Below are 72,089 nucleotides of genomic sequence, written 5' to 3'. Positions count from 1 at the left end.
ACAAGTGATAGTAGGGTTTAACTTATATAAACATATTTCAACCAATATTGAAAACAATACATATGAAAAGCTATTGGTTTTCTGTAGCCAGGCTTTTGGGTGACCTAACACGTGGTCGACGTCCTGGGTTGAATCGTAAGTTGTTTAAAGACAATTAATAAGGACTAACAAGAGATGGAAGGGAAGCTGGTCCTTGGACGTTTCGGCTGATAGCCTTCATCTTGGGCCGGATATAGGTAAAAAATCCAGGGGACTCTATTAGTGCTTAGAATAAACTTAATGAGAAATTTACATAACATGACTTTTAAAAACAGCCTTAATTGTAGGGCATCATAGGCTAAATTAGCCAACACACACACATGGGCAAGGCATAGTACTGACCTTAGGGGTCTGGGTCTTAGGTGGGGCCTGGACGTATAAATGCGCAAATGGTATGGAGTCCAGGACACAGGGGAGCCTTGATGTAGCTCGTATCTGTCCAAGGTTAAAAAGCAGAGAAAGAACGGAAAAGAAAGAGAGAGAGGAAATCTGGTTGCTAAGTGCTCCTTAGTCTTAGTGAAAGACATAATTATGTGCTTAGCAGAAAAATAGGCACATGCTTGGGAGAGTACAGGAGCTCACCTAAACTTTGTAGGATCTTGTGACGTTCCCCAGGTGAGGTATGTAGAGTGCAGAACTGCAGGTGCAGTATCCGGGTCTTGCGGGCTGTATGCAGATGGTATTTCTGCAGTGGCATAAAAAAGTTGGCAAGAATGCCTGGTCAGTGATGCAAAAGACGCGGGCTGACTCGCTGTGTGTAGGAGAGGGAGCTGCATTACCTGGATAAGATTCAGTGTTGCAGCGTAGAGGCTGTCATGCGCTGGGCTCCTCTCATCTAGTCAAAAAATAGTCTTTAGTACAGCTCCTATCCCAGTGTCAGAGGCATCCGTCTGCACGATAAAAGGTCTTTGATAATCAGGGGCCCTGAGCACAGGGGCCTGGCACAAGGAGTCTTTCAAGCCATTGAAGGCCTTCTCACACTCGTCGGTCCAAGTTACCTTCTTGGGTTTCTTCGGAGTTGTGAGGGCAGTCAGAGGAGCAGCTATGGTGCCATAGTCTGCCACAAAATTGCGATAATACCCCGTGAGTCCTAAGAAGGCTCTCACTTGGGTTTGCGTAGTGGGGGTAGGCCAGTCTTGTACTGCTTGTACTTTACTGGGTAGAGGCTGTATCCTCCCTCCACCTACTTCATGTCCAAGGTAAACCACTGAGCCTTGTCCAATCTGGCATTTACTAGCCTTTATGGTCAAGTGGGCTTTCTGAAGAGAATGGAGCACAATCCTGAGGTGTTTCACATGGTCTTCCCAGGTGGCACTGAAAACTGCTATATCGTCTAGATATGCAAGACAGAATTCGTCCAACCCATTCAACACATGATTCACAAGCCTCTGGAAAGTGGCAGGTGCATTCTTCAACCCGAACGGCATTACCCGGAATTGGTAAAGGCCGTCTGGAGTAGAAAATGCTGTCTTCTCCTTAGCATGTTCTGCTAAAGCTATTTGCCAATAGCCAGCAGTGAGGTCAAACGTGCTGAGGTACTTGGAGGCACCCAAAGTATCCACCAGCTCATCTGTTCGAGGCAAGGGGTGTGCATCTGTCTTGGTGACAGCATTCAGAGCCCTGTAATCCACGCAGAACCTCAATTCAGAAGTGCCTGCTTTTGGAACCAAAACCACAGGACTGGACCAAGGACTACTAGAGGGTTCAATCACCCCAAGGTCTAACATCTTGTTGACCTCGGTCTTAATATAAGACCGTACTTTATCTGACATCCTGTATCCCCTACTTTTGGTAGGTACACTGTCTCCTGTGTCAATGTTATGTTTGCACCAAGGTGTCAAACCAGGGGACTGTGAAAACAGGGGGGAAAACTGCCTAAGCAAACTTTTCACCTCAGCCTGCTGATCAGAAGTCAGGTGAGGGGCCACTCGGACACCCTCAACGGAGCTATCTGAAGGACCGCTCTGGAACAGGTCGGGGAGAGGTTCAGACTCCTCTTCCTCAACGTCTGACGCCAGTGGCAGTGCTGCGATTTCGACTCTTGGGACGAAAGCCTTCAGCCTATTCACGTGAAACACTTTTGGAGCCTGTCCAGGCCTTCCAAGGTCCACTAAATAGTTCACCTCACCCAGGGGCTCCACCACTGTGTAAGGGCCTGACCATTTGTCCTGTAAAGCGCGAGGCCTTATTGGATTCATGATCAGGACTTGCTGACCAGGTGTAAAGTTGATGAGGGAAGCTTTCTGGTCGTACCAATGTTTCACCAGCGCTTGCCCTGCCTTCAATTTATCACTAGCCAAGCCCATCAGAAGTACCATCCGTTTTCTGAGCCCTAGCACATAATCAACTACATTGGTAGTAACAGGGGGAGTGGGCATCTCCCATCCCTCTTTGACGATGGCTAAGGGTCCCCGTACGGGATGACCGAACAGAAGTTCGAAGGGGCTGAAGCCAACACCCTCCTGTGGTACCTCTCGGTAGGCAAACAGCAAGCATGGTAAAAGAAGATCCCATTTTCTTCTCTGAGGCTCCTCCAGAGCCCCAATCATGCTCTTTAACGTTCTGTTGAAACGTTCCACCAGACCATTGGTCTGGGGGTGGTATGCAGAAGAGAACTTGTAGGTGACCCCACATTCTTTCCACATAGCCTGCATATACTTCGACATAAAGTTGCTGCCACGATCTGACACAACTTCTTTAGGGAAGCCAACCCTAGTAAATATGCCGAGTAAAGCTTTTGCAACTGACTTGGCAGTTACAGTCTTCAATGGGATGGCCTAAGGATACCTGGTTGCATGGTCGACCAGCACCAGGATAAACCTATTGCCCGAGGATGTTTGCGGGTCAAGGGGACCAACGATGTCGATCCCTACCCTTTCAAATGGTACCCCCACAACTGGGAGCGGTACCAACGGAGCTTGGATTGTCGCGCCAACCTTACCAGACAACTGGCAGGAGGCACAACTCCTGCAGTGACTTTCTACTTGCACCCCCATCTTGGGCCAGTAGAAGTGCATGGATAACCTTTGCTTGGTCCTCTTCATACCAAGGTGACCAGCAAGGGGAACTTCATGCGCCAACTGCAGGAGGAAGGGTCTAACAGCAAGGGGAACCACCAACCTCCTATGGTCTCCTTCTGTAGACTCTGTGGGCTCACTATACAGGAGTCCACCTTCCCAATAAATCCTATGCTTCCCAGGAGGTTCACCCTCAAGCTGGGAGCAGGCCTGTCTCCTTAGGCCTTCCAGAGATGGGCACTCACGTTGGCCTTTACTGAATTCGTCCCTATCAGGACCTCCTTCAACTAACAAGTCTTTTAGTTCAGGATGATCGTTGGGGTCGAATACTTCAGGCATCGCCACCTCCTCGTCAGGCCCGGGCGATTGACCAACTTCCTCCACCGCAGTGGTAGGCGAGCTCGGGGGAATATTCTCTTTCCCCCGTCTTGACTTGTAGACTCCTTTCGCCTTGGGTTGCCCCTTCGGCTGGGGCGGCGTATTGGACTTGGCCAATGCTGCCCGTGCTTGAGACCGTGTGTAGGGTCGTTCGGCAGTGTCTCCTACGAGCCCTAAAGCTCTGAGATCATTACCTAATAAGACCTTTCCCGGGACGTTTCTCTGAATGCTCACTGGAATCCTGACTGCTGTACCATTTAAAGTTAGATTAACAGGGATCACGGGAAACATACGGAGGGGGCCGTCAGCCAACTTAGTGGGCATCAGAGTAGCTCTGGCAACTTCCTCTGAGTCTACCAAGGTAGAATCCACTACAGTTCGACTGCACCCACTATCCCTAAGAGCTGGAGTATCCACTCCATTGATCAGCACACTGTCTTTAAAGTAGTGCTTGGTATTATCCGGAATCCTAGCATACGCCTCTGCGACTTTAGGCTCCCAGGAACCCAGGGACACTAAAACTACCTCGGCCTCTATTCCGCTGGGAAATGAGTCCGAGGAGAAGGATGCTCCTGTAATCTCTTCTTCCTCGTAGGAGGAGAAGGCCAGATTAGCGGAGTGGACCCCCAAAGGTCTAACCTTACAACGGGGATCCCCCTTCACATGGTCAGTTGCTCCACAAGAAAAACAAGCCCCAGTGGGTCTGTTTACGTAGGGAGGCTTATTGTAACCAGAGTTCTGTTTCGGAGGCGCACCTCCACTACCCTGTGAGTTCTCTTGTGTCTTACCCTTGTTTTTCTTTTTGTGGCCCTTTTGGGAAGAAGATTTAGCAGATTCCCCACCCTCCATATCTTTGGACTTTTTCCCCTCCTCCTGCTTACCAGGATGAGTTTTGTCCTTATGGGACACTCGATGTGACACCCATAAGTCTGCTGCAATGGCCAGCTTCTTAGGATCTATCTCCTTCGAATCGGCCAAATGCTGCTTAAGCTCCGGGGAAGAAGAAGCAAAAATGTGTTCCAGCATGACAAGATTTATCATGCCGTCGAAGGTAGAAACCTTATAGCCTTCGACCCAGCCAGTTAAGTTTTTCAAGGATTCAGCGACATAAGATACCCAAGTACCACCTTCCTTTTTCTTATACTCTCGAAAACGCTTTAAATATTGGGCCGGAGTCTTCCCAAACTTTAAAATGAGAGTCTGCTTTAACATTGCGAAATCAGCCCGCTCAGCCTTCGACATTTCCATAATGGCACTACAGCCAGAATGGGGCAGTCTACTGAGCAACCACTCAATCTTATCAGCATTGTCAACTTCCTGGACCTCGCATGCATACTCAAACGCATTCAGCCAGTCCATAATGTCATTCCTCTCTTCATACACACTGAGCAGATCTTTTGGAAACCGTGGATGAGAGGAGGCCCCAGACCCATGTCCAGGACCCTTGGATCCATTTGCAACCTGAAGCTTGGCCAGTTCCAACTGGTGATCCCTGTCTTTTTGTTTTTCTGCCTGTTCGATTTTTAGTTTGGCTATGCTGAATTCAAGCTCCTGCTGCCTAAACCGCAGCTCTTGCTTCTTGAATTCAAGCATAGCCTCCCCATCAGCACTGGCAGAGGAAACATTAGACATTACATCCTCCCTGTCCTCGTGGTCGCGATGGATCAGTGCAGCGGCAGAACCGTCGGTTCTGCCAGTGAGAGCAGCCCCACCACCTTCTGCACTGTCCTCGGAAGTTATAGCGTCAAGCTGCGCTTCCTGCCACGCCACGATTCTCTGGATCATTTCCAATTTAGTGCCTTGGGAGGAAACACCTCTCTCCGCACACATCTTTTTCAGCGTTTCTGATTTGGAAGCATTTAAAGTTAACAACGTATTTGTTTCCATACTGTTTGATAGGACTATGGCCCTTTTAAAGTTATATTACAACAATTCACTACGTGCACTGTTTGGAATAACCTGAAATGCCTTAGTTCGAGCGCAACACTGGATACCTTCAGTCGTATCCCACCGCTGTACACCAATTTGTTAAGACGGATTTCCGAACTCTGTCCTGGTGGCGCAGAAGTTCAGAAGGCCAACCTAATTACTTGGAACAGGGTAACCTCTGGACAAGCCAGACCAATCAAGGTAGCGATCGCGGCGGTCAAGACTAGGTCTCAAGAGGGGTGAGGGTGACTGAAGGCCCGCAATGAGCACACAAAGCAAGAGCGCTAACAAACTACTCCAAACAGTTGTTATATCAAAAATAGATACACATTTATTTTAAGGCCTTTAAAATAATGACCGTAGCGAGAAAATCACAATATCACAATATTAAACCAACACATACCATGTCAACACAATATATATACAAATACACAGTCGCAAGCGTTTAAAGCACGAAATATGTAGTCCACCTGCCAGGGAAGGAAAACAGGCAGTGCGATAATGCTTTCGACTCAGTTCGCCTTCATAGGCACCTAACTAGATGGAAGTCCGAGCCCTGCGAAGAGTGGAGCCTTGTGCTCAAAGTACCTGCCACGCCGGTGCCGACGGGCACAAGGGGAAGCTCTTTGGAGGAAGTCAGGCGGTTCACGTTAGTGGACAGCAGAAGAAGAACAGGTTCCGCAACTCAAGCGCAGCCTCCACAGCAGGCAGGAGCAGAGCGCGAGCGCGGCAAAAGGGTGCTGTTTTTACACAGCAGGGAAAAGCAATGGGATACTGCAGGAGGGCGACCAGATCCTAGATATACTACTCACCGGTCCCCGAAGCAAGCAGACCCAGGCTTCTCCACGATAGTTTCAGCAGCTGGCAGGTTCAGAAGAGCAGGGAACGCTTTGTAGACGTGTAGAGCAAAAAGACGTCCCAATCGACGAAACCGGCACAGTTTTGTTGCCGCACAGGACAACGGAGCGGCCGTGTGTATTCGAGCCAAATGAACCCTCCTCCCTTCAGACCTGGGGACGCCAAGCGTACGAAGCGTGGGAGAGGGACAAGGACTCGCAATACAACACAACCTGGCGGCGGTTGCAGAGCCAAACTCCTTTGTAAGCTGGTCAGTCAACTGGATGGCCCAGAGACGCTTCCGAAGGCTTACTTGGCAGGAGATGGTTGAAGATGCCGGGAATAGCTGTTCCTGCTATTCCAAAGGTCGAAGCACCAGTACAGGCCTTCTGGTTCGATCAAAGGAGGACAGGGGCTCTCCGGACGACAGCAGTGCAAAGGAGGATTCCTTCAGCGGGTCACCAGCGATTCCTCGGTCCAGCCTCGTAGTTGCAGGATACTTGGCTCCTGTATTCCTTCGTTCGGGAGAACTCAGGAGATCGACATGGTAGTGGTGTTTCCAGCCCCCTCTTATCCACGGTTCCCTTCGCGCCAAAACGGAGGGGAGCCAATGGGAGATCCGCTCATCAAAACACATACCATACGTGGACCAATCACGGACCACGGTGGTCCCAGGCATTCACACCACCCTAGACTCTCTGGCACCCAGGATGTGTATTGGGACCAGACATCCCAGCCCACACCCTGGAGGCACACAAACGACATGTAGAAGCCCGCGAAAGCAACTGCGTTTCGCGGGAAAGTACATGCCCAAATAAGGAAGGCCCCGGGTCGCCGGACCTGGGGAAGGTGAAGGGAGCAAGACGGACAGTGGACAGGACAAAGGAGCCTCGCGGCCTGGCCATTTTGGGAGCCAGGCCACCATTTTGGGTTCAGTGCAAAAACGTGCTCAGAACGCCAAAAGGAGCTCAAAATAAACAAAACGATCGCTGCCACCATTCCAGTCCCTGAATGACTTGCACCGATCAAATACCATCCTAAAAGAGTATCTAGGGCCTGTAGAAGGCTAGAGACCCAAGAGAGCTGTAACTTAGCTTACAGTGCCCTCTTGTGTCGTGTTGCACTAAAGCTGCGACACGATAAAAGAAACTACGGGAAACCACGTTCCCCGGTACTGACTGTCTTAAGGGCATGTCAGTTTCCCCGTAAGAAAGGAGCGAAAGCCCAGAGAAGTGCGGCAGAAGGCTGTACTTCTCTGGCAAAGTCAAGAACAAGGTTAAAAACAATAGCAAAAAGTTTAGGGGTTGCCACATGGAAGGAAAATTCCCTACAATTACGAAATCTTTCCTAACACTCGCCCCTCCCAGACTATGGATAGGGGGAACTAATCCACCCCTGGATGAGTCTCTTGTTCAGGTCGGTTAAACATTCTGGACAACCCATCAGCATTGCTATGTTGGACACCTGTCAAAATACACAAGTGGGTTCGCTCTGACAACTAAATTTAGAAGGGGTACTCTTTTTTTATATAGTACACATTAAATTATTTAGTCATGTCACACATATTCAATCATGTGTAATAGAGGTGAAATCTAAACACAAATAGACTTAAAGATTCACATATTCACATATGGTAAAGTAGCATTTATTAATTATGCATTTCAACATAGAAGGATTAGTATCCAAAAGTATTTAGTTTTTTATCTTTGCATTTAAATTTGTAAATTCAAAGGAATTTTTAAAAACAAATATAGTTCCATATTGGTGCTTTGAAATTAAATAGTGACCACCACCTATAAGTGACAAGTGATAGTAGGGTTTAACTTATATAAACATATTTCAACCAATATTGAAAACAATACATATGAAAAGCTATTGGTTTTCTGTAGCCAGGCTTTTGGGTGACCTAACACGTGGTCGACGTCCTGGGTTGAATCGTAAGTTGTTTAAAGACAATTAATAAGGACTAACAAGAGATGGAAGGGAAGCTGGTCCTTGGACGTTTCGGCTGATAGCCTTCATCTTGGGCCGGATATAGGTAAAAAATCCAGGGGACTCTATTAGTGCTTAGAATAAACTTAATGAGAAATTTACATAACATGACATTTAAAAACAGCCTTAATTGTAGGGCATCATAGGCTAAATTAGCCAACACACACACATGGGCAAGGCATAGTACTGACCTTAGGGGTCTGGGTCTTAGGTGGGGCCTGGACGTATAAATGCGCAAATGGTATGGAGTCCAGGACACAGGGGAGCCTTGATGTAGCTCGTATCTGTCCAAGGTTAAAAAGCAGAGAAAGAACGGAAAAGAAAGAGAGAGAGGAAATCTGGTTGCTAAGTGCTCCTTAGTCTTAGTGAAAGACATAATTATGTGCTAAGCAGAAAAATAGGCACATGCTTGGGAGAGTACAGGAGCTCACCTAAACTTTGAAGGATCTTGTGACGTTCCCCAGGTGAGGTATGTAGAGTGCAGAACTGCAGGTGCAGTATCCGGGTCTTGCGGGCTGTATGCAGATGGTATTTCTGCAGTGGCATAAAAAAGTTGGCAAGAATGCCTGGTCAGTGATGCAAAAGACGCGGGCTGACTCGCTGTGTGTAGGAGAGGGAGCTGCATTACCTGGATAAGATTCAGTGTTGCAGCGTAGAGGCTGTCATGCGCTGGGCTCCTCTCATCTAGTCAAAAAATAGTCTTTAGTACAGCTCCTATCCCAGTGTCAGAGGCATCCGTCTGCACGATAAAAGGTCTTTGATAATCAGGGGCCCTGAGCACAGGGGCCTGGCACAAGGAGTCTTTCAAGCCATTGAAGGCCTTCTCACACTCGTCGGTCCAAGTTACCTTCTTGGGTTTCTTCGGAGTTGTGAGGGCAGTCAGAGGAGCAGCTATGGTGCCATAGTCTGCCACAAAATTGCGATAATACCCCGTGAGTCCTAAGAAGGCTCTCACTTGGGTTTGCGTAGTGGGGGTAGGCCAGTCTTGTACTGCTTGTACTTTACTGGGTAGAGGCTGTATCCTCCCTCCACCTACTTCATGTCCAAGGTAAACCACTGAGCCTTGTCCAATCTGGCATTTACTAGCCTTTATGGTCAAGTGGGCTTTCTGAAGAGAATGGAGCACAATCCTGAGGTGTTTCACATGGTCTTCCCAGGTGGCACTGAAAACTGCTATATCGTCTAGATATGCAAGACAGAATTCGTCCAACCCATTCAACACATGATTCACAAGCCTCTGGAAAGTGGCAGGTGCATTCTTCAACCCGAACGGCATTACCCGGAATTGGTAAAGGCCGTCTGGAGTAGAAAATGCTGTCTTCTCCTTAGCATGTTCTGCTAAAGCTATTTGCCAATAGCCAGCAGTGAGGTCAAACGTGCTGAGGTACTTGGAGGCACCCAAAGTATCCACCAGCTCATCTGTTCGAGGCAAGGGGTGTGCATCTGTCTTGGTGACAGCATTCAGAGCCCTGTAATCCACGCAGAACCTCAATTCAGAAGTGCCTGCTTTTGGAACCAAAACCACAGGACTGGACCAAGGACTACTAGAGGGTTCAATCACCCCAAGGTCTAACATCTTGTTGACCTCGGTCTTAATATAAGACCGTACTTTATCTGACATCCTGTATCCCCTACTTTTGGTAGGTACACTGTCTCCTGTGTCAATGTTATGTTTGCACCAAGGTGTCAAACCAGGGGACTGTGAAAACAGGGGGGAAAACTGCCTAAGCAAACTTTTCACCTCAGCCTGCTGATCAGAAGTCAGGTGAGGGGCCACTCGGACACCCTCAACGGAGCTATCTGAAGGACCGCTCTGGAACAGGTCGGGGAGAGGTTCAGACTCCTCTTCCTCAACGTCTGACGCCAGTGGCAGTGCTGCGATTTCGACTCTTGGGACGAAAGCCTTCAGCCTATTCACGTGAAACACTTTTGGAGCCTGTCCAGGCCTTCCAAGGTCCACTAAATAGTTCACCTCACCCAGGGGCTCCACCACTGTGTAAGGGCCTGACCATTTGTCCTGTAAAGCGCGAGGCCTTATTGGATTCATGATCAGGACTTGCTGACCAGGTGTAAAGTTGATGAGGGAAGCTTTCTGGTCGTACCAATGTTTCACCAGCGCTTGCCCTGCCTTCAATTTATCACTAGCCAAGCCCATCAGAAGTACCATCCGTTTTCTGAGCCCTAGCACATAATCAACTACATTGGTAGTAACAGGGGGAGTGGGCATCTCCCATCCCTCTTTGACGATGGCTAAGGGTCCCCGTACGGGATGACCGAACAGAAGTTCGAAGGGGCTGAAGCCAACACCCTCCTGTGGTACCTCTCGGTAGGCAAACAGCAAGCATGGTAAAAGAAGATCCCATTTTCTTCTCTGAGGCTCCTCCAGAGCCCCAATCATGCTCTTTAACGTTCTGTTGAAACGTTCCACCAGACCATTGGTCTGGGGGTGGTATGCAGAAGAGAACTTGTAGGTGACCCCACATTCTTTCCACATAGCCTGCATATACTTCGACATAAAGTTGCTGCCACGATCTGACACAACTTCTTTAGGGAAGCCAACCCTAGTAAATATGCCGAGTAAAGCTTTTGCAACTGACTTGGCAGTTACAGTCTTCAATGGGATGGCCTCAGGATACCTGGTTGCATGGTCGACCAGCACCAGGATAAACCTATTGCCCGAGGATGTTTGCGGGTCAAGGGGACCAACGATGTCGATCCCTACCCTTTCAAATGGTACCCCCACAACTGGGAGCGGTACCAACGGAGCTTGGATTGTCGCGCCAACCTTACCAGACAACTGGCAGGAGGCACAACTCCTGCAGTGACTTTCTACTTGCACCCCCATCTTGGGCCAGTAGAAGTGCATGGATAACCTTTGCTTGGTCCTCTTCATACCAAGGTGACCAGCAAGGGGAACTTCATGCGCCAACTGCAGGAGGAAGGGTCTAACAGCAAGGGGAACCACCAACCTCCTATGGTCTCCTTCTGTAGACTCTGTGGGCTCACTATACAGGAGTCCACCTTCCCAATAAATCCTATGCTTCCCAGGAGGTTCACCCTCAAGCTGGGAGCAGGCCTGTCTCCTTAGGCCTTCCAGAGATGGGCACTCACGTTGGCCTTTACTGAATTCGTCCCTATCAGGACCTCCTTCAACTAACAAGTCTTTTAGTTCAGGATGATCGTTGGGGTCGAATACTTTAGGCATCGCCACCTCCTCGTCAGGCCCGGGCGATTGACCAACTTCCTCCACCGCAGTGGTAGGCGAGCTCGGGGGAATATTCTCTTTCCCCCGTCTTGACTTGTAGACTCCTTTCACCTTGGGTTGCCCCTTCGGCTGGGGCGGCGTATTGGACTTGGCCAATGCTGCCCGTGCTTGAGACCGTGTGTAGGGTCGTTCGGCAGTGTCTCCTACGAGCCCTAAAGCTCTGAGATCATTACCTAATAAGACCTTTCCCGGGACGTTTCTCTGAATGCTCACTGGAATCCTGACTGCTGTACCATTTAAAGTTAGATTAACAGGGATCACGGGAAACATACGGAGGGGGCCGTCAGCCAACTTAGTGGGCATCAGAGTAGCTCTGGCAACTTCCTCTGAGTCTACCAAGGTAGAATCCACTACAGTTCGACTGCACCCACTATCCCTAAGAGCTGGAGTATCCACTCCATTGATCAGCACACTGTCTTTAAAGTAGTGCTTGGTATTATCCGGAATCCTAGCATACGCCTCTGCGACTTTAGGCTCCCAGGAACCCAGGGACACTAAAACTACCTCGGCCTCTATTCCGCTGGGAAATGAGTCCGAGGAGAAGGATGCTCCTGTAATCTCTTCTTCCTCGTAGGAGGAGAAGGCCAGATTAGCGGAGTGGACCCCCAAAGGTCTAACCTTACAACGGGGATCCCCCTTCACATGGTCAGTTGCTCCACAAGAAAAACAAGCCCCAGTGGGTCTGTTTACGTAGGGAGGCTTATTGTAACCAGAGTTCTGTTTCGGAGGCGCACCTCCACTACCCTGTGAGTTCTCTTGTGTCTTACCCTTGTTTTTCTTTTTGTGGCCCTTTTGGGAAGAAGATTTAGCAGATTCCCCACCCTCCATATCTTTGGACTTTTTCCCCTCCTCCTGCTTACCAGGATGAGTTTTGTCCTTATGGGACACTCGATGTGACACCCATAAGTCTGCTGCAATGGCCAGCTTCTTAGGATCTATCTCCTTCGAATCGGCCAAATGCTGCTTAAGCTCCGGGGAAGAAGAAGCAAAAATGTGTTCCAGCATGACAAGATTTATCATGCCGTCGAAGGTAGAAACCTTATAGCCTTCGACCCAGCCAGTTAAGTTTTTCAAGGATTCAGCGACATAAGATACCCAAGTACCACCTTCCTTTTTCTTATACTCTCGAAAACGCTTTAAATATTGGGCCGGAGTCTTCCCAAACTTTAAAATGAGAGTCTGCTTTAACATTGCGAAATCAGCCCGCTCAGCCTTCGACATTTCCATAATGGCACTACAGCCAGAATGGGGCAGTCTACTGAGCAACCACTCAATCTTATCAGCATTGTCAACTTCCTGGACCTCGCATGCATACTCAAACGCATTCAGCCAGTCCATAATGTCATTCCTCTCTTCATACACACTGAGCAGATCTTTTGGAAACCGTGGATGAGAGGAGGCCCCAGACCCATGTCCAGGACCCTTGGATCCATTTGCAACCTGAAGCTTGGCCAGTTCCAACTGGTGATCCCTGTCTTTTTGTTTTTCTGCCTGTTCGATTTTTAGTTTGGCTATGCTGAATTCAAGCTCCTGCTGCCTAAACCGCAGCTCTTGCTTCTTGAATTCAAGCATAGCCTCCCCATCAGCACTGGCAGAGGAAACATTAGACATTACATCCTCCCTGTCCTCGTGGTCGCGATGGATCAGTGCAGCGGCAGAACCGTCGGTTCTGCCAGTGAGAGCAGCCCCACCACCTTCTGCACTGTCCTCGGAAGTTATAGCGTCAAGCTGCGCTTCCTGCCACGCCACGATTCTCTGGATCATTTCCAATTTAGTGCCTTGGGAGGAAACACCTCTCTCCGCACACATCTTTTTCAGCGTTTCTGATTTGGAAGCATTTAAAGTTAACAACGTATTTGTTTCCATACTGTTTGATAGGACTATGGCCCTTTTAAAGTTATATTACAACAATTCACTATGTGCACTGTTTGGAATAACCTGAAATGCCTTAGTTCGAGCGCAACACTGGATACCTTCAGTCGTATCCCACCGCTGTACACCAATTTGTTAAGACGGATTTCCGAACTCTGTCCTGGTGGCGCAGAAGTTCAGAAGGCCAACCTAATTACTTGGAACAGGGTAACCTCTGGACAAGCCAGACCAATCAAGGTAGCAATCGCGGCGGTCAAGACTAGGTCTCAAGAGGGGTGAGGGTGACTGAAGGCCCGCAATGAGCACACAAAGCAAGAGCGCTAACAAACTACTCCAAACAGTTGTTATATCAAAAATAGATACACATTTATTTTAAGGCCTTTAAAATAATGACCGTAGCGAGAAAATCACAATATCACAATATTAAACCAACACATACCATATCAACACAATATATATACAAATACACAGTCGCAAGCGTTTAAAGCACGAAATATGTAGTCCACCTGCCAGGGAAGGAAAACAGGCAGTGCGATAATGCTTTCGACTCAGTTCGCCTTCATAGGCACCTAACTAGATGGAAGTCCGAGCCCTGCGAAGAGTGGAGCCTTGTGCTCAAAGTACCTGCCACGCCGGTGCCGACGGGCACAAGGGGAAGCTCTTTGGAGGAAGTCAGGCGGTTCACGTTAGTGCACAGCAGAAGAAGAACAGGTTCCGCAACTCAAGCGCAGCCTCCACAGCAGGCAGGAGCAGAGCGCGAGCGCGGCAAAAGGGTGCTGTTTTTACACAGCAGGGAAAAGCAATGGGATACTGCAGGAGGGCGACCAGATCCTAGATATACTACTCACCGGTCCCCGAAGCAAGCAGACCCAGGCTTCTCCACGATAGTTTCAGCAGCTGGCAGGTTCAGAAGAGCAGGGAACGCTTTGTAGACGTGTAGAGCAAAAAGACGTCCCAATCGACGAAACCGGCACAGTTTTGTTGCCGCACAGGACAACGGAGCGGCCGTGTGTATTCGAGCCAAATGAACCCTCCTCCCTTCAGACCTGGGGACGGCAAGCGTACGAAGCGTGGGAGAGGGACAAGGACTCGCAATACAACACAACCTGGCGGCGGTTGCAGAGCCAAACTCCTTTGTAAGCTGGTCAGTCAACTGGATGGCCCAGAGACGCTTCCGAAGGCTTACTTGGCAAGAGATGGTTGAAGATGCCGGGAATAGCTGTTCCTGCTATTCCAAAGGTCGAAGCACCAGTACAGGCCTTCTGGTTCGATCAAAGGAGGACAGGGGCTCTCCGGACGACAGCAGTGCAAAGGAGGATTCCTTCAGCGGGTCACCAGCGATTCCTCGGTCCAGCCTCGTAGTTGCAGGATACTTGGCTCCTGTATTCCTTCGTTCGGGAGAACTCAGGAGATCGACATGGTAGTGGTGTTTCCAGCCCCCTCTTATCCACGGTTCCCTTCGCGCCAAAACGGAGGGGAGCCAATGGGAGATCCGCTCATCAAAACACATACCATACGTGGACCAATCACGGACCACGGTGGTCCCAGGCATTCACACCACCCTAGACTCTCTGGCACCCAGGATGTGTATTGGGACCAGACATCCCAGCCCACACCCTGGAGGCACACAAACGACATGTAGAAGCCCGCGAAAGCAACTGCGTTTCGCGGGAAAGTACATGCCCAAATAAGGAAGGCCCCGGGTCGCCGGACCTGGGGAAGGTGAAGGGAGCAAGACGGACAGTGGACAGGACAAAGGAGCCTCGCGGCCTGGCCATTTTGGGAGCCAGGCCACCATTTTGGGTTCAGTGCAAAAACGTGCTCAGAACGCCAAAAGGAGCTCAAAATAAACAAAACGATCGCTGCCACCATTCCAGTCCCTGAATGACTTGCACCGATCAAATACCATCCTAAAAGAGTATCTGGGGCCTGTAGAAGGCTAGAGACCCAAGAGAGCTGTAACTTAGCTTACAGTGCCCTCTTGTGTCGTGTTGCACTAAAGCTGCGACACGATAAAAGAAACTACGGGAAACCACGTTCCCCGGTACTGACTGTCTTAAGGGCATGTCAGGTTCCCCGTAAGAAAGGAGCGAAAGCCCAGAGAAGTGCGGCAGAAGGCTGTACTTCTCTGGCAAAGTCAAGAACAAGGTTAAAAACAATAGCAAAAAGTTTAGGGGTTGCCACATGGAAGGAAAATTCCCTACAATTACGAAATCTTTCCTAACAGATGTCATATGCAACTCCTTCCCATTCCAATCCTGAGACCCTTCCTATAGCATTAGATGTGATATCTCAATGCTTATACCAAATCTGAGACCCTTCCTATAGCATGAGATGTGATATCCAACTTCTTCCCATTCCAATCCCGAGACCCTTCCTATAGCATGAGATGTGATGTCTCAATTCTTCTAATACCAAACCTGAGATCCTTCCTATAACATGAGATGTGATATCCAACTCCTTCCCATTCAAATCCTGAAACCCTTATGATAGCATGAGATGTGATATCTCAATGCCTCTAATACCAAACCTGAGATACTTCTGATAGCATGAGATGTGATATCTCAATGCTTCTAATACCAAACCTGAGATCCTTCCTATAACATAAGATGTGATTTCCAAATCCTTCCACTTCCAAACCTGAGACCCTACCTTTAGCATGAGATGTGATATCCAACTCCTTCCCATTCCAATCCTGAGACCCTTCTGATAGCATGAGATGTGATATTTCAATGCCTCTAATACCAAACCTGAGATCCTACCTCTAACATGAAATGTGATATCCATCTCCTTCCCTTTCCAAACCTGAGACCCTGCCTATAGCATGAGATGTGATATCCAAGTCCTTCCCATTCCAATCCTGAGACCCTTCCTATAGCATGTGATGTGATATCTCAATGCTTAGTCCAAACCTGAGACCCTTCCTATGGCATGAGATGTCATATACAACTCCTTCCCATTCCAATCCTGAGACCCTTCCTATAGCATGAGATGTGATATCTCAATGCTTATACCAAACCTGAGACCCTTCCTATAGCATGAGATGTGATATCCAACTTCTTCCCATTCCAATCCTGAGACCCTTCCTATAACATGAGATGTGATGTCTCAATGCTTCTAATACCAAACCTGAGACCCTTCCTATAACATGAGATGGGATATCCAACTCCTTCCCATTCCAATCCTGAGACCCTTCCGATAGCAGAGATGTGATATCTCAATGCTTTTACCAAACCTGAGACCCTTCCTATGGCCTGAGATGTCATATACAACTCCTTCCCATTCCAATCCTGAGACCCTTCCTATAGCATGAGATGTGATATCTCAATGCTTATACCAAATCTGAGACCCTTCCTATAGCATGAGATGTGATATCCAACTCCTTCCCATTCCAATCCTGAGACCCTTCCTATAGCATGAGATGTGATGTCTCAATGCTTCTAATACCAAACCTGAGATCCTTCCTATAACATGAGATGTGATATCCAACTCCTTCCCATTCCAATCCTGAGACCCTTATGATAGCATGAGATGTGATATCTCAATGCTTCTAATACCAAACCTGAGATCCTTCCTATAACATGAGATGTGATTTCCAAATCCTTCCCCTTCCAAACCTGAGACCCTCCCTTTAGCATGAGATGTGATATCCAACTCCTTCCCATTCCAATCCTGAGACCCATCTGATAGCATGAGATGTGATATTTCAATGCCTCTAATACCAAACCTGAGATCCTACCTCTAACATGAAATGTGATATCCATCTCCTTCCCTTTCCAAACCTGGGACCCTGCCTATAGCATGAGATTTGATATCCAAGTCCTTTCCATTCCAATCCTGAGACCCTTCCTATAGCATGTGATGTGATATCTCAATGCTTATACCAAACCTGAGACCCTTCCTATGGCATGAGATGTCATATACAACTCCTTCCCATTCCAATCCTGAGACCCTTCCTATAGCATGAGATGTGATATCTCAATGCTTATACCAAACCTGAGACCCTTCCTATAGCATGAGATGTGATATCCAACTTCTTCCCATTCCAATCCTGAGACCCTTCCTATAACATGAGATGTGATGTCGCAATGCTTCTAATACCAAACCTGAGATCTTTCCTATAACATGAGATGTGATATCCAACTCCTTCCCATTCCAATCCTGAGACCCTTCCTATAGCATGAGATGTGATATCACAATGCTTATACCAAACCTGAGACCGTTCCTATAGCTTGAGATGTGATATCCAACTCCTTCCCATTCCAATCCTGAGACCCTTCCTATAGCATGAGATGTGATATCTCAAGGCCTCTAATACCAAACCTGAGATCGTTCCTCTAACATGAAATGTGATATCCAACTCCTTCCCCTTGCAAACCAGAGAGCCTTCCTATAACATGAGATGTGATATCCAACTCCTTCCCATTCCAATCCTGAGACCCTTATGATAGCATGAGATGTGATATCTCAATACCTCTAATACCAAACCTGAGATACTTACGATAGCATGAGATGTGATATCTCAATGCTTCTAATACCAAACCTGAGATCCTTCCTATAACATGAGATGTGATTTCCAAATCCTTCCCCTTCCAAACCTGAGACCCTCCCTTTAGCATGAGATGTGATATCCAACTCCTTCCCATTCCAATCCTGAGACCCTTCTGATAGCATGAGATGTGATATTTCAATGCCTCTAATACCAAACCTGAGATCCTACCTCGAACATGAAATGTGATATCCATCTCCTTCCCTTTCCAAACCTGAGACCCTGCCTATAGCATGAGATGTGATATCCAAGTCCTTTCCATTCCAATCCTGAGACCCTTCCTATAGCATGTGATGTGATATCTCAATGCTTATACCAAACCTGAGACCCTTCCTATGGCATGAGATGTCATATACAACTCCTTCCCATTCCAAACCTGAGACCCTTCCTATAGCATGAGATGTGATATCTCAATGCTTATACCAAACCTGAGACCCTTCTTATAGCATGAGATGTGATATCCAACTTCTTCCCATTCCAATCCTGAGACCCTTCCTATAACATGAGATGTGATGTCGCAATGCTTCTAATACCAAACCTGAGATCTTTCCTATAACATGAGATGTGATATCCAACTCCTTCCCATTCCAATCCTGAGACCCTTCCTATAGCATGAGATGTGATATCACAATGCTTATACCAAACCTGAGACCGTCCCTTTAGCTTGAGATGTGATATCCAACTCCTTCCCATTCCAATCCTGAGACCCTTCCTATAGCATGAGATGTGATATCTCAAGGCCTCTAATACCAAACCTGAGATCGTTCCTCTAACATGAAATGTGATATCCAACTCCTTCCCCTTCCAAACCTGAGAGCCTTCCTATAGCATGAGATATGATAGCCAAGTCCTTCCAATTCCAATCCTGAGACCCTTCCTATAACATGAAATGTGATATCCAACTCCTTCCCATTCCAACCTGAGACCCTTCCTATAGCATGAGATGGGATATCTCAATGCTTCTAATACCAAACCTGAGACTCTTCCTATAACATGAGATGGGATATCCAACTCATTCCCATTCCAATCCTGAGACCCTTCCGATAGCAGAGATGTGATATCTCAATGCTTATACCAAACCTGAGACCCTTCCTATGGCCTGAGATGTCATATATGATATGGTATTTGTAACGCGCCTATACACAAGTGTTTCAAGGCGCGACGAGGCAGGGAGGGAGGGAAACAAGGGGAAGACAGACAAACGATCCTACTAGGCCAGGTGTCATTCAGATCGCGAAAGTGCAGAGGTAAGGGGAAAAGGAGAAAGTGCAAGGAGAGGAGGTGGGGGGGAAGTGCAGTACAAGGTAAGTAGCGTAATAAAATAACAAATAATAAATAATAAATAATAAATAAAAAGGGCCCGCTGGTGGCAAGTGCGAGGTAAGTGCAGAGCAAGTGCTGGGAAGGGGGGCTGTAGGGATACAGTGACAGTCCCACAGTGCAGGGGGAGCCAGGGAGGCAGTGCAAGTGGAGAGTGGCTGGGCCCTGGACCGAGGTCGCTGAGAGTGGCCCAGATGCAGGTTTAGTGCAGAATTCAGTGGGGAGATAAGCAGGTTTAGCAGGGGAGAGGGAGAGAGAAGGCAGAAGCGAAGAGGAAGGTTTTGAGGTACTTCCGGAACCGGAGATGGTTTTCCTCAAGTTTCAGGGAGGCAGGAAGGCTGTTCCAGAGGGAGGCCCCTGCTGCGGAGAGAGATCTACCCCCAGCTCGTTGCTTCGAGAAGCGGCTGACCATGAGGGAGTTGGAGACGGATGAGCGAAGGGCTCGTGAAGGAAGATATTTAGGAAGAGAGAGTTGAAGGTATTTAGGCCCCAGGCCCCAGAAGGCCTTGTGAACAATGCAGAGGGTTTTGAACTTAATCCTCGCAGCCACTGGGAGCCAGTGAAGAGATTTCAGTCCTGGAGAGATACGGTCCCTGGGCTTGAGGCCAAGGACAAGTCTCGCAGTTCTGTTCTGGATAAGTTGCAGAGGGCGGAGAGTGGAGGCAGGCAGATTAAGATAGAGGCTGTTACAGTAGTCCAGCCTAGAGAGAACCAGGGCTCGGGAGACAGTGAGCTTCTGGGGGAAGGAGAGGAAGGGAAGAATACCTCTGAGGAGGTGCAGCTGGTAGTGTGACTTCTTAGAGACGTCAGATATATGAGGAGAGAAGGAGAGTGTGGAGTCGAAGATGACCCCGAGGTTTTTAGCCTTGCAGGTAGGGGCGGGAAGGGGGCCAAGGGAGGCCGGCCAGAGAGCTGCAGGGAAGGAGGGAGTGGGTGTGCCGATGAGTAGAATCTCAGTCTTACTGGCGTTAAGACAGAGGTCATTGGCGGCACACCATTCCTGGATAGCAGACAGACAGTCGGAGATGAGGGAAGGAGAGGAGGAGGCCGAGGGTAGCCTGAAAATGAGCTGGGTATCGTCCGCATAGCACTGGAAGTGGGGGCAGAGAGCGGCGATGCGGTGGGCAAGGAGTGCCAGATATTGGTTGAAAAGCCAGGGAGAGAGGATGGATCCCTGGGGCACACCACAGGTGGAGAAAAAGATGTCAGAGAGGAAGGAGCCCATTTGGACCTGGGAGGGTCGACCGGAAAGGAAAGAGGTCAGCCATGCCAGAGCCTGACCAGTGATACCCAGGTTATCACGGAGACGGTTGAGCAGGATGGCATGGTTGACAGTGTCAAAGGCAGAGGAGAGATCGAGCAGAATGAGAACGCAGGGAGTGTTGGAATCGAGGTTCAGGAGCAGGTCCTCACAGATGTTCAGGAGAGCAGTTTACGTGCTTCTGGCCGCTCTGAAGCCGGATTGATGGTCATGAAGATTACCAACAGATTCAGCATGGAGGTTAAGCTGGGAGATGGCCAGTTTCTCCAGGAGTTTGCCCAGGAAGGGAGTAATGGAGATTGGGCGATAGTTGGCCGGGCAGGAGGGGTCGGAAGAGGGTTTCTTGAGGAGGGGGTGCACAAGGGAGTGCTTGAGGGGGGATGGGAAGACTCCAGAGGCGAATGAGTGGTTGCAAAAGTCAGCCAGGGCAGGAGCCAGGGAGTCGATGTGGTCCTTGATGGTTTTGGAGGAACAGGGGTGAACCTGTTTAGACGAGGCTTTCATAGATCGGACTTGTCTGGAAACCTCATCAGCAGAAAAAGGTGGAAAAGCAGAGAAGGAGGGCGGAGGGGCGGCTGCAAGAGAGCAAGAGGAAGAGCCGGGAAGAGAGGGAGGGAGGAGAGCGGAGGAGAGCGAGGACAGGATGTCCTGAGTTTTTGAGATGAAGTGCGAGGTCAGTGCAGTGCAGAGGGCCTGGGAGGGGACAGGAGAGGTAGAGACTGCAGCAGGGTTGGCCAGCTCCTTGCAGATTTTAAAGAGTTCGGCCGAGTTGTTAGATGCCTCAGAGATGCCGGCTTGGATAAGGGCTCTCTTCTTGGTGAGAACGGAGAGCCGGTATTGCCTTTGGAGCAGGCGGCAGGCCAGTTTGTCAGAGGATGAACATGAAGCACGCCATTTCCTTTCTGCCACCCTGCACTTGCGTTTTAGGGTGACGAGATCCGAGTCATACCAGGAGTTACATTTGGCTTTGGGCTTCAGGCGGATTCTCATGACGGGGGCAAGGATATCGAGAGTATCAGATATAGAGGAATAGAGCATGGAGAGGGCTGTGTCAGGGTGGGAGTCAGCCGGGGGGGAGGAGGGGGCGAGAAGGTAGCAGCGAAGGCCTCAACTGACACGCGCTTCATGGGCCGGATGACCGAGAAGGTGGGTGGCAGTGAAGAGGGTGGCTTTGCCTGTGGGGTAGGGAGGGAGAGGTGGGAGGATAGGAGAAAGTGATCGCTCCAGGAGAGAGGAGTGGAGAGAGGGAGGGAGAGGGGAAGGTCAGAAGAGATCAGAGCATCAAGAGTGTGCCCTGCAGAGTGAGTAGGCCCAGACGGGAGAATAGAGAGTGAGAGAGAGTTGCAGAGTTCACGAAAGAGACCAGTGAGGGGACAGGAGGCATCGAGGTGGATGTTGAAGTCACCGAGAAAGAGGAGTTGGGTGGTTGAGGACAGGAGTGAGGAGGAGAGGTCAGCCCACTCAGAGAGGAAGGAGGAAATTTGACCAGGTGGCCGATAGATAGTAGCCACGGTAAGGGAATGGCTAGGAGAGAGAGAGAGTCGGCAGACAAGATATTCAAAAGAGGAGTAGGTCTGCGTAGGAGTGACAGTGGCAGGAATCCACTCAGGGAAGATAAGGGCAACACCACCCCCTGAGCGGTTGGGCCGGGGCACGGAGAGGATCTTGTAGCCGTCAGGTAGGAGTGTGTCGAAGCTGGTGGCAGAGCTGGCAGTGAACCAAGTCTCAGTGAGACCGAGGACGTCGAGGTCCAGTTCCTCAAGAAGGCGACAGATATCAGAGGAGTGCTTGATGGCAGAGCGAGAATTTAGAGTGGCAATGTGGAGAAGGTTGCCACCCTTGAAAAACTTCCGGGGAGGGGTACAGATCAGAGGTACGCCCTGCGGAGGTGTTAGAGAAGGAGTTGAAAAGGGAGCAAGAGAAGGGGCAGGGAGGGAGGGGAGAGGCAAGGTAGCCGAGGACAGAGGAGGGGGGACAGCGGGAGCGGAGAGGAAGTTGATGAGGCATGGGAAGCGTCTATCAAAGAGGTGAAGGTTGGCCTGAGGGCCTTGGACCAAGACGGTCCCGTTAGCATAGACATTAATGATGGCTTTAGAGGAGTGGAAAGGGGCCAAGAGGACATCCCAACGGGTGCCACCATTAATGGGAGAGGTGGAGAAAGGAGAGAGCACAGCGACCATGTGAGGGGTCCATAGGTCAGGTGAAGGCACGAAAAAGAGAATGTCAGTGAGAGTTTCCTTGGAGCAGGCGCTCGTGTAGGTGTCAGCGATAGGGAGGCCTGGGTTGGAGACCAGGATGTCCTTTTTAAACTTTTTCCTACCGGATTTAATGAGGAGTGCAGGATAGTCAATGGAGAAGCAGTTAGAGTAGATAGGCGAGATAGAGAGCACCATGGAGTAGGAGGGGAGGCGGACGCCACGAGTATGCAGACAGGAAGTGAGTGGAGGGCACTAGTTTACCACAATGCAGAGCAAACAGTAATGTGTAGTAGGTCAGGGCCACCTAAGTTTGAGAATCCTGCGAGGGGAGAAAAACACCCTAGTTTAACACAATGCAGAGCAAACAGTAATGCGTAGTAGGTCAGGGCCACCTAAGTTTGAGAATCCTGCGAGGGGATAAAAACACCCTAGTTTAACACAATGCAGAGCAAACAGTAATGCGTAGTAGGTCAGGGCCACCTAAGTTTGAGAATCCTGCGGGGGGAGAAAAACACCCTAGTTTAACACAATGCAGAGCAAACAGTAATGCGTAGTAGGTCAGGGCCACCTAAGTTTGAGAATCCTGCGGGGGGAGAAAAGCACCCTAGTTTAAAACAATGCAGAGCAAACAGTAATGCGTAGTAGGTCAGGGCCACCTAAGTTTGAGAATCCTGCGGGGGGAGAAAAGCACCCTAGTTTACCAAAGAATTGGAATAGGGGGGCGAGGCATCATGCGGATGAGGTGAGCAAGGTGAGGAGGGGTGGGCCGGAAAGCGGAGGAGCTGGCGCCTGGCGTCCCCTGCGGACACCTGCAGACACACAGGGAGCCGCACTGAAGGAGTCGCCCTTGGCCTGGGGCCCTTAGCCGCGGGGGCTGCCGGGCAGAGGGCTGCCCAGGAGGGGGGAGGTTATAGGCAGAGGGAGAGGAAGGGGGGGGTGTGGGCGGGCAGGGAGGCGGGGAGGGAGGGGAAGACCAGGAAGTGGGAGGGGGGAGCAGGAGCAGGCCAAACACCGCGCTGGGAGCGCGTGAAAACAATTCACTTTCCTTTCCCTTTCAAAGCACAAAGAAAACAAAAACTCACGGAGGCCCAGGCAGGGCTTTCCAGGCCTGCTGATCCCCTCAGGCCACCGGCGACCGCTCTCCACGCTCAGCTGGAGAAAAGAAGCGAGCGTGGGGAACGGCCGTCGAGTAGGCCAGAGGGGAGGCAGGCACACAGCCAATCAGAGGGGGGGGTGGGCGGGCAGGGAGGCGGGGAGGGAGGGGAAGGCCAGGAAGTGGGAGGGGGGAGCAGGAGCAGGCCAAACACCGCGCTGGGAGCGCGTGAAAACAATTCACTTTCCTTTCCCTTTCAAAGCACAAAGAAAACAAAAACTCACGGAGGCCCAGGCAGGGCTTTCCAGGCCTGCTGATCCCCTCAGGCCACCGGCGACCGCTCTCCACGCTCAGCTGGAGAAAAGAAGCGAGCGTGGGGAACGGCCGTCGAGTAGGCCAGAGGGGAGGCAGGCACACAGCCAATCAGAGGGGGGGGTGGGCGGGCAGGGAGGCGGGGAGGGAGGGGAAGACCAGGAAGTGGGAGGGGGGAGCAGGAGCAGGCCAAACACTGCGCTGGGAGCGCGTGAAAACAATTCACTTTCCTTTCCCTTTCAAAGCACAAAGAAAACAAAAACTCACGGAGGCCCAGGCAGGGCTTTCCAGGCCTGCTGATCCCCTCAGGCCACCGGCGACCGCTCTCCACGCTCAGCTGGAGAAAAGAAGCGAGCGTGGGGAACGGCCGTCGAGTAGGCCAGAGGGGAGGCAGGCACACAGCCAATCAGAGGGGGGGGTGGGCGGGCAGGGAGGCGGGGAGGGAGGGGAAGACCAGGAAGTGGGAGGGGGAGCAGGAGCAGGCCAAACACCGCGCTGGAAGCGCGTGAAAACAATTCACTTTCCTTTCCCTTTCAAAGCACAAAGAAAACAAAAACCCACGGAGGCCCAGGCAGGGCTTTCCAGGCCTGCTGATCCCCTCAGGCCACCGGCGACCGCTCTCCACGCTCAGCTGGAGAAAAACCTTTAGCATGAGATGTGATATCCAACTCCTTCCCATTCCAATCCTGAGACCCTTCTGATAGCATGAGATGTGATATCTCAATGCCTCTAATTCCAAACCTGAGATCCTACCTCTAACATGAAATGTGATATCCATCTCCTTCCCTTTCCAAACCTGAGACCCTGCCTATAGCATGAGATGTGATATCCAAGTCCTTCCCATTCCAATCCTGAGACCCTTTCTATAGCATGTGATGTGATATCTCAATGCTTATACCAAACCTGAGACCCTTCCTATGGCATGAGATGTCATATACAACTCCTTCCCATTCCAATCCTGAGACCCTTCCTATAGCATGAGATGTGATATCTCAATGCTTATACCAAACCTGAGACCCTTCCTATAGCATGAGATGTGATATCCAACTTCTTCCCATTCCAATCCTGAGACCCTTCCTATAACATGAGATGTGATGTCTCAATGCTTCTAATACCAAACCTGAGATCTTTCCTATAACATGAGATGTGATATCCAACTCCTTCCCATTCCAATCCTGAGACCCTTCCTATAGCATGAGATGTGATATCTCAAGGCCTCTAATACCAAACCTAAGATCCTTCCTCTAACATGAAATGTGATATCCAACTCTTTCCCCTTCCAAACCTGAGAGCCTTCCTATAGCATGAGATATGATATCCAAATCCTTCCCATTCCAATCCTGAGACCCTTCCTATAACATGAAATGTGATATCCTACTCCTTCCCATTCCATCCTGGGACCCTTCCTATATCATGAGATGGGATATCTCAATGCTTCTAATACCAAACCTGAGACCCTTCCTATAACATGAGATGGGAATATCCAACTCCTTCCCATTCCAATCCTGAGACACTTCCTATAGCATGAGATGTGATATCTCAATGCTTATACCAAATCTGAGACCCTTCCAATAGCATGAGATGTGATATCCAACTCCTTCCCATTCCAATCCTGAGACCCTTCCTATAGCATGAGATGTGATATCTCAAGGCCTCTAATACCAAACCTGAGATCCTTCCTCTAACATGAAATGTGATATCCAACTCTTTCCCCTTCCAAACCTGAGAGCCTTCCTATAGCATGAGATATGATAGCCAAGTCCTTCCAATTCCAATCCTGAGACCCTTCCTATAACATGAAATGTGATATCCAACTCCTTCCCATTCCAACCTGAGACCCTTCCTATAGCATGAGATGGGATGTCTCAATGCTTCTAATACCAAACCTGAGACTCTTCCTATAACATGAGATGGGATATCCAACTCATTCCCATTCCAATCCTGAGACCCTTCCGATAGCAGAGATGTAATATCTCAATGCTTATACCAAACCTGAGACCCTTCCTATGGCCTGAGATGTCATATACAACTCCTTCCCATTCCAATCCTGAGACCCTTCCTATAGCATGAGATGTGATATCTCAATGCTTATACCAAATCTGAGACCCTTCCTATAGCATGAGATGTGATATCCAACTCCTTCCCATTCCAATCCTGAGACCCTTCCTATAGCATGAGATGTGATGTCTCAATGCTTCTAATACCAAACCTGAGATCCTTCCTATAACATGAGATGTGATATCCAACTCCTTCCCATTCCAATCCTGAGACCCTTATGATAGCATGAGATGTGATATCTCAATGCTTCTAATACCAAACCTGAGATCCTTCCTATAACATGAGATGTGATTTCCAAATCCTCCCCCTTCCAAACCTGAGACCCTCCCTTTAGCATGAGATGTGATATCCAACTCCTTCCCATTCCAATCCTGAGACCCTTCTGATAGCATGAGATGTGATATCTCAATGCCTCTAATTCCAAACCTGAGATCCTACCTCTAACATGAAATGTGATATCCATCTCCTTCCCTTTCCAAACCTGAGACCCTGCCTATAGCATGAGATGTGATATCCAAGTCCTTCCCATTCCAATCCTGAGACCCTTCCTATAGCATGTGATGTGATATCTCAATGCTAATACCAAACCTGAGACCCTTCCTATGGCATGAGATGTCATATACAACTCCTTCCCATTCCAATCCTGAGACCCTTCCTATAGCATGAGATGTGATATCTCAATGCTTATACCAAACCTGAGACCCTTCCTATAGCATGAGATGTGATATCCAACTTCTTCCCATTCCAATCCTGAGACCCTTCCTATAACATGAGATGTGATGTCTCAATGCTTCTAATACCAAACCTGAGATCTTTCCTATAACATGAGATGTGATATCCAACTCCTTCCCATTCCAATCCTGAGACCCTTCCTATAGCATGAGATGTGATATCTCAAGGCCTCTAATACCAAACCTGAGATCCTTCCTCTAACATGAAATGTGATATCCAACTCTTTCCCCTTCCAAACCTGAGAGCCTTCCTATAGCATGAGATATGATATCCAAATCCTTCCCATTCCAATCCTGAGACCCTTCCTATAACATGAAATGTGATATCCTACTCCTTCCCATTCCATCCTGGGACCCTTCCTATATCATGAGATGGGATATCTCAATGCTTCTAATACCAAACCTGAGACCCTTCCTATAACATGAGATGGGAATATCCAACTCCTTCCCATTCCAATCCTGAGACCCTTCCGATAGCAGAGATGTGATATCTCAATGCTTATACCAAACCTGAGATCCTTCCTATAACATGAGATGTGATATCCAACTCCTTCCCATTCCAATCCTGAGACACTTCCTATAGCATGAGATGTGATATCTCACTGCTTATACCAAACCTGAGACCCTTCCTATAGAATGAGATGTGATATCCAACTCCTTCCCATTCCAATCCTGAGACCATTCCTATAGCATGAGATGTGATATCTCAATGCTTCTAATATCAAACTTGAGACCCTCCCTATAGCATGAGATGTGATACCCAAGTCCTTCCCATTCCAATCCTGAGACACTTCCTATAGCATGAGATGTGATATCTCAAGGCTTCTAATACCAAACCTGAGACTCTTCCTATAACATGAGATGGGATATCCAACTCCTTCCCATTCCAATCCTGAGACCCTTCCAATAGCAGAGATGTGATATCTCAATGCTTATACCAAACCTAAGACCCTTCCTATGGCATGAGATGTGATATCCAACTCCTTCCCATTCCAATCCCGAGACCCTTCCTATAGCATGAGATGTGATATCTCGATGCTTATACCAAATCTGAGACCCTTCCTATAGCATGAGATGTGATATCCAACTCCTTCCCATTCCAATCCTAAGGCCCTTCCTATAGCATGAGATGTGATGTCTCAATGCTTCTAATACCAAACCTGAGATCCTTCCTATAACATGAGATGTGATATCCAACTCCTTCCCATTCCAATCCTGAGACCCTTCCTATAGCATGAGATGTGATGTCTCAATGCTTCTAATACCAAACCTGAGAACCTTCCTACAGCATGCGATGTGATATCTCAATGCTTCTAATACCAAACCTGAGACCAGTCCTATAACATGAGATTGGATATCCAACTCCTTCCCCTTCCAAACCTGAGACCCTTCCTATAGCATGAGATGTGATATCCAACTTCTTCCCATTCCAATCCTGAGACCCTTCCTATAACATGAGATGTGATGTCTCAATGCTTCTAATACCAAACCTGAGATCTTTCCTATAACATGAGATGTAATATCCAACTCCTTCCCATTCCAATCCTGAGACCCTTCCTATAGCATGAGATGTGCTATCTCAATGCTTATACCAAACCTGAGACCCTTCCTAAAGCTTGAGATGTGATATCCAACTCCTTCCCATTCCAATCCTGAGACCCTTCCTATAGCATGATATGTGATATCTCAATGCCTCTAATACCAAACCTGAGATCCTTCCTCTAACATGAAATGTGATATCGAACTCCTTCCCTTTCCAAACCTGAGAGCCTACCTATAGCATGAGATGTGATATCCAAGTCCTTCCCATTCCAATCCTTAGACCCTTCCTACAGCATGCAATATGATATCTCAATGATTCTAATAACAAACCTGAGACCCGTCCTATAACATGAGATGTGATATCCAACTCCTTCCCGTTTCAAACCTGAGACCCTTCCTATAACATGAGATGTGATATCCAACTCCTTCCCGTTTCAAACCTGAGACCCTTCCTATAGCATATGTGATATCCAACTCCTTCCCATTCCAAACATGAGACCCTTCCTATAGCAAGAATGTAATATCCAACTCCTTCCCATTCCAATCCTGAGACCATTCCTATAGCATGAGATGTGATATCTCAATGCTTCTAATACCAAACCTGAGATCCTTCCTATGACATGAGATGTGATATCCAATTCCTCCCCATTCCAAACCTGAGAACCTTCCTACAGCATGCGATGTGATATCTCAATGCTTCTAATACCAAACCTGAGACCAGTCCTATAACATGAGATTGGATATCCAACTCCTTCCCCTTCCAAACCTGAGACCCTTCCTATAGCATGAGATGTGATATCCAACTTCTTCCCATTCCAATCCTGAGACCCTTCCTATAACATGAGATGTGATGTCTCAATGCTTCTAATACCAAACCTGAGATCTTTCCTATAACATGAGATGTGATATCCAACTCCTTCCCATTCCAATCCTGAGACCCTTCCTATAGCATGAGATGTGCTATCTCAATGCTTATACCAAACCTGAGACCCCTCCTAAAGCTTGAGATGTGATATCCAACTCCTTCCCATTCCAATCCTGAGACCCTTCCTATAACATGAAATGTGATATCCAACTCCTTCCCATTCCAACCTGAGACCCTTCCCATAGCATGAGATGGGATATCCAACTCCTTCCAAATCCAATACTGATACCCTTCCAATAGCATGAGATGTGATATCCCAATGCTTCTACCAAACCTGAGAACCATACTATGGCATGAGATGTGATATCAAACTCCTTCCCATTCCAATCCTGAGACTCTTCCTATAGCTTGAGATGTGATATCCGAAATCCTTCCCATTCCAATTCTGAGACCCTTCCTATACCATGAGACTTGATATCTCAATTCTTCTAATACCAAACCTGAGACCCGTCCTATAACATGAGATGTGATATCAAACTCCTTCCCATTCCAATCCTGAGACTCTTCCTATAGCTTGAGATCTGATATCCGAAATCCTTCCCATTCCAATTCTGAGACCCTTCCTATACCATGAGACTTGATATCTCAATGCTTCTAATACCAAACCTGAGACCCTTCCTTTATCATGAGATGTGATATCCAACTCCTTCCCATTCCAATCCTGAGACCCTTCAGATATCATGAGATTTGTTATCTCAATGCTTCTAATATCAAAATTGAGACCCGCCTATAACATGAGATGTGATATCCAAATCTTTCCCCTTCCAAATCTTAGACCCTTCCTTTATCATGAGATGGGATATCCAACTCCTTCCCATTCCAATCCTGAGACCCTTCCGATAGCAGAGATGTGATATCTCAATGCTTATACCAATCCTGAGACCCTTCCTATGGCCTGAGATGTCATATACAACTCCTTCCCAATCCAATCCTGAGACCCTTCCTATAGCATGAGATGTGATATCTCAATGCTTATACCAAATCTGAGACCCTTCCTATAGCATGAGATGTGATATCCAACTCCTTCCCATTCCAATCCTGAGACCCTTCCTATAGCATGAGATGTGATGTCTCAATGCTTCTAATACCAAACCTGAGATCCTTCCTATAACATGAGATGTGATATCCAACTCCTTCCCATTCCAATCCTGAGACCCTTCCTATAGCATGAGATGTGATGTCTCAATGCTTCTAATACCAAACCTGAGAACCTTCCTACAGCATGCGATGTGATATCTCAATGCTTCTAATACCAAACCTGAGACCAGTCCTATAACATGAGATTGGATATCCAACTCCTTCCCCTTCCAAACCTGAGACCCTTCCTATAGCATGAGATGTGATATCCAACTTCTTCCCATTCCAATCCTGAGACCCTTCCTATAACATGAGATGTGATGTCTCAATGCTTCTAATACCAAACCTGAGATCTTTCCTATAACATGAGATGTAATATCCACCTCCTTCCCATTCCAATCCTGAGACCCTTCCTATAGCATGAGATGTGATATCTCAATGCTTATACCAAACCTGAGACCCTTCCTAAAGCTTGAGATGTGATATCCAACTCCTTCCCATTCCAATCCTGAGACCCTTCCTATAGCATGAGATGTGATATCTCAATGCTTCTAATATCAAACTTGAGACCCTTCCTATAGCATGAGATGTGATATCCAACTCCTTCCCATTCCAATCCTGAGACCCTTCCTATAGCATGAGATGTGATGTCTCAATGCTTCTAATACCAAACCTGAGATCCTTCCTATAACATGAGATGTGATATCCAACTCCTTCCCATTCTAATCCCGAGACCCTTCCTATAGCATGAGATGTGATATCTCAATGCTTATACCAAACCTGAGACCCTTCCTAAAGCTTGAGATGTGATATCCAACTCCTTCCCATTCCAATCCTGAGACCCTTCCTATAGCATGAGATGTGATATCTCAATGCTTCTAATATCAAACCTGAGAGCCTACCTATAGCATGAGATGTGATATCCAAGTCCTTCCCATTCCAATCCTTAGACCCTTCCTACAGCATGCAATATGATATCTCAATGATTCTAATAACAAACCTGAGACCCATCCTATAACATGAGATGGGATATCCAACTCCTTCCTATTCCAATCCTGAGACACTTCCGATAGCAGAGATGTGATATCTCAATGCTTATACCAAACCTGAGGCCCTTCCTATAACATGAGATGTGATATCCAATTCCTTCCCGGTCCAAACCTGAGACCCTTCCTATAGCATATGTGATATCCAACTCCTTCCCATTCCAAACATGAGACCCTTCCTATAGCAAGAATGTAATATCCAACTCCTTCCCATTCCAATCCTGAGACCATTCCTATAGCATGCGATGTGATATCTCAATGCTTCTAATACCAAACCCGAGACCAGTCCTATAACATGAGATTGGATATCCAACTCCTTCCCCTTCCAAACCTGAGACCCTTCCTATAGCATGAGATGTGATATCCAACTTCTTCCCATTCCACTCCTGAGACCCTTCCTATAACATGAGATGTGATGTCTCAATGCTTCTAATACCAAACCTGAGATCTTTCCTATAACATGAGATGTGATATCCAACTCCTTCCAATTCCAATCCTGAGACCCTTCCTATAGCATGAGATGTGATATCTCAATGCTTATACCAAACCTGAGACCCTTCCTATAGCTTGAGATGTGATATCCAACTCCTTCCCATTCCAATCCTGAGACCCTTCCTATAGCATGAGATGTGATATCTCAAGGCCTCTAATACCAAACCTGAGATTCTTCCTCTAACATGAAATGTGATATCCAACTCCTTCCCCTTCCAAACCTGAGAGCCTTCCTATAGCATGAGATATGATATCCAAGTCCTTCCCATCCAATCCTGAGACCCTTCCTATAACATGAAATGTGATATCCAACTCCTTCCCATTCCAACCTGAGACCCTTCCTATAGCATGAGATGGGATATCCAATTCCTTCCAAATCCAATACTGATACCCTTCAGATTGCATGAGATGTGATATCCCAACGCTTCTACCAAACCTGAGACCCATACTATGGCATGAGATGTGATATCAAACTCCTTCCCATTCCAATCCTGAGACCCTACCTATAGCTTGAGATGTGATATCCAACTCCTTCCCATTCCAATTCTGAGACCCTTCCTATACCATGAGACTTGATATCTCAATGCTTCTAATACAAAACCTGAGACCCGTCCTATAACATGAGATGTGATATCCAAATCCTTCCCCTTCCAAACCTTAGACCCTTCCTTTATCATGAGATGTGATATCCAATTCCTTCCCATTCCAATCCTGAGACCCTTCCGATATCATGAGATTTGTTATCTCAATGCTTCTAATATCAAACTTGAGACCCTCCCTATAGCATGAGATGTGACATCCAAGTCCTCCCCATTCCAATCCTGAGACTCTTCCTATAGCATGAGATGTGATATCTCAATGCTTCTAATACCAAACCTGAGACCCTTCCTATAACATGAGATGGGATATCCAAATCCTTCCCATTCCAATCCTGAGACCCTTCCGATAGCAGAGATGTGATATCTCAATGCTTATACCAAACCTGAGACCCTTCCTATGGCCTGATTTGTCATATACAACTCCTTCCCATTCCAATCCTGAGACCCTTCCTATAGCATGAGATGTGATATCTCAATGCTTATACCAAATCCGAGACCCTTCCTATAGCATGAGATGTGATATCCAACTCCTTCCCATTCCAATCCTGAGACCCTTCCTATAGCATGAGATGTGATGTCTCAATGCTTCTAATACAAAACCTGAGATCCTTCTGATAGCATGAGATGTGATATCTCAATGCTTCTAGTACCAAACCTGAGATCCTTCCTATAACATGAGATGTGATTTCCAAATCCTTCCACTTCCAAACCTGAGACACTCCCTTTAGCATGAGATGTGATATCCAACTCCTTCCCATTCCAATCCTGAGACCCTTCTGATAGCATGAGATGTGATATTTCAATGCCTCTAATACCAAACCTGAGATCCTACCTCTAACATGAAATGTGATATCCATCTCCTTCCCTTTCCAAACCTGAGACCCTGCCTATAGCATGAGATGTGATATCAAAAGTCCTTCCCATTCCAATCCTGAGACCCTTCCTATAGCATGTGATGTGATATCTCAATGCTTATACCAAACCTGAGACCCTTCCTATGGCATGAGATGTCATATACAACTCCTTCCCATTCCAATCCTGAGACCCTTCCTATAGCATGAGATGTGATATCTCAATGCTTATACCAAACCTGAGACCCTTCCTATAGCATGAGATGTGATATCCAACTTCTTCCCATTCCAATCCTGAGACCCTTCCTATAACATGAGATGTGATGTCTCAATGCTTCTAATACCAAACCTGAGACCCTTCCTATAACATGAGATGGGATATCCAACTCCTTCCCATTCCAATCCTGAGACCGTTCCTATAGCATGAGATGTGATATCTCAATGCTTATACCAAATCTGAGACCCTTCCTATAGCATGAGATGTGATATCCAACTCCTTCCCATTCCAATCCTGAGACCCTTCCTATAGCATGAGATGTGATGTCTCAATGCTTCTAATACCAAACCTGAGATCCTTCCTATAACATGAGATGTGATATCCAACTCCTTCCCATTCCAATCCTGAGACCCTTAAGATAGCATGAGATGTGATATCTCAATGCCTCTAATACCAAACCTGAGATACTTCCGATAGCATGAGATGTGATATCTCAATGCTTCTAATACCAAACCTGAGATCCTTCCTATAACATGAGATGTGATTTCCAAATCCTTCCCCTTCCAAACCTGAGACCCTCCCTTTAGCATGAGATGTGATATCCAACTCCTTCCCATTCCAATCCTGAGACCCTTCTGATAGCATGAGATGTGATATTTCAATGCCTCTAATACCAAACCTGGGATCCTACCTCTAACATGAAATGTGATATCCATCTCCTTCCCTTTCCAAACCTGAGACCCTGCCTATAGCATGAGATGTGATATCCAAGTCCTTCCCATTACAATCCTGAGACCCTTCCTATAGCATGTGATGTGATATCTCAATGCTTATACCAAACCTGAGACCCTTCCTATGGCATGAGATGTCATATACAACTCCTTCCCATTCCAATCCTGAGACCCTTCCTATAGCATGAGATGTGATATCTCAATGCTTATACCAAACCTGAGACCCTTCCTATAGCATGAGATGTGATATCCAACTTCTTCCCATTCCAATCCTGAGACCCTTCCTATAACATGAGATGTGATGTCTCAATGCTTCTAATACCAAACCTGAGATCTTTCCTATAACATGAGATGTGATATCCAACTCCTTCCCATTCCAATCCTGAGACCCTTCCTATAGCATGAGATGTGATATCTCAAGGCCTCTAATACCAAACCTGAGATCGTTCCTCTAACATGAAATGTGATATCCAACTCCTTCCCCTTCCAAACCTGAGAGCCTTCCTATAGCATGAGATATGATAGCCAAGTCCTTCCAATTCCAATCCTGAGACCCTTCCTATAACATGAAATGTGATATCCAACTCCTTCCCATTCCAACCTGAGACCCTTCCTATAGCATGAGATGGGATATCTCAATGCTTCTAATACCAAACCTGAGACTCTTCCTATAACATGAGATGGGATATCCAACTCCTTCCCATTCCAATCCTGAGACCCTTCCGATAGCAGAGATGTGATATGTCAATGCTTATACCAAACCTGAGACCCTTCCTATGGCCTGAGATGTGATATCCAACTGCTTCCCATTCCAATCCTGAGACCCTTCCTATAGCATGAGATGTGATATCTCAATGCTTATACCAAATCTGAGACCCTTCCTACAGCATGAGATGTGATATCCAACTCCTTCCCATTCCAATCCTGAGACCCTTCCTATAGCATGAGATGTGATGTCTCAATGCTTCTAATACCAAACCTGAGATCCTTCCAATAACATGAGATGTGATATCCAACTCCTTCCGATTCCAATCCTGAGACCCTTATGATAGCATGAGATGTGATATCTCAATGCTTCTAATACCAAACCTGAGATCCTTCCTATAACATGAGATGTGATTTCCAAATCCTTCCCCTTCCAAACCTGAGACCCTCCCTTTAGCATGAGATGTGATATCCAACTCCTTCCCATTCCAATCCTGAGACCCTTCCTATAGCCTGAGATGTGATATCTCAATGCCTCTAATACCAAACCTGAGATCCTTCCTCTAACATGAAATGTGATATCCAACTCCTTCCCTTTCCAAACCTGAGAGCCTATCTATAGCATGAGATGTGATATCCAAGTCCTTCCCATTCCAATCCTGAGACACGTCCGATAGCAGAGATGTGATATCTCAATGCTTATACCAAACCTGAGACCCTTCCTATAACATGAGATGTGATATCCAACTCCTTCCCGTTCCAAACCTGAGACCCTTCCTTTAGCATGAGATGTGATATCCAGCTCCTTCCCATTCCAATCCTGAGACACTTCCGATAGCATGAGATGTGATATCTCAATGCTTCTAATATCAAAACTGAGACCCTCCCTATAGCATGATATGTGATATCTAAGTCCTTCCCATTCCAATCCTGAGACCCTTCCTATAGCATGAGATGTGATATCTCAATGCTTCTACCAAACCTGAGACCCTTCCTTTAGCATGAGATGTGATAACCAACACCTTCCCATTCCAATCCTGAGACCCTTCCTATAGCATGAGATGTGATATCTCAATACTTCTAATACCAAACCTGAGATCCTTCCGATAACATGAGATGTGATATCCAAATCCTTCCCCTTCCAAACCTGAGACCCTCCCTATAGCATGAGATGTGATATCCAACTCCTTCCCATTCCAATCCTGAGACCCTTCTGATAGCATGAGATTTGTTATCTCAATGCTTATACCAAACCTGAGACCCTTCCTATGGCCTGATTTGTCATATACAACTCCTTCCCATTCCAATCCTGAGACCCTTCCTATAGCATGAGATGTGATATCTCAATGCTTATACCAAATCCGAGACCCTTCCTATAGCATGAGATGTGATATCCAACTCCTTCCCATTCCAATCCTGAGACCCTTCCTATAGCATGAGATGTGATGTCTCAATGCTTCTAATACCAAACCTGAGATCCTTCTGATAGCATGAGATGTGATATCTCAATGCTTCTAGTACCAAACCTGAGATCCTTCCTATAACATGAGATGTGATTTCCAAATCCTTCCACTTCCAAACCTGAGACACTCCCTTTAGCATGAGATGTGATATCCAACTCCTTCCCATTCCAATCCTGAGACCCTTCTGATAGCATGAGATGTGATATTTCAATGCCTCTAATACCAAACCTGAGATCCTACCTCTAACATGAAATGTGATATCCATCTCCTTCCCTTTCCAAACCTGAGACCCTGCCTATAGCATGAGATGTGATATCAAAAGTTCTTCCCATTCCAATCCTGAGACCCTTCCTATAGCATGTGATGTGATATCTCAATGCTTATACCAAACCTGAGACCCTTCCTATGGCATGAGATGTCATATACAACTCCTTCCCATTCCAATCCTGAGACCCTTCCCATAGCATGAGATGTGATATCTCAATGCTTATACCAAACCTGAGACCCTTCCTATAGCATGAGATGTGATATCCAACTTCTTCCCATTCCAATCCTGAGACCCTTCCTATAACATGAGATGTGATGTCTCAATGCTTCTAATACCAAACCTGAGACCCTTCCTATAACATGAGATGGGATATCCAACTCCTTCCCATTCCAATCCTGAGACCCTTCCGATAGCAGAGATGTGATATCTCAATGCTTATACCAAACCTGAGACCCTTCCTATGGCCTGAGATGTCATATACAACTCCTTCCCATTCCAATCCTGAGACCGTTCCTATAGCATGAGATGTGATATCTCAATGCTTATACCAAATCTGAGACCCTTCCTATAGCATGAGATGTGATATCCAACTCCTTCCCATTCCAATCCTGAGACCCTTCCTATAGCATGAGATGTGATGTCTCAATGCTTCTAATACCAAACCTGAGATCCTTCCTATAACATGAGATGTGATATCCAACTCCTTCCCATTCCAATCCTGAGACCCTTAAGATAGCATGAGATGTGATATCTCAATGCCTCTAATACCAAACCTGAGATACTTCCGATAGCATGAGATGTGATATCTCAATGCTTCTAATACCAAACCTGAGATCCTTCCTATAACATGAGATGTGATTTCCAAATCCTTCCCCTTCCAAACCTGAGACCCTCCCTTTAGCATGAGATGTGATATCCAACTCCTTCCCATTCCAATCCTGAGACCATTCTGATAGCATGAGATGTGATATTTCAATGCCTCTAATACCAAACCTGAGATCCTACCTCTAACATGAAATGTGATATCCATCTCCTTCACTTTCCAAACCTGAGACCCTGCCTATAGCATGAGATGTGATATCCAAGTCCTTCCCATTACAATCCTGAGACCCTTCCTATAGCATGAGATGTGATATCTCAATGCTTATACCAAACCTGAGACCCTTCCTATGGCATGAGATGTCATATACAACTCCTTCCCATTCCAATCCTGAGACCCTTCCTATAGCATGAGATGTGATATCTCAATGCTTATACCAAACCTGAGACCCTTCCTATAGCATGAGATGTGATATCCAACTTCTTCCCATTCCAATCCTGAGACCCTTCCTATAACATGAGATGTGATGTCTCAATGCTTCTAATACCAAACCTGAGATCTTTCCTATAACATGAGATGTGATATCCAACTCCTTCCCATTCCAATCCTGAGACCCTTCCTATAGCATGAGATGTGATATCTCAAGGCCTCTAATACCAAACCTGAGATCGTTCCTCTAACATGAAATGTGATATCCAACTCCTTCCCCTTCCAAACCTGAGAGCCTTCCTATAGCATGAGATATGATAGCCAAGTCCTTCCAATTCCAATCCTGAGACCCTTCCTATAACATGAAATGTGATATCCAACTCCTTCCCATTCCAACCTGAGACCCTTCCTATAGCATGAGATGGGATATCTCAATGCTTCTAATACCAAACCTGAGACTCTTCCTATAACATGAGATGGGATATCCAACTCCTTCCCATTCCAATCCTGAGACCCTTCCGATAGCAGAGATGTGATATCTCAATGCTTATACCAAACCTGAGACCCTTCCTATGGCCTGAGATGTGATATCCAACTGCTTCCCATTCCAATCCTGATTCCCTTCCTATAGCATGAGATGTGATATCTCAATGCTTATACCAAATCTGAGACCCTTCCTATAGCATGAGATGTGATATCCAACTCCTTCCCATTCCAATCCTGAGACCCTTCCTATAGCATGAGATGTGATGTCTCAATGCTTCTAATACCAAACCTGAGATCCTTCCTATAACATGAGATGTGATATCCAACTCCTTCCGATTCCAATCCTGAGACCCTTATGATAGCATGAGATGTGATATCTCAATGCTTCTAATACCAAACCTGAGATCCTTCCTATAACATGAGATGTGATTTCCAAATCCTTCCCCTTCCAAACCTGAGACCCTCCCTTTAGCATTGAGATGTGATATCCAACTCCTTCCCATTCCAATCCTGAGACCCTTCTGATAGCATGAGATGTGATATCTCAATGCCTCTAATTCCAAACCTGAGATCCTACCTCTAACATGAAATGTGATATCCATCTCCTTCCCTTTCCAAACCTGAGACCCTGTCTATAGCATGAGATGTCATATACAACTCCTTCCCATTCCAATCCTGAGACCCTTCCTATAGCACGAGATGTGATATCTCAATGCTTATACCAAACCTGAGACCCTTCCTATAGCATGAGATGTGATATCCAACTCCTTCCCATTCCAATCCTGAGACCCTTCCTTTAGCATGAGATGTGATATCCAACTCCTTCCCATTCCAATCCTGAGACCCTTCCTATAGCCTGAGATGTGATATCTCAATGCCTCTAATACCAAACCTGAGATCCTTCCTCTAACATGAAATGTGATATCCAACTCCTTCCCTTTCCAAACCTGAGAGCCTATCTATAGCATGAGATGTGATATCCAAGTCCTTCCCATTCCAATCCTGAGACACTTCCGATAGCAGAGATGTGATATCTCAATGCTTATACCAAACCTGAGACCCTTCCTATAACATGAGATGTGATATCCAACTCCTTCCCGTTCCAAACCTGAGACCCTTCCTTTAGCATGAGATGTGATATCCAGCTCCTTCCCATTCCAATCCTGAGACACTTCCGATAGCATGAGATGTGATATCTCAATGCTTCTAATATCAAAACTGAGACCCTCCCTATAGCATGATATGTGATATCTAAGTCCTTCCCATTCCAATCCTGAGACCCTTCCTATAGCATGAGATGTGATATCTCAATGCTTCTACCAAACCTGAGACCCTTCCTTTAGCATGAGATGTGATAACCAACTCCTTCCCATTCCAATCCTGAGACCCTTCCTATAGCATGAGATGTGATATCTCAATACTTCTAATACCAAACCTGAGATCCTTCCGATAACATGAGATGTGATATCCAAATCCTTCCCCTTCCAAACCTGAGACCCTCCCTATAGCATGAGATGTGATATCCAACTCCTTCCCATTCCAATCCTGAGACCCTTCTGATAGCATGAGATGTGATATCTCAATGCTTCTATACCAAACCTGAGATCCTTCCGATAGCATGAGATGTGATATCTCAATGCTTCTAATACCAAACCTGAGATCCTTCCTATAACATGAGATGTGATATCCAAATCCTTCCCCTTCCAAACCTGAGACCCTCCCTTTAGCATGAGATGTGATATCCAACTCCTTCCCATTCCAATCCTGAGACCCTTCCGATATCATGAGATTTGTTATCTCAATGCTTCTAATATCAAACTTGAGACCCTCCCTATAGCATGAGATGTGACATCCAAGTCCTCCCCATTCCAATCCTGAGACTCTTCCTATAGCATGAGATGTGATATCTCAATGCTTCTAATACCAAACCTGAGACCCTTCCTATAACATATCCAACTCCTTCCCATTCCAATTCTGAGACCCTTCCTATACCATGAGACTTGATATCTCAATGCTTCTAATACCAAACCTGAGACCCGTCCTATAACATGAGATGTGATATCCAAATCCTTCCCCTTCCAAACCTTAGACCCTTCCTTTATCATGAGATGTGATATCCAACTCCTTCCCATTCCAATCTTGAGACCCTTCCGATATCATGAAATGTGATACCTCAATGCTTCTAATATCAAACTTGAGACCCTCCCTATAGCAAGAGATGTGATATCCAAGTCCTTCCCATTCCAATCCTGAGACCCTTCCTATAGCATGAGATGTGATATCTCAATGCTTCTAATACCAAACCTGAGACCCTTCCTATAACATGAGATGGGAATATCCAACTCCTTCCCATTCCAATCCTGAGACCCTTCCGATAGCAGAGATGTGATATCTCAATGCTTATACCAAACCTGAGATCCTTCCTATGACATGAGATGTGATATCCAATTCCTCCCCATTCCAAACCTGAGAACCTCCCTACAGCATGCAATGTGATATCTCAATGCTTCTAATACCAAACCTGAGACCAGTCCTATAACATGAGATTGGATATCCAACTCCTTCCCCTTCCAAACCTGAGACCCTTCCTTTAGCATGAGATGTGATATCCAACTTCTTCCCATTCCAATCCTGAGACCCTTCCTATAACATGAGATGTGATGTCTCAATGCTTCTAATACCAAACCTGAGATATTTCCTATAACATGAGATGTGATATCCAACTCCTTCCCATTCCAATCCTGAGACCCTTCCTATAGCATGAGATGTGCTATCTCAATGCTTATACCAAACCTGAGACCCTTCCTAAAGCTTGAGATGTGATATCCAACTCCTTCCCATTCCAATCCTGAGACCCTTCCTATAACATGAAATGTGATATCCAACTCCTTCCCATTCCAACCTGAGACCCTTCCCATAGCATGAGATGGGATATCCAACTCCTTCCAAATCCAATACTGATACCCTTCCAATAGCATGAGATGTGATATCCCAATGCTTCTACCAAACCTGAGAACCATACTATGGCATGAGATGTGATATCAAACTCCTTCCCATTCCAATCCTGAGACTCTTCCTATAGCTTGAGATGTGATATCCGAAATCCTTCCCATTCCAATTCTGAGACCCTTCCTATACCATGAGACTTGATATCTCAATGCTTCTAATACCAAACCTGAGACCCGTCCTATAACATGAGATGTGATATCAAACTCCTTCCCATTCCAATCCTGAGACTCTTCCTATAGCTTGAGATGTGATATCCGAAATCCTTCCCATTCCAATTCTGAGACCCTTCCTATACCATGAGACTTGATATCTCAATGCTTCTAATACCAAACCTGAGACCCTTCCTTTATCATGAGATGTGATATCCAACTCCTTCCCATTCCAATCCTGAGACCCTTCCGATATCATGAGATTTGTTATCTCAATGCTTCTAATATCAAAATTGAGACCCGCCTATAACATGAGATGTGATATCCAAATCTTTCCCCTTCCAAACCATAGACCCTTCCTTTATCATGAGATGGGATATCCAACTCCTTCCCATTCCAATCCTGAGACCCTTCCGATAGCAGAGATGTGATATCTCAATGCTTATACCAATCCTGAGACCCTTCCTATGGCCTGAGATGTCATATACAACTCCTTCCCAATCCAATCCTGAGACCCTTCCTATAGCATGAGATGTGATATCTCAATGCTTATACCAAATCTGAGACCCTTCCTATAGCATGAGATGTGATATCCAACTCCTTCCCATTCCAATCCTGAGACCCTTCCTATAGCATGAGATGTGATGTCTCAATGCTTCTAATACCAAACCTGAGATCCTTCCTATAACATGAGATGTGATATCCAACTCCTTCCCATTCCAATCCTGAGACCCTTCCTATAGCATGAGATGTGATGTCTCAATGCTTCTAATACCAAACCTGAGAACCTTCCTACAGCATGCGATGTAATATCTCAATGCTTCTAATACCAAACCTGAGACCAGTCCTATAACATGAGATTGGATATCCAACTCCTTCCCCTTCCAAACCTGAGACCCTTCCTATAGCATGAGATGTGATATCCAACTTCTTCCCATTCCAATCCTGAGACCCTTCCTATGACATGAGATGTGATGTCTCAATGCTTCTAATACCAAACCTGAGATCTTTCCTATAACATGAGATGTAATATCCAACTCCTTCCCATTCCAATCCTGAGACCCTTCCTATAGCATGAGATGTGCTATCTCAATGTTTATACCAAACCTGAGACCCTTCCTAAAGCTTGAGATGTGATATCCAAATCCTTCCCATTCCAATCCTGAGACCCTTCCTATAGCATGAGATGTGATATCTCAATGCTTCTAATATCAAACTTGAGACCCTTCCTATAGCATGAGATGTGATATCCAACTCCTTCCCATTCCAATCCTGAGACCCTTCCTATAGCATGAGATGTGATGTCTCAATGCTTCTAATACCAAACCTGAGATCCTTCCTATAACATGAGATGTGATATCCAACTCCTTCCCATTCTAATCCCGAGACCCTTCCTATAGCATGAGATGTGATATCTCGATGCTTATACCAAACCTGAGACCCTTCCTATAGCATGAGATGTGATATCCAACTCCTTCCCATTCCAATCCTGAGACCCTTCCTATAGCATGAGATGTGATATCTCAATGCCTCTAATACCAAACCTGAGATTCTTCCTCTAACATGAAATGTGATATCCAACTCCTTCCCTTTCCAAACCTGAGAGCCTACCTATAGCATGAGATGTGATATCCAAGTCCTTCCCATTCCAATCCTTAGACCCTTCCTACAGCATGCAATATGATATCTCAATGATTCTAATAACAAACCTGAGACCCATCCTATAACATGAGATGGGATATCCAACTCCTTCCTATTCCAATCCTGAGACACTTCCGATAGCAGAGATGTGATATCTCAATGCTTATACCAAACCTGAGGCCCTTCCTATAACATGAGATGTGATATCCAACTCCTTCCCGGTCCAAACCTGAGACCCTTCCTATAGCATATGTGATATCCAACTCCTTCCCATTCCAAACATGAGACCCTTCCTATAGCAAGAATGTAATATGCAACTCCTTCCCATTCCAATCCTGAGACCATTCCTATAGCATGCGATGTGATATCTCAATGCTTCTAATACCAAACCCGAGACCAGTCCTATAACATGAGATTGGATATCCAACTCCTTCCCCTTCCAAACCTGAGACCCTTCCTATAGCATGAGATGTGATATCCAACTTCTTCCCATTCCACTCCTGAGACCCTTCCTATAACATGAGATGTGATGTCTCAATGCTTCTAATACCAAACCTGAGATCTTTCCTATAACATGAGATGTGATATCCAACTCCTTCCCATTCCAATCCTGAGACCCTTCCTATAGCATGAGATGTGATATCTCAATGCTTATACCAAACCTGAGACCCTTCCTATAGCTTGAGATGTGATATCCAACTCCTTCCCATTCCAATCCTGAGAGCCTTCCTATAGCATGAGATGTGATATCTCAAGGCCTCTAATACCAAACCTGAGATTCTTCCTCTAACATGAAATGTGATATCCAACTCCTTCCCCTTCCAAACCTGAGAGCCTTCCTATAGCATGAGATATGATATCCAAGTCCTTCCCATCCAATCCTGAGACCCTTCCTATAACATGAAATGTGATATCCAACTCCTTCCCATTCCAACCTGAGACCCTTCCTATAGCATGAGATGGGATATCCAATTCCTTCCAAATCCAATACTGATACCCTTCCGATAGCATGAGATGTGATATCCCAATGCTTCTACCAAACCTGAGACCCATACTATGGCATGAGATGTGATTTCAAACTCCTTCCCATTCCAATCCTGAGACCCTACCTATAGCTTGAGATGTGATATCCAACTCCTTCCCATTCCAATTCTGAGACCCTTCCTATACCATGAGACTTGATATCTCAATGCTTCTAATACAAAACCTGAGACCCGTCCTATAACATGAGATGTGATATCCAAATCCTTCCCCTTCCAAACCTTAGACCCTTCCTTTATCATGAGATGTGATATCCAATTCCTTCCCATTCCAATCCTGAGACCCTTCCGATATCATGAGATTTGTTATCTCAATGCTTCTAATATCAAACTTGAGACCCTCCCTATAGCATGAGATGTGACATCCAAGTCCTCCCCATTCCAATCCTGAGACTCTTCCTATAGCATGAGATGTGATATCTCAATGCTTCTAATACCAAACCTGAGACCCTTCCTATAACATGAGATGGGATATCCAACTCCTTCCCATTCCAATCCTGAGACCCTTCCGATAGCAGAGATGTGATATCTCAATGCTTATACCAAACCTGAGACCCTTCCTATGGCCTGATTTGTCATATACAACTCCTTCCCATTCCAATCCTGAGACCCTTCCTATAGCATGAGATGTGATATCTCAATGCTTATACCAAATCCGAGACCCTTCCTATAGCATGAGATGTGATATCCAACTCCTTCCCATTCCAATCCTGAGACCCTTCCTGTAGCATGAGATGTGATGTCTCAATGCTTCTAATACCAAACTTGAGATCCTTCTGATAGCATGAGATGTGATATCTCAATGCTTCTAGTACCAAACCTGAGATCCTTCCTATAACATGAGATGTGATTTCCAAATCCTTCCACTTCCAAACCTGAGACACTCCCTTTAGCATGAGATGTGATATCCAACTCCTTCCCATTCCAATCCTGAGACCCTTCTGATAGCATGAGATGTGATATTTCAATGCCTCTAATACCAAACCTGAGATCCTACCTCTAACATGAAATGTGATATCCATCTCCTTCCCTTTCCAAACCTGAGACCCTGCCTATAGCATGAGATGTGATATCAAAAGTCCTTCCCATTCCAATCCTGAGACCCTTCCTATAGCATGTGATGTGATATCTCAATGCTTATACCAAACCTGAGACCCTTCCTATGGCATGAGATGTCATATACAACTCGTTCCCATTCCAATCCTGAGACCCTTCCTATAGCATGAGATGTGATATCTCAATGCTTATACCAAACCTGAGACCCTTCCTATAGCATGAGATGTGATATCCAACTTCTTCCCATTCCAATCCTGAGACCCTTCCTATAACATGAGATGTGATGTCTCAATGCTTCTAATACCAAACCTGAGACCCTTCCTATAACATGAGATGGGATATCCAACTCCTTCCCATTCCAATCCTGAGACCCTTCCGATAGCAGAGATGTGATATCTCAATGCTTATACCAAACCTGAGACCCTTCCTATGGCCTGAGATGTCATATACAACTCCTTCCCATTCCAATCCTGAGACCGTTCCTATAGCATGAGATGTGATATCTCAATGCTTATACCAAATCTGAGACCCTTCCTATAGCATGAGATGTGATATCCAACTCCTTCCCATTCCAATCCTGAGACCCTTCCTATAGCATGAGATGTGATGTCTCAATGCTTCTAATACCAAACCTGAGATCCTTCCTATAACATGAGATGTGATATCCAACTCCTTCCCATTCCAATCCTGAGACCCTTAAGATAGCATGAGATGTGATATCTCAATGCCTCTAATACCAAACCTGAGATACTTCCGATAGCATGAGATGTGATATCTCAATGCTTCTAATACCAAACCTGAGATCCTTCCTATAACATGAGATGTGATTTCCAAATCCTTCCCCTTCCAAACCTGAGATCCTCCCTTTAGCATGAGATGTGATATCCAACTCCTTCCCATTCCAATCCTGAGACCCTTCTGATAGCATGAGATGTGATATTTCAATGCCTCTAATACCAAACCTGAGATCCTACCTCTAACATGAAATGTGATATCCATCTCCTTCCCTTTCCAAACCTGAGACCCTGCCTATAGCATGAGATGTGATATCCAAGTCCTTCCCATTACAATCCTGAGACCCTTCCTATAGCATGTGATGTGATATCTCAATGCTTATACCAAACCTGAGACCCTTCCTATGGCATGAGATGTCATATACAACTCCTTCCCATTCCAATCCTGAGACCCTTCCTATAGCATGAGATGTGATATCTCAATGCTTATACCAAACCTGAGCCCCTTCCTACAGCATGAGATGTGATATCCAACTTCTTCCCATTCCAATCCTGAGACCCTTCCTATAACATGAGATGTGATGTCTCAATGCTTCTAATACCAAACCTGAGATCTTTCCTATAACATGAGATGTGATATCCAACTCCTTCCCATTCCAATCCTGAGACCCTTCCTATAGCATGAGATGTGATATCTCAAGGCCTCTAATACCAAACCTGAGATCGTTCCTCTAACATGAAATGTGATATCCAACTCCTTCCCCTTCCAAACCTGAGAGCCTTCCTATAGCATGAGATATGATAGCCAAGTCCTTCCAATTCCAATCCTGAGACCCTTCCTATAACATGAAATGTGATATCCAACTCCTTCCCATTCCAACCTGAGACCCTTCCTATAGCATGAGATGGGATATCTCAATGCTTCTAATACCAAACCTGAGACTCTTCCTATAACATGAGATGAGATATCCAACTCCTTCCCATTCCAATCCTGAGACCCTTCCGATAGCAGAGATGTGATATCTCAATGCTTATACCAAACCTGAGACCCTTCCTATGGCCTGAGATGTGATATCCAACTGCTTCCCATTCCAATCCTGAGACCCTTCCTATAGCATGAGATGTGATATCTCAATGCTTATACCAAATCTGAGACCCTTCCTATAGCATGAGATGTGATATCCAACTCCTTCCCATTCCAATCCTGAGACCCTTCCTATAGCATGAGATGTGATGTCTCAATGCTTCTAATACCAAACCTGAGATCCTTCCTATAACATGAGATGTGATATCCAACTCCTTCCGATTCCAATCCTGAGACCCTTATGATAGCATGAGATGTGATATCTCAATGCTTCTAATACCAAACCTGAGATCCTTCCTATAACATGAGATGTGATTTCCAAATCCTTCCCCTTCCAAACCTGAGACCCTCCCTTTAGCATTGAGATGTGATATCCAACTCCTTCCCATTCCAATCCTGAGACCCTTCTGATAGCATGAGATGTGATATCTCAATGCCTCTAATTCCAAACCTGAGATCCTACCTCTAACATGAAATGTGATATCCATCTCCTTCCCTTTCCAAACCTGAGACCCTGTCTATAGCATGAGATGTCATATACAACTCCTTCCCATTCCAATCCTGAGACCCTTCCTATAGCACGAGATGTGACATCTCAATGCTTATACCAAACCTGAGACCCTTCCTATAGCATGAGATGTGATATCCAACTCCTTCCCATTCCAATCCTGAGACCCTTCCTTTAGCATGAGATGTGATATCCAACTCCTTCCCATTCCAATCCTGAGACCCTTCCTATAGCCTGAGATGTGATATCTCAATGCCTCTAATACCAAACCTGAGATCCTTCCTCTAACATGAAATGTGATATCCAACTCCTTCCCTTTCCAAACCTGAGAGCCTATCTATAGCATGAGATGTGATATCCAAGTCCTTCCCATTCCAATCCTGAGACACTTCCGATAGCAGAGATGTGATATCTCAATGCTTATACCAAACGTGAGATCCTTCCTATAACATGAGATGTGATATCCAACTCCTTCCCGTTCCAAACCTGAGACCCTTCCTTTAGCATGAGATGTGATATCCAGCTCCTTCCCATTCCAATCCTGAGACACTTCCGATAGCATGAGATGTGATATCCCAATGCTTCTAATATCAAAACTGAGACCCTCCCTATAGCATGATATGTGATATCTAAGTCCTTCCCATTCCAATCCTGAGACCCTTCCTATAGCATGAGATGTGATATCTCAATGCTTCTACCAAACCTGAGACCCTTCCTTTAGCATGAGATGTGATAACCAACTCCTTCCCATTCCAATCCTGAGACCCTTCCTATAGCATGAGATGTGATATCTCAATACTTCTAATACCAAACCTGAGATCCTTCCGATAACATGAGATGTGATATCCAAATCCTTCCCCTTCCAAACCTGAGACCCTCCCTATAGCATGAGATGTGATATCCAACTCCTTCCCATTCCAATCCTGAGACCCTTCTGATAGCATGAGATGTGATATCTCAATGCTTCTATACCAAACCTGAGATCCTTCCGATAGCATGAGATGTGATATCTCAATGCTTCTAATACCAAACCTGAGATCCTTCCTATAACATGAGATGTGATATCCAAATCCTTCCCCTTCCAAACCTGAGACCCTCCCTTTAGCATGAGATGTGATATCCAACTCCTTCCCATTCCAATCCTGAGACCCTTCCGATATCATGAGATTTGTTATCTCAATGCTTCTAATATCAAACTTGAGACCCTCCCTATAGCATGAGATGTGACATCCAAGTCCTCCCCATTCCAATCCTGAGACTCTTCCTATAGCATGAGATGTGATATCTCAATGCTTCTAATACCAAACCTGAGACCCTTCCTATAACATATCCAACTCCTTCCCATTCCAATTCTGAGACCCTTCCTATACCATGAGACTTGATATCTCAATGCTTCTAATACCAAACCTGAGACCCGTCCTATAACATGAGACGTGATATCCAAATCCTTCCCCTTCCAAACCTTAGACCCTTCCTTTATCATGAGGTGTGATATCCAACTCCTTCCCATTCCAATCTTGAGACCCTTCCGATATCATGAAATGTGATACCTCAATGCTTCTAATATCAAACTTGAGATCCTCCCTATAGCAAGAGATGTGATATCCAAGTCCTTCCCATTCCAATCCTGAGACCCTTCCTATAGCATGAGATGTGATATCTCAATGCTTCTAATACCAAACCTGAGACCCTTCCTATAACATGAGATGGGAATATCCAACTCCTTCCCATTCCAATCCTGAGACCCTTCCGATAGCAGAGATGTGATATCTCAATGCTTATACCAAACCTGAGATCCTTCCTATGACATGAGATGTGATATCCAATTCCTCCCCATTCCAAACCTGAGAACCTTCCTACAGCATGCGATGTGATATCTCAATGCTTCTAATACCAAACCTGAGATCTTTCCTATAACATGAGATGTGATATCCAACTCCTTCCCATTCCAATCCTGAGACCCTTCCTATAACATGAAATGTGATATCCAACTCCTTCCCATTCCAACCTGAGACCCTTCCCATAGCATGAGATGGGATATCCAACTCCTTCCAAATCCAATACTGATACCCTTCCAATAGCATGAGATGTGATATCCCAATGCTTCTACCAAACCTGAGAACCATACTATGGCATGAGATGTGATATCAAACTCCTTCCCATTCCAATCCTGAGACTCTTCCTATAGCTTGAGATGTGATATCCGAAATCCTTCCCATTCCAATTCTGAGACCCTTCCTATACCATGAGACTTGATATCTCAATGCTTCTAATACCAAACCTGAGACCCGTCCTATAACATGAGATGTGATATCAAACTCCTTCCCATTCCAATCCTGAGACTCTTCCTATAGCTTGAGATGTGATATCCGAAATCCTTCCCATTCCAATTCTGAGACCCTTCCTATACCATGAGACTTGATATCTCAATGCTTCTAATACCAAACCTGAGACCCTTCCTTTATCATGAGATGTGATATCCAACTCCTTCCCATTCCAATCCTGAGACCCTTCCGATATCATGAGATTTGTTATCTCAATGCTTCTAATATCAAAATTGAGACCCGCCTATAACATGAGATGTGATATCCAAATCTTTCCCCTTCCAAACCTTAGACCCTTCCTTTATCATGAGATGGGATATCCAACTCCTTCCCATTCCAATCCTGAGACCCTTCCGATAGCAGAGATGTGATATCTCAATGCTTATACCAATCCTGAGACCCTTCCTATGGCCTGAGATGTCATATACAACTCCTTCCCAATCCAATCCTGAGACCCTTCCTATAGCATGAGATGTGATATCTCAATGCTTATACCAAATCTGAGACCCTTCCTATAGCATGAGATGTGATATCCAACTCCTTCCCATTCCAATCCTGAGACCCTTCCTATAGCATGAGATGTGATGTCTCAATGCTTCTAATACCAAACCTGAGATCCTTCCTATAACATGAGATGTGATATCCAACTCCTTCCCATTCCAATCCTGAGACCCTTCCTATAGCATGAGATGTGATGTCTCAATGCTTCTAATACCAAACCTGAGAACCTTCCTACAGCATGCGATGTGATATCTCAATGCTTCTAATACCAAACCTGAGACCAGTCCTATAACATGAGATTGGATATCCAACTCCTTCCCCTTCCAAACCTGAGACCCTTCCTATAGCATGAGATGTGATATCCAACTTCTTCCCATTCCAATCCTGAGACCCTTCCTATAACATGAGATGTGATGTCTCAATGCTTCTAATACCAAACCTGAGATCTTTCCTATAACATGAGATGTAATATCCAACTCCTTCCCATTCCATCCTGAGACCCTTCCTATAGCATGAGATGTGCTATCTCAATGCTTATACCAAACCTGAGACCCTTCCTAAAGCTTGAGATGTGATATCCAACTCCTTCCCATTCCAATCCTGAGACCCTTCCTATAGCATGAGATGTGATATCTCAATGCTTCTAATATCAAACTTGAGACCCTTCCTATAGCATGAGATGTGATATCCAACTCCTTCCCATTCCAATCCTGAGACCCTTCCTATAGCATGAGATGTGATGTCTCAATGCTTCTAATACCAAACCTGAGATCCTTCCTATAACATGAGATGTGATATCCAACTCCTTCCCATTCTAATCCCGAGACCCTTCCTATAGCATGAGATGTGATATCTCGATGCTTATACCAAACCTGAGACCCTTCCTATAGCATGAGATGTGATATCCAACTCCTTCCCATTCCAATCCTGAGACCCTTCCTATAGCATGAGATGTGATATCTCAATGCCTCTAATACCAAACCTGAGATCCTTCCTCTAACATGAAATGTGATATCCAACTCCTTCCCTTTCCAAACCTGAGAGCCTACCTATAGCATGAGATGTGATATCCAAGTCCTTCCCATTCCAATCCTTAGACCCTTCCTACAGCATGCAATATGATATCTCAATGATTCTAATAACAAACCTGAGACCCATCCTATAACATGAGATGGGATATCCAACTCCTTCCTATTCCAATCCTGAGACACTTCCGATAGCAGAGATGTGATATCTCAATGCTTATACCAAACCTGAGACCCTTCCTATAACATGAGATGTGATATCCAACTCCTTCCCGGTCCAAACCTGAGACCCTTCCTATAGCATATGTGATATCCAACTCCTTCCCATTCCAAACATGAGACCCTTCCTATAGCAAGAATGTAATATGCAACTCCTTCCCATTCCAATCCTGAGACCATTCCTATAGCATGCGATGTGATATCTCAATGCTTCTAATACCAAACCCGAGACCAGTCCTATAACATGAGATTGGATATCCAACTCCTTCCCCTTCCAAACCTGAGACCCTTCCTATAGCATGAGATGTGATATCCAACTTCTTCCCATTCCACTCCTGAGACCCTTCCTATAACATGAGATGTGATGTCTCAATGCTTCTAATACCAAACCTGAGATCTTTCCTATAACATGAGATGTGATATCCAACTCCTTCCCATTCCAATCCTGAGACCCTTCCTATAGCATGAGATGTGATATCTCAATGCTTATACCAAACCTGAGACCCTTCCTATAGCTTGAGATGTGATATCCAACTCCTTCCCATTCCAATCCTGAGACCCTTCCTATAGCATGAGATGTGATATCTCAAGGCCTCTAATACCAAACCTGAGATTCTTCCTCTAACATGAAATGTGATATCCAACTCCTTCCCCTTCCAAACCTGAGAGCCTTCCTATAGCATGAGATATGATATCCAAGTCCTTCCCATCCAATCCTGAGACCCTTCCTATAACATGAAATGTGATATCCAACTCCTTCCCATTCCAACCTGAGACCCTTCCTATAGCATGAGATGGGATATCCAATTCCTTCCAAATCCAATACTGATACCCTTCCGATAGCATGAGATGTGATATCCCAATGCTTCTACCAAACCTGAGACCCATACTATGGCATGAGATGTGATATCAAACTCCTTCCCATTCCAATCCTGAGACCCTACCTATAGCTTGAGATGTGATATCCAACTCCTTCCCATTCCAATTCTGAGACCCTTCCTATACCATGAGACTTGATATCTCAATGCTTCTAATACAAAACCTGAGACCCGTCCTATAACATGAGATGTGATATCCAAATCCTTCCCCTTCCAAACCTTAGACCCTTCCTTTATCATGAGATGTGATATCCAATTCTTTCCCATTCCAATCCTGAGACCCTTCCGATATCATGAGATTTGTTATCTCAATGCTTCTAATATCAAACTTGAGACCCTCCCTATAGCATGAGATGTGACATCCAAGTCCTCCCCATTCCAATCCTGAGACTCTTCCTATAGCATGAGATGTGATATCTCAATGCTTCTAATACCAAACCTGAGACCCTTCCTATAACATGAGATGGGATATCCAACTCCTTCCCATTCCAATCCTGAGACCCTTCCGATAGCAGAGATGTGATATCTCAATGCTTATACCAAACCTGAGACCCTTCCTATGGCCTGATTTGTCATATACAACTCCTTCCCATTCCAATCCTGAGACCCTTCCTATAGCATGAGATGTGATATCTCAATGCTTATACCAAATCCGAGACCCTTCCTATAGCATGAGATGTGATATCCAACTCCTTCCCATTCCAATCCTGAGACCCTTCCTATAGCATGAGATGTGATGTCTCAATGCTTCTAATACCAAACTTGAGATCCTTCTGATAGCATGAGATGTGATATCCAACTTCTTCCCATTCCAATCCTGAGACCCTTCCTATAACATGAGATGTGATGTCTCAATGCTTCTAATACCAAACCTGAGACCCTTCCTATAACATGAGATGGGATATCCAACTCCTTCCCATTCCAATCCTGACACCCTTCCGATAGCAGAGATGTGATATCTCAATGCTTATACCAAACCTGAGACCCTTCCTATGGCCTGAGATGTCATATACAACTCCTTCCCATTCCAATCCTGAGACCGTTCCTATAGCATGAGATGTGATATCTCAATGCTTATACCAAATCTGAGACCCTTCCTATAGCATGAGATGTGATATCCAACTCCTTCCCATTCCAATCCTGAGACCCTTCCTATAGCATGAGATGTGATGTCTCAATGCTTCTAATACCAAACCTGAGATCCTTCCTATAACATGAGATGTGATATCCAACTCCTTCCCATTCCAATCCTGAGACCCTTAAGATAGCATGAGATGTGATATCTCAATGCCTCTAATACCAAACCTGAGATACTTCCGATAGCATGAGATGTGATATCTCAATGCTTCTAATACCAAACCTGAGATCCTTCCTATAACATGAGATGTGATTTCCAAATCCTTCCCCTTCCAAACCTGAGACCCTCCCTTTAGCATGAGATGTGATATCCAACTCCTTCCCATTCCAATCCTGAGACCCTTCTGATAGCATGAGATGTGATATTTCAATGCCTCTAATACCAAACCTGAGATCCTACCTCTAACATGAAATGTGATATCCATCTCCTTCCCTTTCCAAACCTGAGACCCTGCCTATAGCATGAGATGTGATATCCAAGTCCTACCCATTACAATCCTGAGACCCTTCCTATAGCATGTGATGTGATATCTCAATGCTTATACCAAACCTGAGACCCTTCCTATGGCATGAGATGTCATATACAACTCCTTCCCATTCCAATCCTGAGACCCTTCCTATAGCATGAGATGTGATATCTCAATGCTTATACCAAACCTGAGCCCCTTCCTATAGCATGAGATGTGATATCCAACTTCTTCCCATTCCAATCCTGAGACCCTTCCTATAACATGAGATGTGATGTCTCAATGCTTCTAATACCAAACCTGAGATCTTTCCTATAACATGAGATGTGATATCCAACTCCTTCCCATTCCAATCCTGAGACCCTTCCTATAGCATGAGATGTGATATCTCAAGGCCTCTAATACCAAACCTGAGATCGTTCCTCTAACATGAAATGTGATATCCAACTCCTTCCCCTTCCAAACCTGAGAGCCTTCCTATAGCATGAGATATGATAGCCAAGTCCTTCCAATTCCAATCCTGAGACCCTTCCTATAACATGAAATGTGATATCCAACTCCTTCCCATTCCAACCTGAGACCCTTCCTATAGCATGAGATGGGATATCTCAATGCTTCTAATACCAAACCTGAGACTCTTCCTATAACATGAGATGGGATATCCAACTCCTTCCCATTCCAATCCTGAGACCCTTCCGATAGCAGAGATGTGATATCTCAATGCTTATACCAAACCTGAGACCCTTCCTATGGCCTGAGATGTGATATCCAACTGCTTCCCATTCCAATCCTGAGACCCTTCCTATAGCATGAGATGTGATATCTCAATGCTTATACCAAATCTGAGACCCTTCCTATAGCATGAGATGTGATATCCAACTCCTTCCCATTCCAATCCTGAGACCCTTCCTATAGCATGAGATGTGATGTCTCAATGCTTCTAATACCAAACCTGAGATCCTTCCTATAACATGAGATGTGATATCCAACTCCTTCCGATTCCAATCCTGAGACCCTTATGATAGCATGAGATGTGATATCTCAATGCTTCTAATACCAAACCTGAGATCCTTCCTATAACATGAGATGTGATTTCCAAATCCTTCCCCTTCCAAACCTGAGACCCTCCCTTTAGCATTGAGATGTGATATCCAACTCCTTCCCATTCCAATCCTGAGACCCTTCTGATAGCATGAGATGTGATATCTCAATGCCTCTAATTCCAAACCTGAGATCCTACCTCTAACATGAAATGTGATATCCATCTCCTTCCCTTTCCAAACCTGAGACCCTGTCTATAGCATGAGATGTCATATACAACTCCTTCCCATTCCAATCCTGAGACCCTTCCTATAGCACGAGATGTGATATCTCAATGCTTATACCAAACCTGAGACCCTTCCTATAGCATGAGATGTGATATCCAACTCCTTCCCATTCCAATCCTGAGACCCTTCCTTTAGCATGAGATGTGATATCCAACTCCTTCCCATTCCAATCCTGAGACCCTTCCTATACCATGAGACTTGATATCTCAATGCTTCTAATACCAAACCTGAGACCCGTCCTATAACATGAGATGTGATATCAAACTCCTTCCCATTCCAATCCTGAGACTCTTCCTATAGCTTGAGATGTGATATCCGAAATCCTTCCCATTCCAATTCTGAGACCCTTCCTATACCATGAGACTTGATATCTCAATGCTTCTAATACCAAACCTGAGACCCTTCCTTTATCATGAGATGTGATATCCAACTCCTTCCCATTCCAATCCTGAGACCCTTCCGATATCATGAGATTTGTTATCTCAATGCTTCTAATATCAAAATTGAGACCCGCCTATAACATGAGATGTGATATCCAAATCTTTCCCCTTCCAAACCTTAGACCCTTCCTTTATCATGAGATGGGATATCCAACTCCTTCCCATTCCAATCCTGAGACCCTTCCGATAGCAGAGATGTGATATCTCAATGCTTATACCAATCCTGAGACCCTTCCTATGGCCTGAGATGTCATATACAACTCCTTCCCAATCCAATCCTGAGACCCTTCCTATAGCATGAGATGTGATATCTCAATGCTTATACCAAATCTGAGACCCTTCCTATAGCATGAGATGTGATATCCAACTCCTTCCCATTCCAATCCTGAGACCCTTCCTATAGCATGAGATGTGATGTCTCAATGCTTCTAATACCAAACCTGAGATCCTTCCTATAACATGAGATGTGATATCCAACTCCTTCCCATTCCAATCCTGAGACCCTTCCTATAGCATGAGATGTGATGTCTCAATGCTTCTAATACCAAACCTGAGAACCTTCCTACAGCATGCGATGTGATATCTCAATGCTTCTAATACCAAACCTGAGACCAGTCCTATAACATGAGATTGGATATCCAACTCCTTCCCCTTCCAAACCTGAGACCCTTCCTATAGCATGAGATGTGATATCCAACTTCTTCCCATTCCAATCCTGAGACCCTTCCTATAACATGAGATGTGATGTCTCAATGCTTCTAATACCAAACCTGAGATCTTTCCTATAACATGAGATGTAATATCCAACTCCTTCCCATTCCATCCTGAGACCCTTCCTATAGCATGAGATGTGCTATCTCAATGCTTATACCAAACCTGAGACCCTTCCTAAAGCTTGAGATGTGATATCCAACTCCTTCCCATTCCAATCCTGAGACCCTTCCTATAGCATGAGATGTGATATCTCAATGCTTCTAATATCAAACTTGAGACCCTTCCTATAGCATGAGATGTGATATCCAACTCCTTCCCATTCCAATCCTGAGACCCTTCCTATAGCATGAGATGTGATGTCTCAATGCTTCTAATACCAAACCTGAGATCCTTCCTATAACATGAGATGTGATATCCAACTCCTTCCCATTCTAATCCCGAGACCCTTCCTATAGCATGAGATGTGATATCTCGATGCTTATACCAAACCTGAGACCCTTCCTATAGCATGAGATGTGATATCCAACTCCTTCCCATTCCAATCCTGAGACCCTTCCTATAGCATGAGATGTGATATCTCAATGCCTCTAATACCAAACCTGAGATCCTTCCTCTAACATGAAATGTGATATCCAACTCCTTCCCTTTCCAAACCTGAGAGCCTACCTATAGCATGAGATGTGATATCCAAGTCCTTCCCATTCCAATCCTTAGACCCTTCCTACAGCATGCAATATGATATCTCAATGATTCTAATAACAAACCTGAGACCCATCCTATAACATGAGATGGGATATCCAACTCCTTCCTATTCCAATCCTGAGACACTTCCGATAGCAGAGATGTGATATCTCAATGCTTATACCAAACCTGAGACCCTTCCTATAACATGAGATGTGATATCCAACTCCTTCCCGGTCCAAACCTGAGACCCTTCCTATAGCATATGTGATATCCAACTCCTTCCCATTCCAAACATGAGACCCTTCCTATAGCAAGAATGTAATATGCAACTCCTTCCCATTCCAATCCTGAGACCATTCCTATAGCATGCGATGTGATATCTCAATGCTTCTAATACCAAACCCGAGACCAGTCCTATAACATGAGATTGGATATCCAACTCCTTCCCCTTCCAAACCTGAGACCCTTCCTATAGCATGAGATGTGATATCCAACTTCTTCCCATTCCACTCCTGAGACCCTTCCTATAACATGAGATGTGATGTCTCAATGCTTCTAATACCAAACCTGAGATCTTTCCTATAACATGAGATGTGATATCCAACTCCTTCCCATTCCAATCCTGAGACCCTTCCTATAGCATGAGATGTGATATCTCAATGCTTATACCAAACCTGAGACCCTTCCTATAGCTTGAGATGTGATATCCAACTCCTTCCCATTCCAATCCTGAGACCCTTCCTATAGCATGAGATGTGATATCTCAAGGCCTCTAATACCAAACCTGAGATTCTTCCTCTAACATGAAATGTGATATCCAACTCCTTCCCCTTCCAAACCTGAGAGCCTTCCTATAGCATGAGATATGATATCCAAGTCCTTCCCATCCAATCCTGAGACCCTTCCTATAACATGAAATGTGATATCCAACTCCTTCCCATTCCAACCTGAGACCCTTCCTATAGCATGAGATGGGATATCCAATTCCTTCCAAATCCAATACTGATACCCTTCCGATAGCATGAGATGTGATATCCCAATGCTTCTACCAAACCTGAGACCCATACTATGGCATGAGATGTGATATCAAACTCCTTCCCATTCCAATCCTGAGACCCTACCTATAGCTTGAGATGTGATATCCAACTCCTTCCCATTCCAATTCTGAGACCCTTCCTATACCATGAGACTTGATATCTCAATGCTTCTAATACAAAACCTGAGAGCCGTCCTATAACATGAGATGTGATATCCAAATCCTTCCCCTTCCAAACCTTAGACCCTTCCTTTATCATGAGATGTGATATCCAATTCTTTCCCATTCCAATCCTGAGACCCTTCCGATATCATGAGATTTGTTATCTCAATGCTTCTAATATCAAACTTGAGACCCTCCCTATAGCATGAGATGTGACATCCAAGTCCTCCCCATTCCAATCCTGAGACTCTTCCTATAGCATGAGATGTGATATCTCAATGCTTCTAATACCAAACCTGAGACCCTTCCTATAACATGAGATGGGATATCCAACTCCTTCCCATTCCAATCCTGAGACCCTTCCGATAGCAGAGATGTGATATCTCAATGCTTATACCAAACCTGAGACCCTTCCTATGGCCTGATTTGTCATATACAACTCCTTCCCATTCCAATCCTGAGACCCTTCCTATAGCATGAGATGTGATATCTCAATGCTTATACCAAATCCGAGACCCTTCCTATAGCATGAGATGTGATATCCAACTCCTTCCCATTCCAATCCTGAGACCCTTCCTATAGCATGAGATGTGATGTCTCAATGCTTCTAATACCAAACTTGAGATCCTTCTGATAGCATGAGATGTGATATCTCAATGCTTCTAGTACCAAACCTGAGATCCTTCCTATAACATGAGATGTGATTTCCAAATCCTTCCACTTCCAAACCTGAGACACTCCCTTTAGCATGAGATGTGATATCCAACTCCTTCCCATTCCAATCCTGAGACCCTTCTGATAGCATGAGATGTGATATTTCAATGCCTCTAATACCAAACCTGAGATCCTACCTCTAACATGAAATGTGATATCCATCTCCTTCCCTTTCCAAACCTGAGACCCTGCCTATAGCATGAGATGTGATATCAAAAGTCCTTCCCATTCCAATCCTGAGACCCTTCCTATAGCATGTGATGTGATATCTCAATGCTTATACCAAACCTGAGACCCTTCCTATGGCATGAGATGTCATATACAACTCCTTCCCATTCCAATCCTGAGACCCTTCCTATAGCATGAGATGTGATATCTCAATGCTTATACCAAACCTGAGACCCTTCCTATAGCATGAGATGTGATATCCAACTTCTTCCCATTCCAATCCTGAGACCCTTCCTATAACATGAGATGTGATGTCTCAATGCTTCTAATACCAAACCTGAGACCCTTCCTATAACATGAGATGGGATATCCAACTCCTTCCCATTCCAATCCTGACACCCTTCCGATAGCAGAGATGTGATATCTCAATGCTTATACCAAACCTGAGACCCTTCCTATGGCCTGAGATGTCATATACAACTCCTTCCCATTCCAATCCTGAGACCGTTCCTATAGCATGAGATGTGATATCTCAATGCTTATACCAAATCTGAGACCCTTCCTATAGCATGAGATGTGATATCCAACTCCTTCCCATTCCAATCCTGAGACCCTTCCTATAGCATGAGATGTGATGTCTCAATGCTTCTAATACCAAACCTGAGATCCTTCCTATAACATGAGATGTGATATCCAACTCCTTCCCATTCCAATCCTGAGACCCTTAAGATAGCATGAGATGTGATATCTCAATGCCTCTAATACCAAACCTGAGATACTTCCGATAGCATGAGATGTGATATCTCAATGCTTCTAATACCAAACCTGAGATCCTTCCTATAACATGAGATGTGATTTCCAAATCCTTCCCCTTCCAAACCTGAGACCCTCCCTTTAGCATGAGATGTGATATCCAACTCCTTCCCATTCCAATCCTGAGACCCTTCTGATAGCATGAGATGTGATATTTCAATGCCTCTAATACCAAACCTGAGATCCTACCTCTAACATGAAATGTGATATCCATCTCCTTCCCTTTCCAAACCTGAGACCCTGCCTATAGCATGAGATGTGATATCCAAGTCCTTCCCATTACAATCCTGAGACCCTTCCTATAGCATGTGATGTGATATCTCAATGCTTATACCAAACCTGAGACCCTTCCTATGGCATGAGATGTCATATACAACTCCTTCCCATTCCAATCCTGAGACCCTTCCTATAGCATGAGATGTGATATCTCAATGCTTATACCAAACCTGAGCCCCTTCCTATAGCATGAGATGTGATATCCAACTTCTTCCCATTCCAATCCTGAGACCCTTCCTATAACATGAGATGTGATGTCTCAATGCTTCTAATACCAAACCTGAGATCTTTCCTATAACATGAGATGTGATATCCAACTCCTTCCCATTCCAATCCTGAGACCCTTCCTATAGCATGAGATGTGATATCTCAAGGCCTCTAATACCAAACCTGAGATCGTTCCTCTAACATGAAATGTGATATCCAACTCCTTCCCCTTCCAAACCTGAGAGCCTTCCTATAGCATGAGATATGATAGCCAAGTCCTTCCAATTCCAATCCTGAGACCCTTCCTATAACATGAAATGTGATATCCAACTCCTTCCCATTCCAACCTGAGACCCTTCCTATAGCATGAGATGGGATATCTCAATGCTTCTAATACCAAACCTGAGACTCTTCCTATAACATGAGATGGGATATCCAACTCCTTCCCATTCCAATCCTGAGACCCTTCCGATAGCAGAGATGTGATATCTCAATGCTTATACCAAACCTGAGACCCTTCCTATGGCCTGAGATGTGATATCCAACTGCTTCCCATTCCAATCCTGAGACCCTTCCTATAGCATGAGATGTGATATCTCAATGCTTATACCAAATCTGAGACCCTTCCTATAGCATGAGATGTGATATCCAACTCCTTCCCATTCCAATCCTGAGACCCTTCCTATAGCATGAGATGTGATGTCTCAATGCTTCTAATACCAAACCTGAGATCCTTCCTATAACATGAGATGTGATATCCAACTCCTTCCGATTCCAATCCTGAGACCCTTATGATAGCATGAGATGTGATATCTCAATGCTTCTAATACCAAACCTGAGATCCTTCCTATAACATGAGATGTGATTTCCAAATCCTTCCCCTTCCAAACCTGAGACCCTCCCTTTAGCATTGAGATGTGATATCCAACTCCTTCCCATTCCAATCCTGAGACCCTTCTGATAGCATGAGATGTGATATCTCAATGCCTCTAATTCCAAACCTGAGATCCTACCTCTAACATGAAATGTGATATCCATCTCCTTCCCTTTCCAAACCTGAGACCCTGTCTATAGCATGAGATGTCATATACAACTCCTTCCCATTCCAATCCTGAGACCCTTCCTATAGCACGAGATGTGATATCTCAATGCTTATACCAAACCTGAGACCCTTCCTATAGCATGAGATGTGATATCCAACTCCTTCCCATTCCAATCCTGAGACCCTTCCTTTAGCATGAGATGTGATATCCAACTCCTTCCCATTCCAATCCTGAGACCCTTCCTATAGCCTGAGATGTGATATCTCAATGCCTCTAATACCAAACCTGAGATCCTTCCTCTAACATGAAATGTGATATCCAACTCCTTCCCTTTCCAAACCTGAGAGCCTATCTATAGCATGAGATGTGATATCCAAGTCCTTCCCATTCCAATCCTGAGACACTTCCGATAGCAGAGATGTGATATCTCAATGCTTATACCAAACCTGAGACCCTTCCTATAACATGAGATGTGATATCCAACTCCTTCCCGTTCCAAACCTGAGACCCTTCCTTTAGCATGAGATGTGATATCCAGCTCCTTCCCATTCCAATCCTGAGACACTTCCGATAGCATGAGATGTGATATCTCAATGCTTCTAATATCAAAACTGAGACCCTCCCTATAGCATGATATGTGATATCTAAGTCCTTCCCATTCCAATCCTGAGACCCTTCCTATAGCATGAGATGTGATATCTCAATGCTTCTACCAAACCTGAGACCCTTCCTTTAGCATGAGATGTGATAACCAACTCCTTCCCATTCCAATCCTGAGACCCTTCCTATAGCATGAGATGTGATATCTCAATACTTCTAATACCAAACCTGAGATCCTTCCGATAACATGAGATGTGATATCCAAATCCTTCCCCTTCCAAACCTGAGACCCTCCCTATAGCATGAGATGTGATATCCAACTCCTTCCCATTCCAATCCTGAGACCCTTCTGATAGCATGAGATGTGATATCTCAATGCTTCTATACCAAACCTGAGATCCTTCCGATAGCATGAGATGTGATATCTCAATGCTTCTAATACCAAACCTGAGATCCTTCCTATAACATGAGATGTGATATCCAAATCCTTCCCCTTCCAAACCTGAGACCCTCCCTTTAGCATGAGATGTGATATCCAACTCCTTCCCATTCCAATCCTGAGACCCTTCCGATATCATGAGATTTGTTATCTCAATGCTTCTAATATCAAACTTGAGACCCTCCCTATAGCATGAGATGTGACATCCAAGTCCTCCCCATTCCAATCCTGAGACTCTTCCTATAGCATGAGATGTGATATCTCAATGCTTCTAATACCAAACCTGAGACCCTTCCTATAACATATCCAACTCCTTCCCATTCCAATTCTGAGACCCTTCCTATACCATGAGACTTGATATCTCAATGCTTCTAATACCAAACCTGAGACCCGTCCTATAACATGAGATGTGATATCCAAATCCTTCCCCTTCCAAACCTTAGACCCTTCCTTTATCATGAGATGTGATATCCAACTCCTTCCCATTCCAATCTTGAGACCCTTCCGATATCATGAAATGTGATACCTCAATGCTTCTAATATCAAACTTGAGACCCTCCCTATAGCAAGAGATGTGATATCCAAGTCCTTCCCATTCCAATCCTGAGACCCTTCCTATAGCATGAGATGTGATATCTCAATGCTTCTAATACCAAACCTGAGACCCTTCCTATAACATGAGATGGGAATATCCAACTCCTTCCCATTCCAATCCTGAGACCCTTCCGATAGCAGAGATGTGATATCTCAATGCTTATACCAAACCTGAGATCCTTCCTATGACATGAGATGTGATATCCAATTCCTCCCCATTCCAAACCTGAGAACCTTCCTACAGCATGCGATGTGATATCTCAATGCTTCTAATACCAAACCTGAGATCTTTCCTATAACATGAGATGTGATATCCAACACCTTCCCATTCCAATCCTGAGACCCTTCCTATAACATGAAATGTGATATCCAACTCCTTCCCATTCCAACCTGAGACCCTTCCCATAGCATGAGATGGGATATCCAACTCCTTCCAAATCCAATACTGATACCCTTCCAATAGCATGAGATGTGATATCCCAATGCTTCTACCAAACCTGAGAACCATACTATGGCATGAGATGTGATATCAAACTCCTTCCCATTCCAATCCTGAGACTCTTCCTATAGCTTGAGATGTGATATCCGAAATCCTTCCCATTCCAATTCTGAGACCCTTCCTATACCATGAGACTTGATATCTCAATGCTTCTAATACCAAACCTGAGACCCGTCCTATAACATGAGATGTGATATCAAACTCCTTCCCATTCCAATCCTGAGACTCTTCCTATAGCTTGAGATGTGATATCCGAAATCCTTCCCATTCCAATTCTGAGACCCTTCCTATACCATGAGACTTGATATCTCAATGCTTCTAATACCAAACCTGAGACCCTTCCTTTATCATGAGATGTGATATCCAACTCCTTCCCATTCCAGTCCTGAGACCCTTCCGATATCATGAGATTTGTTATCTCAATGCTTCTAATATCAAAATTGAGACCCGCCTATAACATGAGATGTGATATCCAAATCTTTCCCCTTCCAAACCTTAGACCCTTCCTTTATCATGAGATGGGATATCCAACTCCTTCCCATTCCAATCCTGAGACCCTTCCGATAGCAGAGATGTGATATCTCAATGCTTATACCAATCCTGAGACCCTTCCTATGGCCTGAGATGTCATATACAACTCCTTCCCAATCCAATCCTGAGACCCTTCCTATAGCATGAGCTGTGATATCTCAATGCTTATACCAAATCTGAGACCCTTCCTATAGCATGAGATGTGATATCCAACTCCTTCCCATTCCAATCCTGAGACCCTTCCTATAGCATGAGATGTGATGTCTCAATGCTTCTAATACCAAACCTGAGATCCTTCCTATAACATGAGATGTGATATCCAACTCCTTCCCATTCCAATCCTGAGACCCTTCCTATAGCATAAGATGTGATGTCTCAATGCTTCTAATACCAAACCTGAGAACCTTCCTACAGCATGCGATGTGATATCTCAATGCTTCTAATACCAAACCTGAGACCAGTCCTATAACATGAGATTGGATATCCAACTCCTTCCCCTTCCAAACCTGAGACCCTTCCTATAGCATGAGATGTGATATCCAACTTCTTCCCATTCCAATCCTGAGACCCTTCCTATAACATGAGATGTGATGTCTCAATGCTTCTAATACCAAACCTGAGATCTTTCCTATAACATGAGATGTAATATCCAACTCCTTCCCATTCCAATCCTGAGACCCTTCCTATAGCATGAGATGTGCTATCTCAATGCTTATACCAAACCTGAGACCCTTCCTAAAGCTTGAGATGTGATATCCAACTCCTTCCCATTCCAATCCTGAGACCCTTCCTATAGCATGAGATGTGATATCTCAATGCTTCTAATATCAAACTTGAGACCCTTCCTATAGCATGAGATGTGATATCCAACTCCTTCCCATTCCAATCCTGAGACCCTTCCTATAGCATGAGATGTGATGTCTCAATGCTTCTAATACCAAACCTGAGATCCTTCCTATAACATGAGATGTGATATCCAACTCCTTCCCATTCTAATCCCGAGACCCTTCCTATAGCATGAGATGTGATATCTCGATGCTTATACCAAACCTGAGACCCTTCCTATAGCATGAGATGTGATATCCAACTCCTTCCCATTCCAATCCTGAGACCCTTCCTATAGCATGAGATGTGATATCTCAATGCCTCTAATACCAAACCTGAGATCCTTCCTCTAACATGAAATGTGATATCCAACTCCTTCCCTTTCCAAACCTGAGAGCCTACCTATAGCATGAGATGTGATATCCAAGTCCTTCCCATTCCAATCCTTAGACCCTTCCTACAGCATGCAATATGATATCTCAATGATTCTAATAACAAACCTGAGACCCATCCTATAACATGAGATGGGATATCCAACTCCTTCCTATTCCAATCCTGAGACACTTCCGATAGCAGAGATGTGATATCTCAATGCTTATACCAAACCTGAGACCCTTCCTATAACATGAGATGTGATATCCAACTCCTTCCCGGTCCAAACCTGAGACCCTTCCTATAGCATATGTGATATCCAACTCCTTCCCATTCCAATCCTGAGACCATTCCTATAGCATGCGATGTGATATCTCAATGCTTCTAATACCAAACCCGAGACCAGACCTATAACATGAGATTGGATATCCAACTCCTTCCCCTTCCAAACCTGAGACCCTTCCTATAGCATGATATGTGATATCCAACTTCTTCCCATTCCACTCCTGAGACCCTTCCTATAACATGAGATGTGATGTCTCAATGCTTCTAATACCAAACCTGAGATCTTTCCTATAACATGAGATGTGATATCCAACTCCTTCCCATTCCAATCCTGAGACCCTTCCTATAGCATGAGATGTGATATCTCAATGCTTATACCAAACCTGAGACCCTTCCTATAGCTTGAGATGTGATATCCAACTCCTTCCCATTCCAATCCTGAGACCCTTCCTATAGCATGAGATGTGATATCTCAAGGCCTCTAATACCAAACCTGAGATTCTTCCTCTAACATGAAATGTGATATCCAACTCCTTCCCCTTCCAAACCTGAGAGCCTTCCTATAGCATGAGATATGATATCCAAGTCCTTCCCATCCAATCCTGAGACCCTTCCTATAACATGAAATGTGATATCCAACTCCTTCCCATTCCAACCTGAGACCCTTCCTATAGCATGAGATGGGATATCCAATTCCTTCCAAATCCAATACTGATACCCTTCCGATAGCATGAGATGTGATATCCCAATGCTTCTACCAAACCTGAGACCCATACTATGGCATGAGATGTGATATCAAACTCCTTCCCATTCCAATCCTGAGACCCTACCTATAGCTTGAGATGTGATATCCAACTCCTTCCCATTCCAATTCTGAGACCCTTCCTATACCATGAGACTTGATATCTCAATGCTTCTAATACAAAACCTGAGTCCCGTCCTATAACATGAGATGTGATATCCAAATCCTTCCCCTTCCAAACCTTAGACCCTTCCTTTATCATGAGATGTGATATCCAATTCCTTCCCATTCCAATCCTGAGACCCTTCCGATATCATGAGATTTGTTATCTCAATGCTTCTAATATCAAACTTGAGACCCTCCCTATAGCATGAGATGTGACATCCAAGTCCTCCCCATTCCAATCCTGAGACTCTTCCTATAGCATGAGATGTGATATCTCAATGCTTCTAATACCAAACCTGAGACCCTTCCTATAACATGAGATGGGATATCCAACTCCTTCCCATTCCAATCCTGAGACCCTTCCGATAGCAGAGATGTGATATCTCAATGCTTATACCAAACCTGAGACCCTTCCTATGGCCTGATTTGTCATCTACAACTCCTTCCCATTCCAATCCTGAGACCCTTCCTATAGCATGAGATGTGATATCTCAATTCTTATACCAAATCCGAGACCCTTCCTATAGCATGAGATGTGATATCCAACTCCTTCCCATTCCAATCCTGAGACCCTTCCTATAGCATGAGATGTGATGTCTCAATGCTTCTAATACCAAACTTGAGATCCTTCTGATAGCATGAGATGTGATATCTCAATGCTTCTAGTACCAAACCTGAGATCCTTCCTATAACATGAGATGTGATTTCCAAATCCTTCCACTTCCAAACCTGAGACACTCCCTTTAGCATGAGATGTGATATCCAACTCCTTCCCATTCCAATCCTGAGACCCTTCTGATAGCATGAGATGTGATATTTCAATGCCTCTAATACCAAACCTGAGATCCTACCTCTAACATGAAATGTGATATCCATCTCCTTCCCTTTCCAAACCTGAGACCCTGCCTATAGCATGAGATGTGATATCAAAAGTCCTTCCCATTCCAATCCTGAGACCCTTCCTATAGCATGTGATGTGATATCTCAATGCTTATACCAAACCTGAGACCCTTCCTATGGCATGAGATGTCATATACAACTCCTTCCCATTCCAATCCTGAGACCCTTCCTATAGCATGAGATGTGATATCTCAATGCTTATACCAAACCTGAGACCCTTCCTATAGCATGAGATGTGATATCCAACTTCTTCCCATTCCAATCCTGAGACCTTTCCGATAGCAGAGATGTGATATCTCAATGCTTATACCAAACCTGAGACCCTTCCTATGGCCTGAGATGTCATATACAACTCCTTCCCATTCCAATCCTGAGACCGTTCCTATAGCATGAGATGTGATATCTCAATGCTTATACCAAATCTGAGACCATTCCTATAGCATGAGATGTGATATCCAACTCCTTCCCATTCCAATCCTGAGACTCTTCCTATAGCATGAGATGTGATGTCTCAATGCTTCTAATACCAAACCTGAGATCCTTCCTATAACATGAGATGTGATATCCAACTCCTTCCCATTCCAATCCTGAGACCCTTAAGATAGCATGAGATGTGATATCTCAATGCTTCTAATACCAAACCTGAGATCCTTCCTATAACATGAGATGTGATTTCCAAATCCTTCCCCTTCCAAACCTGAGACCCTCCCTTTAGCATGAGATGTGATATCCAACTCCTTCCCATTCCAATCCTGAGACCCTTCTGATAGCATGAGATGTGATATTTCAATGCCTCTAATACCAAACCTGAGATCCTACCTCTAACATGAAATGTGATATCCATCTCCTTCCCTTTCCAAACCTGAGACCCTGCCTATAGCATGAGATGTGATATCCAAGTCCTTCCCATTACAATCCTGAGACCCTTCCTATAGCATGTGATGTGATATCTCAATGCTTATACCAAACCTGAGACCCTTCCTATGGCATGAGATGTCATATACAACTCCTTCCCATTCCAATCCTGAGACCCTCCCTATAGCATGAGATGTGATATCTCAATGCTTATACCAAACCTGAGACCCTTCCTATAGCATGAGATGTGATATCCAACTTCTTCCCATTCCAATCCTGAGACCCTTCCTATAACATGAGATGTGATGTCTCAATGCTTCTAATACCAAACCTGAGATCGTTCCTCTAACATGAAATGTGATATCCAACTCCTTCCCCTTCCAAACCTGAGAGCCTTCCTATAGCATGAGATATGATAGCCAAGTCCTTCCAATTCCAATCCTGAGACCCTTCCTATAACATGAAATGTGATATCCAACTCCTTCCCATTCCAACCTGAGACCCTTCCTATAGCATGAGATGGGATATCTCAATGCTTCTAATACCAAACCTGAGACTCTTCCTATAACATGAGATGGGATATCCAACTCCTTCCCATTCCAATCCTGAGACCCTTCCGATAGCAGAGATGTGATATCTCAATGCTTATACCAAACCTGAGACCCTTCCTATGGCCTGAGATGTGATATCCAACTGCTTCCCATTCCAATCCTGAGACCCTTCCTATAGCATGAGATGTGATATCTCAATGCTTATACCAAATCTGAGACCCTTCCTATAGCATGAGATGTGATATCCAACTCCTTCCCATTCCAATCCTGAGACCCTTCCTATAGCATGAGATGTGATGTCTCAATGCTTCTAATACCAAACCTGAGATCCTTCCTATAACATGAGCTGTGATATCCAACTCCTTCCGATTCCAATCCTGAGACCCTTATGATAGCATGAGATGTGATATCTCAATGCTTCTAATACCAAACCTGAGATCCTTCCTATAACATGAGATGTGATTTCCAAATCCTTCCCCTTCCAAACCTGAGACCCTCCCTTTAGCATGAGATGTGATATCCAACTCCTTCCCATTCCAATCCTGAGAACCTTCTGATAGCATGAGATGTGATATCTCAATGCCTCTAATTCCAAACCTGAGATCCTACCTCTAACATGAAATGTGATATCCATCTCCTTCCCTTTCCAAACCTGAGACCCTGTCTATAGCATGAGATGTCATATGCAACTCCTTCCCATTCCAATCCTGAGACCCTTCCTATAGCACGAGATGTGATATCTCAATGCTTATACCAAACCTGAGACCCTTCCTATAGCATGAGATGTGATATCCAACTCCTTCCCATTCCAATCCTGAGACCCTTCCTTTAGCATGAGATGTGATATCCAACTCCTTCCCATTCCAATCATGAGACCCTTCCTATAGCCTGAGATGTGATATCTCAATGCCTCTAATACCAAACCTGAGATCCTTCCTCTAACATGAAATGTGATATCCAACTCCTTCCCTTTCCAAACCTGAGAACCTATCTATAGCATGAGATGTGATATCCAAGTCCTTCCCATTCCAATCCTGAGACACTTCCGATAGCAGAGATGTGATATCTCAATGCTTATACCAAACCTGAGACCCTTCCTATAACATGAGATGTGATATCCAACTCCTTCCCGTTCCAAACCTGAGACCCTTCCTTTAGCATGAGATGTGATATCCAGCTCCTTCCCATTCCAATCCTGAGACACTTCCGATAGCATGAGATGTGATATCTCAATGCTTCTAATATCAAAACTGAGACCCTCCCTATAGCATGATATGTGATATCTAAGTCCTTCCCATTCCAATCCTGAGACCCTTCCTATAGCATGAGATGTGATATCTCAATGCTTCTACCAAACCTGAGACCCTTCCTTTAGCATGAGATGTGATAACCAACTCCTTCCCATTCCAATCCTGAGACCCTTCCTATAGCATGAGATGTGATATCTCAATACTTCTAATACCAAACCTGAGATCCTTCCGATAACATGAGATGTGATATCCAAATCCTTCCCCTTCCAAACCTGAGACCCTCCCTATAGCATGAGATGTGATATCCAACTCCTTCCCATTCCAATCCTGAGACCCTTCTGATAGCATGAGATGTGATATGTCAATGCTTCTATACCAAACCTGAGATCCTTCCGATAGCATGAGATGTGATATCTCAATGCTTCTAATACCAAACCTGAGATCCTTCCTATAACATGAGATGTGATATCCAAATCCTTCCCCTTCCAAACCTGAGACCCTCCCTTTAGCATGAGATGTGATATCCAACTCCTTCCCATTCCAATCCTGAGACCCTTCCGATATCATGAGATTTGTTATCTCAATGCTTCTAATATCAAACTTGAGACCCTCCCTATAGCATGAGATGTGACATCCAAGTCCTCCCCATTCCAATCCTGAGACTCTTCCTATAGCATGAGATGTGATATCTCAATGCTTCTAATACCAAACCTGAGACCCTTCCTATAACATATCCAACTCCTTCCCATTCCAATTCTGAGACCCTTCCTATACCATGAGACTTGATATCTCAATGCTTCTAATACCAAACCTGAGACCCGTCCTATAACATGAGATGTGATATCCAAATCCTTCCCCTTCCAAACCTTCCAAACCCTTCCTTTATCATGAGATGTGATATCCAACTCCTTCCCATTCCAATCTTGAGACCCTTCCGATATCATGAAATGTGATACCTCAATGCTTCTAATATCAAACTTGAGACCCTCCCTATAGCAAGAGATGTGATATCCAAGTCCTTCCCATTCCAATCCTGAGACCCTTCCTATAGCATGAGATGTGATATCTCAATGCTTCTAATACCAAACCTGAGACCCTTCCTATAACATGAGATGGGAATATCCAACTCCTTCCCATTCCAATCCTGAGACCCTTCCGATAGCAGAGATGTGATATCTCAATGCTTATACCAAACCTGAGATCCTTCCTATAACATGAGATATGATATCCAACTCCTTCCCATTCCAATCCTGAGACACTTCCTATAGCATGAGATGTGATATCTCAATGCTTCTAATACCAAACCTGAGACTCTTCCTATAACATGAGATGGGATATCCAACTCCTTCCCATTCCAATCCTGATTCCCTTTCGATAGCAGAGATGTGATATCTCAATGTTTATACCAAACCTGAGACCCTCCCTACGGCATGAGATGTCATATACAACTCCTTCCCATTCCAATCCTGAGACCCTTCCTATAGCATGAGATGTGATATCCAACACCTTCCCATTCCAATCCTGAGACCCTTCCTATAGCATGAGATGTGATGTCTCAATACTTCTAATACCAAACCTGAGATCCTTCCTATAACATGAGATGTGATATCCAAATCGTTATC

The sequence above is a fragment of the Ambystoma mexicanum genome, chromosome 13, assembly GCF_040938575.1.
Source record: "Ambystoma mexicanum isolate Mex_15411 chromosome 13, UKY_AmexF1_1, whole genome shotgun sequence".
Classification (NCBI taxonomy): domain Eukaryota; kingdom Metazoa; phylum Chordata; class Amphibia; order Caudata; family Ambystomatidae; genus Ambystoma; species Ambystoma mexicanum.
This window is presented reverse-complemented; position numbering follows the sequence as displayed.